The sequence below is a fragment of the Sorex araneus genome, chromosome 1 (genome assembly GCF_027595985.1).
Source record: "Sorex araneus isolate mSorAra2 chromosome 1, mSorAra2.pri, whole genome shotgun sequence".
Classification (NCBI taxonomy): Eukaryota; Metazoa; Chordata; class Mammalia; order Eulipotyphla; family Soricidae; genus Sorex; species Sorex araneus.
In genome coordinates, this window is record NC_073302.1 from 301,777,703 (window position 1) to 301,846,630 (window position 68,928).

A 68,928-nucleotide genomic window follows, 5' to 3' on the forward strand; every position below is an offset into this window, starting at 1 on the left:
GACCTGTCTACCTACCTACCTCTGAGCCAAAGCGTTTGCTTAGAGCCCCTGGACTGCAAATGTGAGCCCATAACTATGGACTTGAACACTTATTTTCCAGAAAGAAAGCCGGGACTCAAAGAGGGGAAGAGTAACTTGGGGCAGGGTACTTGTCTTGCTCGTGACCAACCCAGGTTCAATCCCTGACATCCCATAGGGCCCCCTGAGCCCTGCCAGGAGTAATCCCTGAGCATTGCATGGTGTGACCCCCAAACAGGCAAACAGAAAAGAGTAACTTGCCCGAGACAAGAGCTGGTGAGCAGGAGCGAGGATTTGAACTAGCATCTCATCAAATGCAGACTCTTGGCCACACAAAACCGTCTTCCCAGAAGGAATGAGATCCAAAGGCGACTAGTTCCCGGCTCAGAAGGTAGGGGCGAAGGGCAGCAGACTCTTGGGAAACGCACCCCTGTTCTAGCAAAGGCTGGATGGGAAAATGGTCAGAGATGAGCATTCTCAGCCCCACCTGCATCCTTGGGGGTCTGGGGATACCTGTGGGTCCAGGAGTGGGAGAAGGGCAGGGTCACGCAGCTGGGAGGGAAGAAACGCAGGGACCTCAAAGGGCAGGAAAGGGCACCACAGGCTTCATAAGGAAGTAGGTCTTGGAGGCGGAGGCTGAGGTCAGGTGAAGGAGGGACTTTCAGGACACAAAAGGCCCTTTTACAGGAATCCCAGCCCGAGGGCAGGTCTGACAGCACCACCCAGAGCCCTGGGGCGAGTGCGTGGGTGCCCATGATCCCTGCTGCCCGCTCTCAGCCAGGGCTACTGGCCTCCTCTGTAACTGAAAAGTGTCCCAGTCCTGTTAGAAGTGTGATACCGAGCCCAGGAAGAAAGGGAGCGTTGGAAAGAGAGGGCGGGCTTGGGGAACCAGACAGAGGACAGGAGCCACTGAGCCCCGGAGGAGAGGCTGGCTTGGGGGTGCTCCAAGCGGCGGCCCCCAGGAACAGAGCTCTCTGGGGGCAGGGCGCAGGCAGCTGCCCGGTACATGCTCCTGGCAGGAAAGGCAGCCAACCACCTTCCACACGAAAGCCGTTCCACACACGCACAGACCCCAGAGGGGCCTCGAACACACTTGGGGAACAGAATCTCCTCTCAGGAGCGCGGCCACTTCCTGAGGGCCAGACCAGTCTTCCATAGATATTGCTGGTGTCTCAAAGCAGTCACGGACAGACCTGGGGGCATCTGGGCCAGACTCAGTGGTGCTCAGGGGCTGCTCCTTACTCCTTTCTCTGTGCTCGGGGTGATTCTGACCATGCTCGGGAACCATACGTGGTGCCCGGGATTAAATTGAGATCATGGAAGGTGGCAAGCACCTTACCTCGTGTTATCTCTCCTGCCAAGGTATATCTTTTCCAAACAAATGACAGTGACTGTAATGCTGTTTCATGTCCTGTTTGGTTTGGGGGCCACACCAGCATGTTCAGGGTCTCCTCCTGGCTCTGCACTCAGGAATCACTAAAGGGGATGCCAGGGATCGAACCCGGGCTGGCCGCATGCAAGGCAAGTGCCCTCCCTGCTGTGCCATCTTTCCAGGCCTTGATTTTTCACATCTTTTAATTTTTTTCTTTTTTCGATTTTTTGGGGGGGTCAAACCCACCAATGTACAGGGGTTACTCCTGGCTCTGCACTCAGGAATCACTCCTGGCGGTGCTCAGGGGACCATATGGGATGCTGGGAATTGAACTCAGGTGGGCTGCATGCAAGGCAAGCACTCTACACGCTGTGCTATCACTCCAGCTCCCTCTTTTATCTTTTAAAATATATGGTTTGACTGCTGGGAATATATCCCAGAGGAGCAAAAAAGTATAGTCGAAATGACATCTGCACTTATATGTTCATCGCAGCACTGTTTACAATAGCCAGAATCTGGAAAAAACCCGAGTGCCCTAGAACAGATGACTGGTTGAAGAAACTTTGGTACATCTATACAATGGAATACTATGCAGCTGTTAGAAAAAATGAGGTCATGAAGTTTGCATATAAGTGGATCAGCCTGGAAAGTATCATGCTAAGTGAAATGAGTCAGAAAGAGAGAGACAGACATAAAAAGATTGCACTCATCTGTGGACTATAGAATAATAGACTAGGAGACTAACACTCAAGAATAGTATAAATATGTACCAGGAGGTTGACTCCATGGCTTGGAGGCTGACCTCTCATTCTGGGCAACTCAGAGAAGGGAACACCAAGTAAAATGTGGTTGGAGGTCATGCGGGGGAAGGGTGATGCGTGCCAAATGTAGACTAGAGACTGAACGCAATGGCCACGAAACACCTTTATTGCAAACCACAACACCTAATCAGAGAGAGAGAACAAAAGGGAATACCCTGCCATAGTGGCAGTGTGGGGTGGGGGAAGACGGGACTGGGGAGGGTGGGAGGGACGCTGGGTTTACTGGTGGTAGAGAATGGGCACTGGTGAAGGGATGGGTTCTCGAACTTTGTATGGGGAAAACATGAGCACAAAAATGTATAAATCTGTAACTGTACCCTCATGGTGATTCACTAATTAAAAATAAATAAATTATTAAAAAAAACAAAAAAAAATAATAAACTGAAAAAATATATATATGGTTTGTTGCACGCGGCCGACCCGAGTTCGATTCCCAGCATCCCATATGGTCCCCCAAGTACTGCCAGGGGTGGTTCCTGAGTGCAGAGCCAGGAGTGACCCCTGTGCATCACTGGGTGTGATCCAAAAAGCAAAATAATAAAATAAAATAAAATAAAATAAAATATATCGTTTGAACATTTTTCTTTTGGAGGGCATAGAAAGTTGCGTGGTTTTGTTTTGTTTTGTTTTGTTGATCAGCACATAATTTTCCACCTTATCTGGTCAGCCTCTCTACCTGGGTTCCACAGCAGGTGGGGGAAATGCCTTCCGTAATGTACCGACCAGGCACCCACGTCCCTTCTGTCATTATTTCCTAGTAATCCTGCCCAACAGTTCTTCCACACCATTAGCATTCTGTGAGGCATTAGACAGTAACTTGCAGTGTATGGGAGAAGGTTGTGTAGATTATAGCAAATACTCTTTTTAGAACAATGTCTGCCTCGATGAATCCCGGAACAAATTCCTCGAGGAACCAATTCCTTGGTGAACTGGTCGCCCATTAGCCAGAGTTCAGGTGAATCCCCAGCCTTTGGCTATGATGAACCCAAGAGTAAGCATCCTTAAACATACACCATTGTGTGTGTGCATGTGACAGTGCAACGTGTGCGGTTTGTATGTGTGTGTGGTACGTGCATGCATGTGTGTGGTTGGTTATGTATAAGAGCCATGTCTGTGTGTGTGTGTATCCTGAAATATTAAACTTGCGGTCTCTTGCTCAAAATACACATCAGCTGCTCCTGTATCTTTCCCAGGGATGGAGGAGACCAGCCCGACGCCATGACATGGCCCACTGCCTCCTTTTTTTTCTTCCGGGAAGCTGTGGACGCCAATGATGCCCACCCACGTCTGGTGCAGAAAAGTTCACCTGAGAGTGTCTCAGGACCCCATTACTGGGAAGGGTTGTCTCTCTGGAAGGGTGAAAGTCTCCTAACAAACCAGACCATCTTATGTCCCACAACTCTTGGGGGGCCTGGGGGGCCGCATCTGAGGGAGCTGAGCCTGCACCCCGGTGTTTGGACCTGGCGGGCGGTCTGGAGGGCATCCTGCCGGACACCCCAGCAGACTCCAGAATGTCCTCAGTGGCCTCCCTCCCACAGCGGAACACAACTGGACTTTTGTTCCTGAGGACAGGCCCGAGGGCTCTGTCCCCTGAGGTGTGGTCCACTGCCCTCAGAGCAGGCAGGAGGCAGTTTCTCTTCCTCATTCTGGAGCCTCCACTCCCCCTTCACCCCACTTCCCCCACCTAGCCCAGGGCAGTCGCTCCTGCTGCTCTCCAGACTGTGCCGAGACACACATCAGTCCCATTGTGCCCCCACTCAGCACCTTGGGTGGCAGTAGGTGGGGGTGGATGGGTCTGTGGAGCCCAACGGGTGCCCCCCTGCCCCACAGGCCTTTTTTTGTATCACTTTTTTAATTTTTTTTTTCCTTTGGAGTCAAACCCGGTGATGCTTAGGGGTTCCTCCTGGCTCTGCACTCAGGAATTACTCCTGGCGGTGCTCAGCAGACCGTATGGGATGCTGGGGATTGAACCAGGGTTGGCTGTGTACAAGACAAACGCTCTTCCCACTGGACTATTACTCCAGCCCCACGGGCCATGGTTTTCAGAGGATTTCCCAGGGAATTCCAGGAACTGGGGAGGACCTTGGAAACCACAGCTCTCTACCACACTCTCCTAAACACAGTGCCAGGACAGCAACAGGCTGTTCCGGTCATTAGCAAGTCAGGTCCCACTAAGCTTCACCTGGCCGAGAAAGAGACTCTTGCCAGGGCTCCCGCCTTTGAAGTCCCCCCAGATCTAGTCCTTACGCTGAAAGCAGTGAGGGTTTCCCCTCCAGAGCAAGGGAAGAGCACTGAGCCAACGCCCTTCCCCAATGCCACCATCTCACACTCCCGTGATTCTCACCAGGCTGAGAGCAGGCCACTCATGCCAACCCCTGCCCCTCTCCCAACTCAGTTGGGCTGGGAAGAAGTATTGGTGGTTATTAGGTGTGAATTATTAAATGTATTAAATGGTCATTAGCACAAGAAATGCAAAGGGGGGGGAGATTTCTTTTTCTTCCTTTCTTTCCTTCTTTTTTTTTTTTTGAAGCATAATAGTTTCTATTCAATGGAACTTGCTTAGGAAGATATGAGGGGAGAGAAAGAGAGGAGACAGGCATTCAAGAGAGAGCACGGGCTTCCCCAGAGTGATACAAAGAGAGAAACATGAGACAAACAAGCAAGATAACGTGTTTCACAGAAGAACATGGCCTTGAAAAGCAGGAGGGAGAACAGGATTTCTCTGAGAAGCTTCCCTCAGCCTGGCCTTTCTTCTGGAAGTTTCTGTTCACAGAGGAGCATGATCAAAGACTTAACTATTTCCTTTTATCTGTGTCCTTCCCGTCCATCACAAGCAAGCAGAACGTTCCCTCCTGGAAACAGAAACGAGCATTTGAAGAGTACAACAGGTCCTTGGAGCACATCGGCATCGTTTGTTATAATGTTAATGAGAAATCAAGAAATTCTTGGCCAAATGGTTGTTTTTGTGTTCTAGGGGTGTGTGCCAGGAAGTGGTGTCGCCAGCCATGGGCTGTGTCGACTTGGAGCGTTTTTCTGAGAAGTCCCCACTGCCCTTTTCCACAGAGGCTTGAGCAGGAGATGGCCCCACGGAAAGCCACACACCTGCGCTCACCTGCTCACACCTGCGCTCAGGGCAGGGCGAGGTCCAAGAGCCAGGACCTAGAGACAATCCCGTGAGGTGGGCAGAGAAGGGAGCTGCAGCTCACAGGCCCAACGGGCTGGCACGAGGAGATGATGAAAGCTCACCCCCTGCTCCCCCATGGTGAGAGCTGAAAGGGCATCTCGTGAAGTGAAGTCAGTCAGGCGGAGAAGGAGGAAGGCCAGAGAGCCTCACTGCCCTGTGTCCTTAGACAGCGCATAGCCAGGGGGCAGTAAGAACAATCCCTGGGGCTTGGACTACAAGGTTGAGCCCATTGAGGTGGAGAGGGGCTTGGGGCTCAGGGCAGCAAGTGACCTAAGGACAGTGGCGGAGGGTTTGGGGCACTTGTGGTGGTGGAGGAACAGTAACTATGAACACCCCAATCACAAGTCCATGGGCACATGACCATGTCACCCTCGTAATGATAATGAAGATGTTCTCGGCGGATGTTGAGGAAGGCCAGGCTCGGGGTGGACATGTAGTCAGAGCAGAGCCAGCTGGAACTGAGGCGGAGGAGCTTAAGGGCCCTTGGCTGATGCCCCCCGGGCTGCCCTCCTTCTGTGTGTGTGTGTGTGTGTGTGTGTGTGTTTGTGTGTGTGTGTGTGTGTGTGTGTGTGTGTGTACCATCAGTCTGTCTGTCTCTGTCTATGTCTTTCTCTCTGGTACACTTTTTCTTTTCTTTAAATTTTTTTTTATTTTATAAATTAGTTCACAATATTTGATTACATTTAATATTCAACACCAACCCCACCACCATTACATCTTCCCACCATCATATTGTGGATATTTCCATCCCAAACCCAATCCTTGCCCCAAAGCAAAACTGAAATAATATATTTTGTATTGTTTGTTATGAAAATCTGCTGAGAAAGCTACAAAAAAAAGTACCCTTAGTGGAAAGAGTGTGAGGATTGTTGTGTTTCACCCAGGGGCCATTAAGCCCTTCTATAAGAGATCACTAACATATTGTTAAAGTTTGAGGGTTGTGTGTTTTTTATAAAAATGTATATTTCCTGGGGCTGAAGCGATAGCACAGCGGGTAGGGCATTTGCCTTGCACGCGGCCAACCCGAGTTCGATTCCCAGCATCCCATATGGTCCCCTGAGCACCGGAACCAGGAGTGGTTCCTGAGTGCAGAGCCAGGAGTAACCCCTGTGCATCGCCAGGTGTGACTCAAAAAGAAAAATAAAAATGTCTATTTCCTTCTAAGATTGGTTGCTTCCATTTTTCAACCCTGTCAAATGTGGTGCAGTAATCCTGGGGTGTGGGTAGAATATTTGATTTAAAGTATCCTGTTTAGGCGGGGGGGGGGGGGCTTAGCGTGGGGGGGCTAGGGGCGTGGGGGGGGTTGGGGTGTGAGGGGGCGGGGTGGAGCTATACTGGGATTCTTGGTGGTGGAATATGAGCACTGGTGAAGGGATGGGTATTCGAGCATTGTATAACTGAGATTTAAACCTGAAAACTTTGTAACTTTGTAACTTTCCACAATAAAAAATTTAAAAAAAAAATAAAGTATCCTGTTTAAAGCAAATGCGGCCACATGGTCCAGGAATAGCCGCACTTGTGCACTTGTGGGTGAGGCTGGGCCAGAGACAGTACACTTTTTCTTTTCTTTTGCTTTTTGTCCACCCCTGACAGTGCTTGGGGATTACTCCTGGCTCAGTGCTCAAAGAACCGTGGTAGTGGTGCTGGAGAAATCCTATGGGATCAAACTTGGCTCATCTCTGTGTAGGCTAACAGTGGCCCACCTGCTCTGGACATTTAACTAATTGAGTGTGTGGGGAAGAGGAGGGAATGCTGTTTGGGGAAGGCTGTGGGTGGGCCCAAACTGGGGGTCTGTCATGCCGTCAGCTACAGTAGCTTCATTCTGTCGGGGCCAAGGTCCCCAGCAGCACTGGACACTGGGGTCCTGACTCAGCCACCCCGCCAGGACACAGGGTCTTGCATCTGCAGCCTCGGAGCCAGAGGCGGGTGCCATGGGGACCAGATTCCCAGTTGACATGTTCCTCGCTGCACTCAGGGTGGCTGATCACATGAGTCTGCTCTGGAGCTGGCCGTGGGGACAAGTCCAGGGGAACCGTGGGCAGTGACTACAGGTGTTTATCTGGAGGAAAACGAGGGTGTTTCCACCCGCAGGAAGGGAAGGGACCGGGCTAGGGGCCCACAGTTGTCATCTGCTGCCTTGGAGCTGGGTTTCCGGTGAGGGGTAGGTGGCAGGATGGAGGCAGAGGCACTTGGGAGACGTGTGGCAGCGTAAACCCACGGCTGGGCTGGGGGCACTGGGCAGCTCAACGTCAAGATGGAGAGGGAGAAAGACCTCTTTGTTTTGTCAAGTGGCATTTGTTGTGGCTATTACCATCTTTATCAGTCTTTAAAGTTTTGATTAGGAGAGATTTCCAGCTAGCACAGAGGTGAGTCAGATAATGACCCTCCCAGTGCCCAGAAGTCACAATAGTCACTCTACAATGACAAAGAAATCTTGTTTTTATTTTATTTTATTTTTTTAGGAACACTCCTAGCAGTGCTCAGGGCTTATTCCTGGTTCTGTGCTCATGGATCAGTCCTTCCTGCAGGGGCTCAGGGGACCATAGAGGGTGCTGGGGATTGAACCCGGGTCAGCTGTGTGCAAGGCAAGAGCCTTACTTGCTGTCCTGTCTGGCTCTCACCCCCAAATGGAGATTTTTAAAGCCAATTCCAACTGTTCAAATAATTTCAGCCCAAGTAGTTCAGGTCTGGATCTGTTAGGAAGAGTATTAATTAATTAATTAATTTTGCTTTTGTGGGCCACACCCAGCAGTGCTCAGGGCTGACTCCTGGCTCTGTGCTCAGGGATCACGCCTAGTGCTGCTCAGGGGACCATATGGGATGCCAGGAATTGAATCTGCGTCAGCAGGGTGAACTTCTTATCTGTTTACTATCTTCCTGTCCTTCGCCCTTTAAAAAAAATATAAAGTTATTACAATATTCTATTTCAAAATAATCTAACATAGGGGCTAGAGAGATTGTACAAGTGTCAGGGCACTTGCCTCACAGGTAGCTGACCTCATTTCCATCCCCAGAACTACATACGCCTCCCAAGCACAGCCAGGAGCGAGCCCTGAACACAGAGCCAGGAGTCAGGCCCTGAGCACAGAGCCAGGAGTCAGCCCTGAGCACCGCTGGGTGTGGCCCCAAAGCAAGAAAAATGCAAAAATAATAAATCTCAAACAGTATCTTAGGGGGCCGGATCAATAGTACAGAAGGGTGGGCACTTGCCTTGCATGCAGATGACCAGGGTTTAATCCCCAGCCTCCCATATGGGCAATACAGGATGGAACCCGGGTCTCCTCTGAGCTCAGAGCAAAACCTCAGGGAACAGGCCAAAGAGAGCACCCAAAGCCTGCGCCCCGCACTGAGCTACCTCTCCAGCTCTGAAGATTGATTTTTTTTTTTAAGTCTCTTTCAACTCCCAAAATGCCTCTGCTTATTGTCATTTCCCAGGCCTTTCCCTTGTCAGCAAAACTGAGTCCTCCAAGGTCCTGTAAGTGGACAGACAGGTCTGCAGGCTTGCCCGTCAGAGCTGGTTTCTCTCTCTCTTTGTTGATACTTCTGCAGGCGGAGAGGTGCCCAGGACTTTCTCCCTCGCTGCAGGGAGGCTGGGCACGGCACGGCAGGGCCGGCCGGGTTTCAGTGGTGTTTACTCTCAGAGAGGAGCTGCCGGCGGCTTCTGTAGCTGACTGTGTTGGGCGCGCTTAGAAGCTCTTTGATGCCTACTTCGATGGTGTGTTTTAGAAAGTTATGCTTTGGCGGCATCGTCGAACCATTTCTCCCCCTCACCTCTGCTTTGCTTCTGCTCTGGGCGCAGTTTCCCGGCGGCACGGAGGGGAACGTGCTCTCTTTGGCCTGTTCCCTGAGGTTTTGCCCGGATTGGAGGTGCATCTCCTTGGAATGTTTTGGTAGAATTTGCCTGTTAGTCTTTCTGGGTGGGGCCGGTGATTTCTTTGCTGGCATGTGCTGGACATGCATTTGGTTTCTTTAATGGATTCAGAACGCTTAGGTTTCCACTTTTTAAGTCAGTGCTGGGGATTTATTTTTCTCCTCTAAGCTTTGCTTCATCTAAATTTTCAGATGGTCTCAAATGTTCCTGAGAGTCCTCCTGAGCACCAGCCTTTCCATTGCTAATGATCTTGAGTCCTTGCTTCACTTTCTTGATCATGTTGTCTGCAGCTTTACTGATTTTATGAGTCTTTTAAGAAAACAAACTTCTGGGGCCTGTGATGTGGCTCAGAATGGAGCACTTGGTTTGTTTGTGTGAGAGCCTGGGTCCATCCCTGCCAGCCCTGGTGCCCTGGGCACTGCTGAAGGCTGTTTTTGAGCACTGGGCTGGGAGTAGCCCTTGAGCACACACATAAAAATTATTTTTTGTTTTTTTACTTGGTGGAAGGGTGGCGTGGGGTGGGAAGGCCACACCTGCTCCGGGTTTACTCCTGGCTCCTGGCAGGACTCAAGACTGCATGTGGTGCTGGGGATTGAACCCCGGCTGACCCTATGCAAGGCAAATGCCTTAACTCCTGGACTATCTCTCTGGCCCAATAACAAACTTTGGCCTTTGTCAAACATCTCTAGTGCAAAGTCTTTTTCTCCCCCATTTCATTTATTTCCACCTGCTACTATTTCCTTCCTTCTCTCCCTCTCACCCTCCCTCATTCACTTTTTCTTTCTTTGTCTTTCTTTCTTTCTTTCTCTCTTTTTCTTTCTTTCTTTCTTTCTTTCTTTCTTTCTTTCTTTCTTTCTTTCTTTCTTTCTTTCTTTCTTTCTTTCTTTCTTTCTTTCTTTCTTTCTTTCTTTCTTTCTTTCTTTCTCTCTCTCTCTCTTTCTTTTTCTTTTTTGCTTTTTGGGTCACACCCAGTGATGCATAGGGGTCACTCCTGGCTCAACACTCAGGAATTATTCCTGGTAGTGCTCAGGGGATCATATGGGATGCTGGGAATCAAGCCCAGGTTGGCCGCATGCAAGGCAAACACCCTACCCGCTGTGTTATTGATCCAGCCCTCTCTTTCTTTCTTTCTTTCTTTCTTTCTTTCTTTCTTTCTTTCTTTCTTTCTTTCTTTCTTTCTTTCTTTCTTTCTTTCTTTCTTTCTTTCTTTCTTTCTTTCTTTCTTTCTTTCTTTCTTTCTTTCTTTCTTTCTTTCTTTCTTTCTTTCTTTCTTTCTTTCCTTCTCTCTCCCTCCCTTCCTCCCTCCTTTCCCTCCTTCCTTCCCTCCTTTCTTTTCTCCTTTCTTTCTCCTTCCTCCTTCCCCTCTTCTCTCTCTCTCTCTCTCTCTCTCTCTCTCTCTCTCTCTCTCTCTCTCTCTCTCTCTCTCCTCTCTCATTTTGGGGCCACACCTGATGGTGCTCAAGGGTTACTCTTGGCTCTGCACTCAGGAATTGCTCCTGGCAGGCCCGAGAGACCATATGGGATGCCAGGGATCAAATCCTTGTAGGGTGCGTGCAAAGCCAGTGCTTTACCTGCTGTGCTCTAGCTTAAGAACAAGCTTTTGACTTTGTTGATAATCTATGGTACAAAGCTATTTTTCCTCCCCATTTCAATAATTTCTACCTGTTATTATTTCCATGATTTCATTTCTTTATGTGTGTTCTGGTGACAGGGACGAATGGAGACGTTCCTGGTGCCCACTCGAGCAAATTGATGAGCAACAGAGGACGACAATGATACAGTGATAGTGATGTGTGTTCTGGTGCATGTATGTGCATGTGTGTGTGTGTCCTTGGTGCCAAGGATGGAACCCAGGTTACATGCATGCATGTCCTGAGCTTTATCATAAACCACAGCCCTGGTCCCTTCAAACTGCTAGAGTTGGATGCCCAACTTCTTCATTTTAGTCTTCTTTTTTTCCTAATACAAGTGTCTAAGGTTATTCGTTTTCGAAGTATCGTGTCAGCTACATTCCTTAATTTTGAGGTTTGGTCGTCTCTGTATAAGAGAGTTTAAACATAGTTCCACACTTTTATCCACTGAATTTTTTTTGTTTTGTTTTATATTTATTTTTTGGGTCACACCTGGCAATGCACAGGAGTTACCTCCTGGTTTTGCACTCAGGAATTACTTCTGGCGGTGCTCAGGGGACCATATGGGATGCTGGGAACCCAACCCAGGTTGGCCGGGTACAAGGTAGGTACAGCCCTACCCGCTGTGCTATTGCTCCAGCCCCTATCCACTGGCTTTTTATTATTTCTTTTTGGGCTCATAAGCCACTGGAGGTGAATTTCCATTTCTGTCTGATTTTTAAAATTTGGATGTGAAATGTGTGAAATGCACCAAGAGTGTGGAGTTTGATGAAAACGTATACATGGGTACATCCATGTGCATCTCACATCGATCCAGATGCTCAGAATAGCAAAAGCCTGCTTTCTGCTTTTCCCATGAACTGCCTTCCATCTCTGCCTTCCCCTGCCTAGCCAGAGACTAAAACTACTTTGATCATTAGAATTTAGAGTCACTTTGCCTTACCTGCTATTTAATTTAAGTGGATTCATGTTATTTTCTCTTTTGCACCCACCATTTCTCCAATATGGTATTTTAGAGTGATTTTTATGATATTGCTTATATTTTTCTCTCCCTTCCTCTTTTTCTTTACCCCCCACCCCCTGTCTTTCTCCTCCTCCTTGTTTTAAATGGTTTTCATTGCATGAAAATACTATTTATTTATCCATTCTCCTGTTGATGGATATTTGGGCTGCTTTCAGTTGGAGGAAGTGATGATGAAATATGTTATGAGTGTTTTCGTACATGTTTTGTGTGTGTGTGTGTGTGTGGAATATGTTTTTATTTCTCCGGAGTAAATAGCAAAGAACGGAAACCCTGACTCATAGGGTGTGTGTTTACCTTTGTAAGAGATTTCTGTAGAAAAGGGTTTTTTAATTAGGAATTCAACTTTTAAAATAAATACAGGGCCATGAACATCTTCAGTGCTTTTGCACTTGTGATTTTGTTCTTTCAAGGAAAGTGTCCGTTTGGTCAGGGTTGCCGATGGCAGGGGCCATCTGCCTGCTGGGCTACGGTGGGGCTGTGTGTTCCTACCACGACAGTTTCTTCTCTCTTTGCTTTTCTCCATCAACAGAGCTAATGGCTTGCCAAGTCTATTCACCCTTTAAAACGACTAAGTTTAGGGGCCGGAAAGGTAGTGCCGCGGGTAAGGTGCTTGCCTTGCTCATGACCTGCATGGGTTTGATCCCAGGCACTGCCATGAGTGATCCCTGAGCATCACCGGGTGCGGCCCGACATCCAAAAATAAATGAATAGATCAATAAATGAATGAACTAAATTCTGATGGCGTTGAGTTTCCTTCCACCTCCCTCCTTGCAGCCCTGAGGCCCCGAGACCGAGCGGGTTTGGAAAACATTCCCGGGGAGAAAGCTGAAGTGAATCCGAACACACGGACAAAAACGTGGCTGCCAGTTGCAGCCCTGCCGTTGTCTGTTTGGTGACAAACAAGTCCGGGGCATGTCCAGGCTCCCCGTGATGTGTGCCCATGTCTCTGCAGGAAGGGAGCTGGGGAACAGACGCTTGGACAGGTCACAGGGTCACGATGCTGGATGAAACACACGGAAGGTCTTTCTCCTCTCGGGGGCGGGGCAGCTCTGCCCTTTCCCTCACGAGGAAACAGAGTCAGAAGCCACAGGATTGGTTTTTTATTTATCTTTATACAACACCCCCCCACCCCGTGCCCAATAAAAGTTAAAATTATTGATCCCAGGTGACAGGACGGGAGCAGGGCGCTTGCCTTGTCCTGGACTGACCTGGCCTCAATCCTTCACATTCCAGGTGACCTTAAAAAAAATTTACATGTATATATATATATATATATATATATATATATATATATATATATATATGTATAACTGTATCACTGTAAAAAATTACATATATATATATGAATAAGTGTATCATTGTAGCACTGTCGTCCCATTTGTTGCTCATCGATTTGCTTAAGTGGGCACCAGTAACGTCTCCATTGTGAGACTGGTTGTCACTGCTTTTTGCATATCAAATACGCCAAGGGGAGCTTGCCAGGCTCTGCCGTGCAGGTGGGATACTCTCAGTAGCTTGCCGGGCTCTCCGAGAGGGAAGGAGGAATCAAACTTGGGTCAGCTGCATGCAAGACAAACGTCCTACCCGCTGTGCTATCGCTCCAGACCATATGAATAAAATATTCTACAAATATTAGAACAACCTAAAATGATTTTAACTTAAAAAACTTGATTTGGGGCCATGCCTAGCAGTGTTTACGCCTGGCTCTGCACTCAGGAATTACTCCTAGTGGACTTGGGGCACCACACGGGGTGCCAGGATCGAGCCCAGGTCAGCCACGTGCAAGGCAAGCAACCTACCAGCTGTATAATTGTTCCAGCTCCTCATCATTTTTTTCTTCTTGGATTTAGTTTTTGGGCCACACTTGGTGACGCTTAGGGGTAACTCCTGGCTCTGCACTCAGCTCAGGAATCACTCCTGGCAGCGGTCAGAGGACCACATGGGATCCCAAAAATCGAACCCAAGTCAGCTGTATGCAAGGCAAGTGCCCTCCCCGCTGTCCCATTGCTCCACATCATACATATATGTACATACTTTTATTGGCTGATGTCTCAGGACATTATGGCTCCTTAGAGGAAGAGGATGCCGAATATAAATTCATCTCCAGATCTTATTCCTACTTGTTCCTAGCCTTCTGTGGCCAACTGCATGTCAGCTCTGATTGTATGGAAACAAAACATGATGGAAAAGAGATGGAATACAGGCAGAGACCTTCCGGTCACTCATGGCTGGTTCCCTGTCCCAGAGCATGTGTGGGCAATCAGGGAGGGCCGGGCCCCCGTGGGGCAGGAGCCTGGATGGGGGTGGACAGCTGACTTCCTTCCAGAAGATTCTGCCTCTCCGGGTCGGGATCATGAAACACTGACCCTGGGCCCCTGGCATCTCCAGAATGTGGCAAGCCTACAGCCTGGACCTTGTCACCACTCCGGGAGCGAGTCTTCCCCGGGCTCTGGGCTCCTTGGTCCTGGGCCATCCCTGGCGCCCCGGGCAGAAGCTCGGAACTTCTCTGGGTCTTGGTTCTGGCCTTTAGAATGCAGCCCTGTTTGGTTTGTGAGGATGAAATAGGATTCTGCGTGTGTGTTTTCAAACATTAAAGTATGTTTTCTTTCTTTTCCTCGTGCCTCTGTTTCTGGATTTTTATTGCTTTTACTCATCAGTTTTTTTGAGGTTCATCAGGTGATGGTGCTAGGGACTCCTCCCGGTTCCCTATTCGGGATGCTCCGTCTCCCTGTCTGTCCCATCTGTCTGTCTCTGCCTTTTTGTTTGACTCTGTCTCTCCATCACTGTATCTCTCTATGTTTTACTTTTTTGGGGGGGGAGGGCAGGGGGCATGCCTGGCGGTGCTCAGGGCTTAGTCCTGGCTCTGCTGTCGGGAATCACTCCTGGTAGTGCTCGGGAGACCATATGGGGTGCTGGGGATCCAACCTGGGTCGACCTTATTTCTCTTGAAGTGCCGTCCCTGCTGTGCTATCGCTCTGCCCCATATATCTGTTCTCTGTCTTTCTCTCCATCTCTCTGTCTCTCTCTACCCCACTCCTGTGGGCACACAGGCAGCCAGCAGTCGCTGAGCCCCCAGAGTCGAGAGCACGGGCAGCCCCATGTGTGGGTCCGGGCCCAGGTGGCCCGGGCATGCTGGCTGGCCAGTGGCCTCGTTTGGGGCAGGACCAAGACACGTACAGGTGAGGCTCCACTGCTGCCCCCATGGAACGTCTCTGGGCTCATTCTGTGTGTGCAAGCTTGCCCCTCTCTCCAGCCTCAGTTTCCCCACTGAGCTGTCGCTGCTCTGCCCCTGCACCCCGGACCTCTGGGCCGAGGCCTGCTCTGCAGTGTCCGATTCTACCCCTGAGCCCTCTCCAGGCCACAGGCCCCCCCCCCCCAGGGGCCACACTCAGAGCTAAGGGCCCCTACTTGCTCACAGTGGGGACCCACAGGGGCAGGGAGGAGAGACAAGAGTTCCTGGTGTGAAGACAGCAGGTGGGAGGCCCCCAGTTTCCCTTCCAGACCCCTGGGTCACTCATCCAACTCCCCATCTGTCTCTCTCTCCGCCTCTATCCAGCTGCCTCGCCAGAGCCACCTGTCTGTCCAGCCATCCTTCTGTCCAGCCTCCCGCACCCCATCCATCTCTCTCCATTGTTTATCCACCCAGTTATCATGGCAGTTGCACTGCCGGCACCAAGGGTTGGGACCCCCGAATCCTCACGGTGAAGTCAAACCCCAACCTGACAGGCTAGGGATTAGGAGGTGGGACCCTTGGGGGTGACTGGGTTAGCAGGTGGGGTTAGTGGGCTCCCCATCTTGCCCCCTGAGGACCACCATGTAGACGACAAGAGTTGACTGGCACCGGCCTCCTTCCTGTCACCCCATGCTCGCCTTGGGGTGCGGCCAGAGGGCAGGCGGGCATCATGTGCCTGCACAGGGCAGGGTGGAGGTGCTGCGGGGTGCTGGAGGAAGGCCCGGCTTCTGCTCGGTCACGGTCAGAGCCAGGAGTTGGCCCTGAGCACCGCCGGGTAAGAAGAGGAAGAGGGAGGAAGCCTCCAGCCTGCCTGACCCACCTTCCCGTTTGAGCCCGGGGCCAAGAGGACTGAGCATCTCAGCAGTACCCTGGCTCTCTTGGCGCGACCACCCCTCCCCCGCCCCCAAGAGCCGCTGCTGAGCACGGGGTCCTCACACAAGAGGACAGGGGGCCAGAGGGGAGCAGGCCCCAGAATCATGCCCCTGGGGCCCGGCCTAAAGGACCAGCAGACACGTCCCTCCTAGAAACAGCCCTTTATTGAGGTGCTAATCGCGTCTCAGCAGCACGCGGGGACGAGCTACAAGGCCGGGGGCGCGCAAGCCAGCTGCACGCCTGCCCCAGAGCAGAGGGTGGCGGGGACAGGATACCCCAAGGCTTCTCGGGGCCTGGGGTGGCCAGTGTATCGGGGGGCCAGCCGCTCCACCCTCCCAGGCGGCCGTGCTGAGTCCCCACCTCCTCCTGCCTGCCCTGCCCTGTGACCTCTGAGGGGGGCTCCTCTGCTTCCCAGCCAGGCAGCTCTGAGGCAGAATGTTCCAGAATGTTCCAGAATGTTCCTGCTCGGACCCCTTCGTGGATGCCCCTGAGAGATGGGGGAGGTGAGGGGTGTTGCTTGAGGGGCTGAGACAGGGCGTCCTCTTTCCCGGCTCAGGTCCCAAGGTGTGTGTCCACGAGCCCCACACCGGCAAAGCCCAGGAGAAGCTTTGCAGCAGGTTGAGGGTGCTTGGCCACCCTGAAAGTGGGAGAGAGGCTGGGCCTCCCAGAGGTAGCGCCCCCTGGCGGGCTCCATCACTGGAAGGGGGTCCCTGCCCTCTCCTCCTGCCTGCCAGGGGACACCCAGTGGCCTCTGGAAATGTGCTTCATCCCGGGAGACCCAAGGGGTGGGGACAGGCCTGGGGGACCCCCGACAGCTCTGGGCACCAGCAGCCCCCACCGGGCCCGCCCCTCCCTCCTCAGTAGCCGCTCTGGCCTCCCGGAGGCCCTGGGGACCCCGCAGGCCCGGGGTAGCCCTGGATGCCTGGGTCCCCCTTTGGCCCCATGGGCCCAGGGTAGCCCGGCCGCCCCATCTTCCCGGCCATGCCCGGCTTTCCCTGAGGCCCAGGGGCCCCGGGAGGCCCAGGGGGCCCCTGTGGGCCAGGGGGTCCCACATCCCCCTTGGGACCCGGCTGCCCTCTGGGTCCCCCTGCTCCAAAGCTGCCCTTCGAGCCCTTGAGGCCGGGGAAACCTCGCGGGCCCCCGGGCCCTCGCTCCCCCACAGGTCCAGGGTCCCCCGGCTGTCCCTGTGGCCCCTGCAGCCCGGGGGGCCCCAAGCTGCCTGGGTCTCCTTTGGGTCCTCTGCCACCGGCGGGTCCCTTCACGCCCACGTCACCCTTGAGTCCTCTTGGTCCTGGAGGCCCGGGGACACCTGCGGGGAGAGGAGACGGGGTCAGTCCAGGGGGGCAGCGGGTTAGGGACGTGCGAGCTCCGGGGTCCGAGGCAGCGGGTCAGAGACAGGCCTGGGCTGCTCGGGTCCTGTGTCATCAGGCGTGGATGCAGGGGCTAACGTCCCCGGCCTCAGGACCGCAGAGTGATCCCGGCTGAGCCCGCCGGGCCGTTCCCCCTGTGCTAGTTCCCTCTCCCTTAGCAGTGTGGGAACCCCCAAGGTTACAGCCCAGGGTGCTGGGGAGGTCGTGCCCTGTGGGGTTCGGGCCCAGGGCTGTGGTGCCAGGCTGCGTGCCCACCCCAGAGCATCCCTGGCTCTGCTCGCCCCCACCCCCCTGGGCTGTGCTAAGCAACAGTGTTGGCGAATGTCTCTGTTACTGCCTAAAGTGGGCACCAGAGGGTCAGCTCCATCAGGGCCAGTGCGTGCCCCACAAAGGGGAGCGGCTCAGGGTGGAAAGGGGGATGCCTGCACCACTGGCCTCCCAGGGGTGGGGACAGCCCGCCATGGCTGTGATCTGGCTTCCTCCGGGCACTCAGGGTCTGGATTTGAGCCCCAGCACCACATAGCCCCACTCCTGAGCAATGAGCTAGGAGCAGCCACTGAGTTCCACTGGGCTGGTGATAAAATAAATTAAAAAGTAAGGAGAGGGGGCTGGAGCGATAGCACAGCAGGTAGGGCGTTTGCCTTGCACGTGGCTGACCCGGGTTCAAATCCCAGCATCCCATATGGTCCCCTGAGCACCGCCAGGAGTGATTCCTGAGTGCAGAGCCAGGAGTAACCCCTGTGCATCGCCGGGTGCGACCCAAAAAGAATAAAAAAAAAAAGGAGAATAAAAAATTAAAATCAGAGAGAGAGAGTACAGCAGTTAGGGTGTTGCCTTGCACATGGCAGATCTGCGTTGGATCCCTGGCACCACAGGAATTGCCAGGAGTGATCTCTGAGCACAGAGCTAGGAGTGAGCCCAGAGCACAGAGCCAGGAGTCATCCCTGAGCACAGAGCCAGGAGTCAACCCTGAACACTGAGGCAGGAGTGAGCACTGAGCACAGAGCCAGGAGTGAGCCCTGAGCACAGAGCCAGGAGCCAACCCTGAACACTGAGGTAGGAGTGAGCCCTGAGCACAGATCCAGGAGTGAGCCCTGAGCACAGAGCCAGGAGCCAACCCTGAACACTGAGGTAGGAGTGAGCCCTGAGCACAGATCCAGGAGTGAGCCCTGAGCACAGAGCCAGGAGTGATCCCAGAGCACAGAGCCAGGAGTAACCCTTGAGCACCTCCCAGTGTGGCCCCCAAACCAAAATTAATTAATTATATAAATAAAATCATTGATCTTGAAAAAGGAGAGAAATCCCATTTGCAGGAGCAGATGGTCACTATACCTGGGTCTATATGGGAAAGAAAAAAATAAAAACTGTGTCTCCAGGGGCCCTTCCAGCTGCACCCTGTGTGGTTCAAGGGCGACCGTATGCGAACTCTGTCTGGTGGCCGGGCACTCCTCGCCAGGACTTCAGCCTGAATCCGGCTACAGCAGTGCTCTGGCAACCCTGCCACATGGCATTAGTGCCCATAGAGTGTCAAGAATTAAAAAACCAATCCGAGTCGGCCGTGAACGGACTGATATTATTCCCGGATGTGACTCTGCACCCTCATCTTGGGCCGAAGAGATAATGCTTTGGGGTGGGTGCTTGCCTTGCACGCGACTGACTCGGGTTCGATCCCCAACACCTCCTAGAGTCCCCCCCCCCAAGCACTAGCAGGAGTGATCCCTGGGAGTGAGGAGCCAGCTCTGAGCACCACCAGCTGTGGGCCCCAGACCAGACCAAGGCACTGGAGACAGCACAGCGGGGAGGGTGCTTGCCGTGCACACGGCCCACCTGGGATCTGCCCCCAGCATCCTCTAGGGTCCCCCGGAGCCCACCGGGACTGAGCCCTGAGCACAGAGCCAGGAGTCAGCCCCGAGCCCCGCCCGATATGGTGGTCTCCTGCTGGCCTCCGTGCAGGGAGGCGGGCGCTAAGCAAGGATGCCTGGCACACCCCCTCGCCTTGCCCCCCTCCGGCTCTCACCTCGTAGGATGGTGACGTTGCGGAGGAGTTCCCCGTGCCGCGTGTCCACGGCCTTCATCTCCTCCATGACCAGGGACAGGTTGCGGACGTCGAAGTCGAGGCGCACGCTGAGCAGGCCCAGGCGCTCGCGGAGCAGGCTGGTGGCGCCCAGCATGAGGGCCACGGACTTGTTCAGGTAGTAGAGCTCCTCGGCGTGGGCGTGGAAGCCCAGCGTGCAGGACAGACGCACGTCGTCCAGGTACTTGAGCATGCTGTGCACGTGGCTGTCGGTGGCGTTGATGTTGGCGAAGATGGTGCCGATCTCGGTCTCGTGCGAGGCCATGCGGCCCTCCAGCGTCTCGAAGCGCTCGGCCGTGCGGTTCTGCGCGTAGCGCGCGTGGTACTCCAGGTCGTGCATGTTCTCCTCGTGGTCGTCCAGGCAGGAGGAGATGTTGTCCAGCTGCAGCTGCAGCCCAGTCACCTGCAGCGCCAGGTCGTGGACGCTCTCCGAGTTCTGGCCGATGCGTTGTGAGGACGCGCCCAGGGCCGCCTGGATGCTCTTCACGGCTTCCCCCGTCTTGGCCGACGTGGCCCGCAGGCTGCTGAAGAGCCGCGTGTAGTTCTGCCAGTCCGTGACCATCCTCTGCAGCGTCAGGCTCTCCTCGTCCGTCTTCCGGCCCAGGCCGTGGATCCACTCGGACGTCTGCCCGGCCGTGAAGTTGATCTGCTGCAGGGCTGCCCTGACGTCGTAGCTCTCCTGCGCGAGGTCCTTCAGGGAGAGGTCCAGGCCCGTGGTGGTGGCCCGCCAGCCTCTCACCTGGCCCAGGAAGACCCCCAGGGACTGGTTGACCTGCTGGACGGAGAAGGTGCAGCTGCCCATCTCCTGCGAGATCTGAGCGCTGGTGGAGGACAGGAGCTCGTGGGTCTGGGACGTCTGGCCCAGCTGGGCCTCCTGGGCCAGGAGCAGCTTCTGGAGACCCTCCAGCTCCTCCTGCAGCTTCCGGATCTCCTGGCCCAGCTGACCGGCCTCCTGGCAGAAAGAGCAGTTGCCAGGGCCCTGCAGATCTTGAGGAGAAAGGGAGCAACGTTCTGAGTCAGGCACACAAGGACGAGGAGGTGCTTAGTGGTACATGTGGCAACTGGCCAGCACGTGGGTCTTAGCGTGAAGGTGAAGGCGCTCGCCTGGCTGGTGGCCACAGCTGCCTCCACCCAGGTTCCATCCCCAGCACCAAGTATGGTCCCCTGAGCCCCACCAGGAGTGACCCCTGAACACAGAGCCAGGAGTAGCCCCTGAGCACCACCGGCCGCCCCCTAGAACACGCAGTTCCAGAGCGCAGCGGGTGCCAAGTGGACCCCTGCTCCACGTCTGCCCTCTGTCCTGCAGGGAGCTCCCTCCCCAAACAGCTTGGCCACCTCAAGTATTTGTACCAACCACTTTGTATATTTCTTTGGGGGGCACAGGCGGCCGTGCTGGGGCTCACTCCCAGCAGTGATCAGGGGACCACGGGGGGGGGGGGATGGAGACGGAGCCTGGCCCCCAGCATGCAAGGCCTGTGCTCAGCCCGAGCACTGCCCAGCCTCCACCCACCAAATATCTTTCCATCCCCCGAGAGGCAGGAGTCAGGATGCTTTGTCCCTCTTGCCACAAGATTCCTGAGACATTCTCCACAATTTTCCCAAGGTTGCGGAGAACCTCCCCTTGACACTTTACAAACGTATGTATATATTTCTTGGCTTTGGGACCATGCCTGGTGGTGCTCAGGGGTCACCACTGGCTCTGCATCAGAGATCACTCCTACCATTGCTCGGGAGATCATAAGGGATGCCAGGGATCGAATCCGGCTCAGTCGCATGCAAGCCAAGTGCCCTTCCCACTGTGAGGTTCCTCCTTTATCGATTCCTTTCCCAGGGCCAGAGTGGAAGTGCAGCAGGTAAAGTTACTTGTTACTTTGCATGCGACTGACCAGGGTTCCATTCTGGGATCCCCTAGGGCCCCCAAGCCTCACCAGGGCTGAGCCCTGAGCACAGCCCTGAGCACAGCACCCGTATTTTTCTGTCTGTTTACTAATTTGAGCTTCTCACCATAGCATAGGGAGGAAGAAGTGGGTCTTCCCTCGCTGGGACTAAGAAGTGATGAGGCAGAGAAGGGACCAGCCAGCACCAGCCACTTTTCGCTAGAACCCAATTTATTTTTCTTCTTTCTTCTGGGGGGTGAGTTGGGTCACACCCGGCAATGCCCAGGACTTACTCCTGGCTCTGTGTTCAGGAATTCCTCCAGGCTGTGCTCAGAGGACTAGATGGGATTGAGCTTGGGTTGGCCACATGCAAGGCAAATGCCCTATCCACTGTTCTATTGCTCTGGCCCACCAATTTCTTCTTTGAACCAAACCAGGGTTCAAATGGTGGTGCCTTAATTTGATCCCCAGCACCTCGTAGATCCCCAAGCACCACTGGGCGTCACCCCAAGTAAATCATTTCAGGATCAGAGAGATAGCTAAAGTGGGAGGCCCTGAGTTTGATCCCCACTCTCCCCCGACCACGCCCCCGTGGTCCCCGAGCACAGCTGGGGGGACCCCTACAAACATAGATTTCCTGCCCCTAAGGCTTTCTTGGCCACTGGCTGCCTTGGTCTTCGTGCGCTGCCTGGAGGCTACTGGTGAACAGCCAGCCTGGCCCCCGGGACTCCCCAGGCCCCCAGCCACTTCCTGCTGGACCAGGTCACAGAGGCCCCTCCCCACACCCCAGCTGCCAGGAGCCTCCCTTTGGCCACTGGCCCGGACACATACCCAGGCCCTGGAGACTCTCTTGCACGGACAGGAGCTTCTTGTCGTACACGGCCTGCGCCAGTGAGACATCTTCTGAGAGAGAGTCCACTTTCCTGAAGACTGCAGGGGACAGAAGTGAGACACAGGGCGGCCAGAGGCTCGCTGAGGGGCGTTTTCCTCTGCGCCCCCAAGCTAGCTTCCCACTGTGGTCAGGGAGAGGTTCCATATGGCCAGTGTTGGTGCCTTAAGCTCCTGAGACCATTGGGTCACCCCCTCCCTGTGGCTCCAGAGAGATCTCTTTAGAGCTCTCCTGAATGGACGGACAGACGATGGATGGATGGATGGATGGATGGATGGATGGATGGATGGATGGATGGATGGATGGATGGATGGGTGCCAACACATGCAGGCATGTAGAGGCCAGGGAGACAGTGCACAGTTAGGGCCCTTGGTTATGTGTGCAGCTGCTCTGACTGATTCTGAGTAGTCCTCAGAGCAGAGCTGAATGCAGCCCCTGAGACCCCAACACAGTCAGGTGTGGCCCCTGAGACCCCAATACAGTCAGGTATGGCCCCGAGACCCCAACACTGCCAGGTGTAGCCCTAGAGACCCCAACACTGCCAGGTGTGGTCCGGGAGACCCCAACATAGCCAGCCAGGTGTGGTCCCGGAGACCCCAACACTTCCAGGTGTGACCCCAGAGACCCCAACAAGGCCAGTTGTGGCTCCTGAGACCCCAACACTGCCAGGTGTAACCCCGGAGACCTCAACAAGGCCAGGTGTGGTCCCCGAGACCCCAACACTGCAGGTACGAGAACAGGACCATTTTTTCAGGCTCTTGCAAAGAATCCTCATCCTCCTTGACCTAGAATTCACTTAGGAGGGTCCCCTAATGTCCCCCTCCCACCAAATACTCAATACATACACACACACACACACACACACACACACACACACACACACACACACACATATATATATTATATATATACATATATATATTGTTAGTATAGAGGAAATTTTTGTTTCTTTTTCCTTCTCCAACATTCAATGATTAAGAAGAAAATTGTCAACATAGCGAACTCCTAGGCTTGGTGAGAGACAGAGGGAGTGGGAGGGTGGGAGGAGTAAGGAGAAGGCTTGGGGGTGGGTGGGGGGTCCTGGGACTTTGGTGGAGGGATCCCGGTGGTGCTCTGGAGGCAGAACTGCCAGTCTAAACAATAACACGTTGGTGCTGCTGTTAGAGCATAAGTTGGGCCAGAGCGGGGAGGACGTTTGCTTTATATGCGGCCAACCTGGGTTCAATCCTTGGCACCCCATATAGTCCCCTGAACACTGCCAGGAGTAACCTCTGAGTGTCGCTGGGTGTGACCCCAAAAGCAAACAAACAAACAAACAAAACCGTTAAGTTGGGCCCGAGAGACAATGCAGCAGGGAAGGCACTTGCTTTGCACGTGGCTGACGCAATTCCAGCCCTGGCACTGGGCTCCCCTGAGACCCACCAGGAGTGACCTCTGAGCACAGAGCCGGAATGAAGCCCTGAGCACTGCCGGGTGTGGTCCAAACACCCTCCAAAAAGAAAAAAAGTTATGAATTTTAGGAAAGAACAGTTCTTTAAACATTTTTTCCAAACAGAACACTTAGTGAACATGGGTGCCAATACCACCACTCGACAATGCACATTTATGCTCATGAATATTTATCATACATCTGTCAGCTATTTTCTCGTCTATTTATTTCTCCGTCTATGAATATTTACTTACTTATGTACAGCTGTCTGCCCATTTTATCTTTGATTTGTTCGGTTTCTGGGCCACACCCAGCTATGCCAGGGCTCACTCCTGAGCATGTTCAGGGGACACTATGTGATGCCACGGACCAAATCAGGGTCCCGGGTGAGGCAAATGCCTTCCTGCTACACTATCTTCCCAGCCCCCCCATTTTATCTTTTCATCTACCCTTGAATCCACCTGGTGTATCTCTTTTCGCCCCCATCCATGAGTCCAGCTGGTTTCAGATGCTTTCTCAGTAGTTCTGTGCCAGTGACGCATACAGCGCGCGGGGCTGAAGCCTGGGCCCTGGGCCCGTTTCCGGGAACACAGCCCCACTTGTGCATTTATGGGGCAGCTCTGACTGCTTTTGGTCGGAACACGACCGTGTGCGGCCTGTAAATCTGCACCCTTCCACCAGCCAGCTCTTCCCAGGAACCTTCAGCTCCGCCCTGCCCCGGATGGAGGCCAGGACAAGGCTGACCTTTAACTCAGCAGCTCATGCCGAGGTGCAGGGCAGTGCTTGGCCTTGGAGCAGGGCTGGGAAATGTCCAGCATGTGGGAAATCATGGCATGTGGCCCTGGGGCATGATGGGACACGTGTGTGCTTGTCTGCCTCCTTGGTACGTGGCCCATGAATACCTTTATAAACACCCAAACGGCCCTGTGGGTATTTCCCCACCCTGATGTCGGGGGACACGTGCCAAAGCTCTTCTCTCTGAGACTGAAGCGTGTTTTTGCTCCTCTGCCGGGGGTAGGACGGGCTTTGGCCTATGGACTTGCGTGGACCCTCGGCCACCAGTGTTCACTCTTCGCTGAGCTCAAGTCTGGGGTGCCTGGAGCTCGGCGCCAGTGACCCCAGGAGCTGGGCGCTAAGGTCCCCGCAGGACTGACCAGGCTCCCTCCACCTTCCTCACCGCAGCTGCTCCTTCTCCGAGCCAGGATTCTGCTGGCTCTGGGAGGCCCAGCCCTGTGACGCGAATGAGCAGACGGGGTAGCCAAACAGGGGAGAGGCACTGGAAGCCTTCTTGAAACCGCTGGTCTTCAATGTTGGTGGTACCTGATGGGGGAAGGGTGGCCCAGAGAAGCTTCTAGAAAAAAAAAAAGTCCGGGTCCTACACAGAGGTGATGATCTGGGGGAAGGAGAACTCTGGTGCGGGTCCCTGATGTGCAGACAAGAGCACGGGCCTCGCCCTGGGATGGGGAATGTCAGTGACTCACTCAGCCTGTTTCCGGCTCCTTGGCATGCACGGGCGTGCTTGGCCCGCGCTGGCTTCATCAGCGCTGGGAGATGCATTAGGGCACTAAGAAGGTATTGACGACTAACTGGCTGGTCCAGCTGTGATTCTTCGCCAGCGGGAAAGGGCTGAAACCACCGGACGAGAGTGTTTTCAAATCACAAACAGGTTGACCTCTTTATTGTGGTGGTTGTTTTTTTTGTTTTGTTTTGTTTTCAGGGCCACACCCGGCAGTGCTCAGGGCTCTCTCCTGGCTCTGTGCTCAGGAATCACTCCTGGCAGGGCTCAGGGGACCCTGGGTGACGCCAAGGATAGAACCTGAGTCGGCCGTGTGTAAGTCAAGTGCCTGAACTCCTGTACCATCTCCCCAGCCTCTTGTCTTCACATCCAGAAAGCTAGTGACTAACCATGTGTCCCCAGGAGACAGGGGTCAGGAGCCCCTCGGAGCAGGGAGTTTGTTCTCGGGGTATCTTGGGAGGGCACCTGGAGACACGGTGGCTCAACATCTTCTGTGTTTTCCAGAGTGACTGATGCCAGGGGTGGTCGGCGCAATCCAGGGGGGCACCTGGGTACCTGGGGCCGGGGGGCACTTTGTGTTCCCTGGCAGAAGGCAGATTTCCAGGGGGCCCTGAGTGTTCTGGAAAGGGCCCAAATCAGTATGGGAGCGGCCCTCTTCCTGCTTCCAGTCCTGTCTGACTTCTCGCCCGTTAAAACACAGACCCTAGGCTTCCCTCAGGGGCGAGGCCAGGATGGCTCAGAGCCTGGTGGGGCAGAACTGGGCAGAGCTGGGCAGGACGAGTAAGGAGACGCCTGGTCCCTTCTCTCCATGTGCCCTAGAGGAGCAGAGGGCGGCCGGGGGCACCAGGCGTTTCCCCCCAACGTCTCACACCCTCACCTGCACTGCAGGGACCCCCGGAGCCCGCCGGAGGCAGGGGGTGCATGAACAAAGCCCCCCATGCTTTGAAAAATATTCACCAAGACCCCAGAAGGGGGTTGCTGAGAAATTGCCTCAGAAATCCTGGGACCTCAGCCCTAGATTTCCAGTGGCTCCCCTGGGAGGTGACACAGCTACACCACCCGCCTACCACCGTGACTCAGACTGGGCTGTGGCTTAATTAACATACATGTCGTCCTGTGAAACAGACCGACTTCAGGGGCCGGGAGATAGTGCAAAGGATGGCAGCATTGTAACCCTCAATGCCCCACGATTTCCCCAGCACTGGGGGTGTGAACCTCCACTCCTCCCTTCACGCACCTGGGCATGGTTTCCAACACAACACACACACACACACACACATACACACACACACACACACACATCTAAATTCATTCCATTCTGGGGGCTGGAGGGCAGGCAGCAGAGATATTTCTCCAAAAGTGCTTCTGAACTGGAGGTTACAGGGGTGTACCCCGGACGCATCTGGGTCCAGGGCACATGCTGGAGACCCCAGGAGAGGGCCCCCCTTGCTTGCTCATGATTGATCCAAGATTTAGAAGCCACCTAGCTGGCACAGCTCGGGATAACCACGCGGGGTGCCAGGGATCGAACCCAGGCCAGCTTCCTTCCAGGCAAACACCTCCCCACTGCACTCTCGCTGCTGGGCACGGGATGGTTTCTGAGCCAGGAGGACGTTGTTTGGAGACTTCGAGGCTCAGAGGGCCGGGGGCAGAGCCAGGAGCAGGGCCGGGAGAGTGGACAGAGGGGCAGTGGGGGCCACACTCACCCAGCGAGGCCAGCACGGCCACGGCCACCAGGAGCAGGGCCAGGAAGAGGTACAGAATCCGCACGGATGTGTGCAGGGACAGGTTTCGCTGGCAGCGGCTGCAGTGCGGGCCCAGCCGGCCTGTGGGGGCAGAGGAGGGCAGGGCTCAGGCCAGTGGCTGGAAGCTGGGGCTGGGCCTTGATGCCGGACACCCCCAGACTCTCTCCACGTGGCCCCAAGCACTCACCTTTTGGGAACAGAGGGGACCGGTGAGTTCCGAGAATCCAGGGCTGGACCACGACTCTTTGAGACCCTCCTCTGTCCTCACTGGTGGGCACCAGCCCACCTCACCCTCTGGCTGAGCAGCGGGGAGACTCTCTGGGTCTGAGCCTTGAAGCTCTTGCATTCCTCTTTCACTCCTGCTTTGCCCGAGACTCGATTTTTTATTGTGTGTGTTTGCATATGTGTGTATATGTCTGTGTACATGCATGTATGTGCATGTGTCTGCATGAGCACTGTGTATGTGTATGCATGTATGTGCATGTGTATGTGTATGCAGCTCTGTGTGTGCATGTATGTGCATACATATGCATGAGCACATGTGTATGTGTGCATGCCTTGTGTCTGAATGTATGTGCACACGAGTGTGTGCATACATGTGTGCAAGTACATGCATATGTGTACATGTCTTTGTATGCATGGGTGTGAGCACATATGTACACGTCTTGTGTGTGCATCTATGTGTACATGTGCATGTGTGCGTGCATGTATGCAAGCATGTGTGTATGTGCACATGCCTTATGTATGCATGTGTGTGTTCAAGCATGTATGTATGTGGTGCTAAGCCCAGGCCATGCCCTTGAGGCACGAGCTCTACTGCTGCTCCCCGACCCCTGAGACTAGAAGTGAAGCCCTTGGGGAAAGCCCGTCGTTTGCCCCCCACCCCCACTCTTGCTTCTGGAAACCCAGCCATGGGGTCCTCTACCTAGAGAAGGAGGCAGCCAGGGGCCAAGGTTCAGGGACTAGGAAAAGCACAGGCCGTGGTGGAAGGGCCTGGAGGGGCGGAGCCTGAGCCCGGAGGGAAAACCAGGGCCCCCTCATCCCTTACCTGCTTGCGCCCCCGGGAAGGCCATGTCCTCGTCAGCCAGCTCCTCCTCTGCGGCACATAAGACATCTCCGTCGCCGCCAGCCGACCTCACTGTGAAGGAGTGAGCGAGGGCTGTCAGACCCCTGGGGGGCCCAGCCCCGCTCCCGGCCCCACGTCCTAATCATGCCCCAGCTGGTGCCTGCCTGCCCCGGGGTCTCAGTAATGGAGGGAATAAGAAGGAGGGGGCAGTGGGGTCCCACACCTGGGGGTCCTGATCTTCCTCCCAGGAGGGTGGTGAGACACGTTAGGGACTAGGGCGCTACTCTTCACAGCCCCCCTACATTGCCTGGGGAGCACTGTCTCGGGGAGTCCGGGGCCACGATCCCACCCAACACCCCAGACCCTGCTCCCTGACATCTACTTCTCCATGCGGTGCCCAGACCAGTTTCAACTCCTGATTTGATGTGCTTGGGGCATTTGTCCAAATAAAAGAAGAAGAAAAGGGTTTTAAGCCAATAGCATTAGAAAAAAAACTCTGCAGGGGCAGAGCGTAGCCCAGCGGGGAGGGCGTTTACCCTGCACTGCAGCCCTGGGTTCCATCCCTAATGTGGGTTCCATCCCTAATGTGGTCCCTTCCCTTGAATCCACCAGGAGCGATCCCTGAGAAGAGCCAGGAGAAAGTCCTGAATGTAGCCAGGTGCAGCGCCGCCCGCCCCCACCCCCCCCCCCCACCCCCGGCAAAAAAAAAGACAGAAGTAGCAGAAGCTGCACGTTTGTTTTCCTTTGTTTCCCTTTCATCTATTTACTTTGCTGTGCTGCCATGCAGGTAGAGACGCCTCCCTTGTTTGCTGTTTAGGTGCCAGAAGGCCTGTCCTTGCCAGGAACATCTGCCCAGCCACCCTACCTGCTGCCCAGCACGCAACTGGGGGGGGCCTGAGACTCAGCAGGATGGAGCTTCAGAGCTCTCGACAGGACCCAGAGGTGCCCTGAGAGGCAAAAGGCCACCTCCCACCCAGGGGTCTGCGCCTGGAGACAGACTCCAAGCCCTGGGAACGGATCCAGTAGGAACCGACCGTGGGTCCCCCAGATTAAAGCCCTGTGCCTCCACTGCTACTCCTTGCTCAGCCGTCTCACGGGGGCTCCCAGAACAGGGCCAGGCCCTCCGTCCACCCTCTGAGTGCCCAGCACAGCACCCGCAGCTCAGTCCCTGAGTCCCGGGGACTGTGGAACCCAGCGCTGGCTGGATTTCTGCTTTCGCCAAAGTCTCCAGTGCACACCGGCCGGAAGGAGTGACCTCTCCTGTGGGAACCCTGGGGAGAGGAACCAGCGTCCACTGCAGATGGTATGTGAAAGAGGGTTGTGCACTGGGCTCTGCCCCAGCCAGAGGGACACACGAGCTGGGAAATTACTTCCACTTCTGCAGGCGCCCAGAAAGTGGATGTGTGTGTGTCGTGGGACACCGTCCTGTCTGGCTGAAGCCTGAGCAGCTCGCGGCCGCACCTCCGAATCTCTCCACACAAACCCCAGGGCCAGGGGTCTGGCACAGTCAATGGCATGAGCCCTGTGGGTTCAATGCCCACCTCCAACCCCTGATGCTGCAGCCCGGGTTCCCAGCATCCCATATGGTCCCCTGAGCACCACCAAGAGTAATTCCTGAGTGCAGAGCCAGGAGTAACCACTGTACATCGCTGGGTGTGACCCAAAAAGCAAAAATAAAAAATTTAAAAATCACAAAACACACAAAGGTTATCGTGTGTAGCCCTTGACCTTCCATCACTGGGTTATTGTCCAGAGGGATCATTTCCAACTATTGTCATAGCGGTCCCTTCTCTGTCCTGACTGCCCTCCCCACTCCCCCATGATAACCTTTCAGTACTTTTATGGTAAACCACAATGCTTAAAGGGAGGGGGAAAGGAGGGGAGAGAGAGAGAGAGAGAGAGAGAGAGAGAGAGAGAGAGAGAGAGAGAGAGAGAGAGAGAGAGAGAGAGAGAGAGAGTGCCTGCTATACTATACAGACTGGAGGCTGGGCGAAAGGTGGTGGGAAGGAAACTGGGGTCATTGGTGGTGGGAAATGTGCACTGGTGAAGGGATGGGAGTTGGAACATTGTATAACTGAAACCCATTTATGAACAACTTTGTAACTGCGTCTCTCATGGTGATTCATTTAAAAAAAGAAAAAGAAAAGAAACACACAGGGCGGCTGAGCTACAGTGCAGGGGTGGGGGGCTTGCCTTGCATGCTGCTGACCCAGGCTTGAGCCCTGGGACCCCATATGGTCTTCTGAGCCCTCCAGGAGAGATCCCTAAGCACAGTCAGGAGTAAGCTGTGGGCACCGATAGGTGTGTCCCCTGTCCCAAAAACCACCCAAACACAAAATACACACCTCTCAGTGTCTGTATTGCAAACCATGATGCCCAAAGTAGACAGAATAAAAAAGAAGGTGCCTGCCACAGAGGCAGGGTGTGGGGTGGGGTGGGGTGGCAGGAAGGATACTGGGAACATTGGTGTTGGAAAATGCGCACTGGTGGAGGGATGGGTGTTCGATCATTGTATGACTGAAATTCAGTCCTGAAAGCTTTGTAACTGTATCTCACAGTGATTCAACATATATATATATATATATATATATACATATATATATATATATAACACAGACTCCAGATGGCAGCTGCCAAATCTACAGTGCTCTTATGAATGCAAACACACAGGTGTGCACATGCATGCATAGAGGTGTACAGTGCATGTACAAATGCACCTTGTGTTTGTAGATGTGTGTGCATACACGTGTGTGCATACATGAGCGAGCGCGTGAGCAAGCCTTGCAGGAGGTGGGTCCCAGCGCTGCAGGAAGGCTGGGGCGATGGAGGGGCCCCTCCAGAGGCTCTGAGAAATCAGTCTCTTTGCTTGAAGCAACAGTCAGCAAGCGAGGGCGTCTCGAAGCCACCCCAGCACTGCAGATGGTCCCCTGAGCACTGCCAGGAGTGACGCCTGAGTGTTGAGCCAGGAGTGTCTCCTGAGCACTGCTGGGTGTGGTCCCCAAGCAGGAAAAAAGACAAAATTAAAAAATTACCCTGCGTGGGGAAATCACTCCAGACCCATCACAGGCTGCTGAACTGCAGAGACCCCATGGCAGGGAGGGACCCCTGAGCACAGAACTGAGAGTCCACCCGAAAGAGCCAGGTGTGCCCCCATGAAAGAAATGAGCCTTTTGCCCAGCCACTTTCCTAGTCTGTCTGTCCAGTTGCAAAGGTCACCATTCCTGCTCTGTCTGACCCCAGCTTCACCCTCCAGCCGCTGGGCGCTCGGCCAGGACCCTGTGGGCTAGGGGCGGCCCTGAGGACTCTGCCTTCATCCGTCCTTGGAGCACAAACGCCTTCCTGGCTGGCTGCAGTTCTCTCCGCGCCCTGGGGCTCCTCTCCCCCTGCTCCCCGGGGACAGGCCTCCTCCCTGCTCTGGCTCCAAGGTCCATTTCATCACGTTACTGTTTATAGCCTTACTGAGAATCTGGGAAGACATAAATCCAGCCCACGGACACCCTCCTTGCAGGAAAGCGCTCAGCGGGGGTCCGAGCCTGGCTCATCCTTAGACCCCCACACCCACCCCACCTTGGCAAGAGGTAGCAAGTGGGGATTAATCAGGACGGGTCCCGGGCTTAGCCGGCCAGCAGGAAGGGAACCCCAGGCCAGCTTTTGCTGCATCCACATCGGGAGGGGCTGGCACCCTGCCTTCTGCTGACATCTCAGCTCTGGAGCTCACAGCCTTTCCCTGTCCCAAAAGGTTTCTTTTCTTTCCTGGCCTCTGGACTTCCTGCTCACCAGCACTGCTCCGGGACCCGGGGTTCCCTCATTTACCTATGTCTGGAATGCATCGACCACTCGCCTCATTTGTTTGAATGAGCCTGTAATCCGAAGCATTTGTGAAGCCTCATACAAGCCAAGCCCTTTGCAAGCCCGAGCTCATTATGTCCACATTAAACCTGGTTTGTTCTGGTCAGCGGACGAAGGGAGAAAGACAGAGAAGCGTGGCTGGCGAACAGAGGCTGTGACTGATTGGAAGGTAATTGATTATTAGACAGGAATCCGCACTCTCTGGCTTGATAGAGGCAGGAAAGAATTTTCCTCCGCCCTTCCCATCTCCCAGGCCGACCCCCCTGCCTTCGAGGGGTCTGACTCTGTGTCAGCGACTCTGCACTACAGAGTATTTTCGGACAGAGAGATGCATAGATGGCAGTGGTCGGAGGGAGCTAAAGTCTCCTGGTCCACCTGGTATGTCCCAAATACTCAGGGGGACGGAGCAATGGTGCAGCCGGTGATGCTCAGGCCTTGCATGCAGTCGACCTAGGTTCAATGCCCGGCACTGCCAATGGTCCTCCAAGTACCACCAAGAGTCATTCTTAGAAATAGGAGTAACCCCTGAGCGTTGCCAGGTGTGGCCCCCAAGTCAAGACCCAAACAAAACATCCTCCAAGTCAGGAAGGGACCCGGAGGATGGGTTAGCGGGTTGGTGGCTAACAGCATCCTGGCCTTCCAAGTGTGAGGCCTCCAGTTGCATCTCTGTTCTGGCCACGTGCAGAGCCTAGAAGTCCAGCTCTGTTCTCTGGGGGGTGTGAAATCCAGCCCCCCTCGGCCAGGGACATGCGAGCACTGTAGCTGAGGCTGGGCCAGCGCCCTGAGCTGGGTGAGTGTGAGCATGACAAGGAAAGAGGCCACAGTGCTACAACTAGACCTGCAATACCACCACCACCACACACACACTCACACACACATACAAACACACTCATACACACATACACACATATATACACACATACACACTTATACACATATACACACTCACACACATACAAACACACTCACACACACATACACACATATACACATTCACACACATACACTTATACACATATACACACTCACACATAGACACACACATACACATATACACACACGCATATGCACACATACTCATACACACATATACACACATGCACACATACTCACACACATGTGCACACTCACATACACACACATACTCACACTCACACACACATGCACACACACATACACACACACACATACCCCCCCACACACTTTACCTCTTTGCGACCCCAGCAACCAAAAAGGGAAGAAATGGGAGCAGGAGTCTGATTGGGACAAAAACTCAGGTTGTGGGTTGTGGCATCCCAGGGATGCCAGGATCTGAGGGACCCCAAGGAGAGAGTGAGAGCGAGAGCGAGAGAGAGAGAGAGAGAGAGAGAGAGAGAGAGAGAGAGAGAGAGAGAGAGAGAGAGAGAGAGAGTGAGGTGCCAGCCACCTGCGTGCCAGTGTTGGCACCTCCAGGGGCCGTGTCACGGCACTCCCGGGCGCGAGGGGCTTTCCCAGCCCAGGGAGGCTCCGTTCTCAGCCTGCTGTTTCTGCTGCTCTGGTGAAGTGCTCACTGACGAAGGACCAGTGCCTGGAGATGCAGCTGCCAGCAGGGGAGCAGAGAGACCCTTAAGCCTGCTCTTGCATGTGGCCGACCCAGGTTCGATCCCTGGGACCACCTATGGTTCCCCCTAACCCACCCACGGAGCCCCACCAGGAGTGATCCTTGAGCACAGAAACAGGAGTCAGGCCGGAGGGTCACCAGGTGTGGCCCCCAAGCAAACAAAAAAACAATCCCCAGCCCCCAAACCATTGGTACTGCCAGCCTGGGGGCTGCTGTGGGGGTGGGCGGCGCAGCAGAGTGGGGGAGCAGAGCAGAACTGGGGGTGGGGGCAGGGAGCACGCCTCACTCCTGCCCCGGGGACTGGCACAGGCCGGACGCTGCCCTGGGCTGCAGGCAGCTTGTTGGCCTGGGGAGGGGCAGTTTCCTGTCAGCGTCCAGCTCAGGACGCCGCAGGCATTTGCTGGCCTCTGAAAGGAGGTCCTGCCCGGCAGTACTGGCGGCCTAGAGAGGAGGTGTTGGGAGCACGGAGGTCAACATGAGGACTGTGGGGCCCTGAGGGCTGAGCCTGCAGGGGGGTGAGGGGAGGCAGGAGGCAGTGATGACCTGAGTCTTCCACCCCCACCCCAGCCTCTGTCCCTCCCTCTGTCCCTCCCCCTCTCCCTTTTTCTCCTTCCCTGGTTTCTCTCCCTTTCTCCCTCCCTACACTCTTTCCCGCTCTCCCTCCCCCTCTCTCCCCTCCCCCTCTCTTCTTCCTGTCCTCCCTCTTTAGTTCCTGCAGAATCAAGCCCCTGGGCTGCTGTCACGGGGGCAGAGGCAGACCCTGGACTGGGGGATATGGCTGTGGCCTTTCTACCTCCGTCCCATCGTCCAGTCCCAGGATTAGAGCTGCTCCGGCCAGAGGAAGCCCCCAAAGGCATGTGCCCTGCCCCGTGCCTGGCTGTGTGCAGTGCCTGGGCTGCGTGGCCCTGGGTTCTAGCCCCATCCACACTTACATGTGCGCACTCACATACACATAAGCACACACACGCACACACGTGCACACATACACGCACACACGCACGTGGGCACACACACAAACCCATCTTCACCCGCCAGTGTATGTCAGACTCAGAGTTGGGGCGCGGTTGCTGTGCCCCTCGGGCCCTCTCGGCCGATGTCCATGCTAGAGGGTGACTGGCGTCCCTTGTGAATGTCCGATGTCTGTTCTGGCCGGTGGGGTTGCTGTGCAGCCGGGACCACCACCCTGCCCTTCTCTGACTGCAGAAGGAAAGACCCTGATGTGGAGTGGCTCTGAAGCCCCCTTCAGTCCCCCACCCCGTCCCCGTGGATGCCTGGAGCTCATCCTCTCCCCACACCGCAGCCCTCCCTGGGGCCTCACTGGGGTCTCCGGCTCCAGGGCCCGAGGGCAAGGCTGGCTGCTGGGAACTTCAAGGAACATACTTTGATGATTATCTCCCGCCAACTTCCCAGAGCGCGGGTTTCCAAACCCGCCCATTGGGTCAGGGAAAATAAAGCTTTCGGTCCCCTTCTGGGGCCCAGGCTATATTTAAAGTCCAGACTAGCTAGTGTTCAGCCCGAGAGGCTGTAATTAAGACAGTTGAGTTGTTTGCCCCAGAACCCGCTTCCTCTGCAGCCGCGTCTACACTGGGATGGGCTGAGGGGTCCAGCCCAGCTCTCTGGGACTCAGGAGTCCTCATCCCTCTGCACCCCACCTGTCCCCCCTTTCCTTTCTCATTGGGGTGGGCTTGGCACTGCCCGGTCCCCAGTACACGGTGCCCACATCCTGCCCACCCCCCGCCCCCCGTGCAGGAACACCAGGGGGTGCTGTGACTCGGTTTGTCCCCCGAAGCACAGTGCCACTGACCACACAAGCCCCCTCCCCACCACAAATCCATCCATGCTCCCTCCATTCCTGGGCCCTCCTCACCCTTTCTGCAACCTGCATGGAAAACAGAATGAAATATCTCCCACCCCAAGCTGTTGGGGGACACCCCCCCCACGACAGCCAGGAAGAGGACCCATTGTGTGGAGGAAGAATCTCAGTCTTGGTGGACCCATTGTCCAGACTCTTATTATTCACTTGGGGATCACTTCTGGAGGTACTCGGGGACCATAGGGCACATGAAAGGCAACTGCCGTATCCCCTGTATCTTCAGTCCAGACCCCCTACTCAGATTAGGATTAGATTATTTTTATTGGAAAAAGGCACACCCCGTGGTGCTTAGGGAGCTACTCTTTCCATAGTGCTCAAGGCCACTCCTGGTTGTGGGGCTCCAGCCCAGAGCTCCCACATGCAGAGCAGGAGCTCAGCCCTCTTAGTCATGGCCCTGGCCCCAGGGATTATGGATCCTTTTGGGTTTGGGGGCCACAATCTGACGGTGCTCAGGGATGACTCCTGGCTCTGTGCTCAGGGGATCATGCCTAGGGCTGGGAGTGGGGGCCTTGGGGTGCTGAGGACTAAACCTGGGTCTGTCACGAGCAGGGTAAGTGCTGTGCTGTGGCTCCAGCCCGCCAGGGGTTGATTTTAATCCTAACAGAATTCCTGGTCTCCTTCCCCCGCCTGCCCCCCGCCCCCCAGCTCCATCCAGCACACTGCACAGGCCAATCCCAGCTTTCAGCAAAGCCGTTTTTTTTTCTGAACACGTCCTACGGACCACTTGTTCCAAACTGTTCTTGGTGAGAAGCGGTTCCCGGCCAAGGACGTGTGGGAAACGCCGCCGCTCACACAGCCCTGTCAGCATGGTGGAAGGATGGGAAAGTCCTGGAGAGAGAGGCCTCATCAGTGCCTAATTAATTCTGTGCTTTTCCGATTACTTGGCCACTGAACACGGACACTCTGGGGGTGTGTGGGGGGGTGGACACGGCAATGACATGGAGTGTCATGGAGTGGCTGTTCCGAGGGGCGCCTGCTTTGACTTCTGGGTCCCTCTTGCCTCTCACGCATGAAGGTCCCCTCTGAATTGAAAGGTCACTGGGGCTTGGGACCTCAGAGTTCCCGTCCCAAAGCCCCATCCCAGTTTTGGGGGAGCTCGGCCTGCCGCCCTGCTACTCCAGCTCTGGGTTCGCCTTCCGCTCCCTGTGTGCCCCATCCACCCGGCGAGACACTCAGCTTGTCGGGGAGGGGGTGGGCGGGTGGGGCTCCCCCCAAGTCCTGCCATCTGCAGCCTCCCCGCCTCCCTCCACGATTCCTCTCCTCGGCCCACCTCATTCTCCCAAGCTGAGCTCACCTCCTCCGTTTCTGGAAAGATCCAACCCAGTGGGTCTAATTTCTCGCCTTTCTCCCCCCTCCCTCCAGGTGCCACCACAAGCCCGGCGTGGGCGAGGCGGCTGCTGCAGGCGCCTCCAAATGAGCGTGTCTTTGACTCAGCAATCCCCCTTCGAGGAATTTTCTTCCAAGGGGAGACCCAGACAAGGAGGCGAGGAGGCCGTGCCATGTCATTCCACTCCAGGACAAACAGCTGGGCCTGAGCTCCGGGTTTCCCAGCACGGAGGGGAAGCAAAGTATTCCAGAGACGTAGCATGGGGGGGCAGGGGAGGGGGAGGCGCTCGCCTTGCATGCAGCTGAGCCCAGTTTGATTTATCACAAAAGGTCCCCTGAGCATCACTGAGAGGGACCCCGGTGTACAGAGTCAGGACTAAACCCTGAGCACATCCATGTGGTCCCCAAGTCTCTCTCCAAATAATGATAAGTGGTTACAAAGTCAGGCTACAGAGTATTATGAAACCATAAAAAAAATTATACAAATCTGTATTAAGGAACATGGGAAGGTCTCTGGAAATTCTAATAAACTTCTGCATTTGGGTAGGAGAGATAGTACAGCAGGGAGGGCGCTTGCCTTGCATGCAGCCGACCTGGGTTCAATCCCCGGCACCCCTCAAGCATGACCAGGAGTCATTCCTGAGTGCAGAGCCAGGAGGAAACCCCGAGCGGCACCCAGTGTGACACCGAAACAAAATGGAAAAGAAGATCAACTTGTGCGCGCTTTCTAGCTGCACTTACAGGGGAATCGTGTACATTGAAGTACTGATGCATTGGCAGGTCCAGGGCAAGTAGGGACCGGCCTGAACAGCAGGACAGCAGGCAGGGAGCTGGTCTTGCATGAGACTGACCCAGGCCTAATCCCCAGCACTCCCTACGTGCCCCAAGCCTCTCAAGGAGTGTTCGCTGAGTGCAAACCAAGCAAGAAACAAAGAAAGCACGGACCATCTACAAGACAGTACAAGGTTACAGCTGCCAAGAGCCGCCAAGATCAACTGGTCTACCTGCAGAGACACCCGAGCAACTTCACAGCCAGGACACTCTCGCCAAAGCAGCTGTGAGGAGAGAGATCTGGAGAGAGAGAGTGAGGCCGGACCCCTTAGCTCCAGAACGCACAACACACACTCCCGTGCATGCACAGACCAAATACACACACACATTTGCTAAATTAAGCATGATGAGGGAAGGGCAGTGGGTGAAAGAGGTACAAGACCAGTGCCCAGCACTGCTCACTCTGGACGGAAGCTGCCAAACTGGCCTCCACAACTGAGAGGATGGCCATTCCTTTGCTTTACCGAGGGGATGGCCATTCCATTTCCATTCCGGGGACGGATGGTTGTTCCTGTCCATCAAGATAACTTTGGGGTGTGGGTCTTCAGCTCCTGGAATGAGCCCTTCCTGGGCTGGGCAGCTAGTTCCTCAGACAGTGCCTCTGCATGCAGGAGGTCCCTTCCTGGTTCCCTTCCTCACACCGCACAGTGGCAAGCACCGCTGAGAGTGACTCCCCCCACTCGGAGGTAGCTCCTGGACACCAACAAGGGTGGCCCCCAAATTTAAAAAAATATTGATGACCCTGGCCTGAAGGCAAGGAAATAATGGCGTGCACTCGTGCGTGTGTGCGTGCATGGGTATGCGTGTACATGGGCATGTGTGTGAATGCATGGGCACGTGGGTATGTGTGTGTGTGCATGGGCACATGGGTGTGTAAGCATGTCCATGGGCACCTGTGCATGTGAGTGAGTGCATACATGGGTGCGTGGGTGCCCGCACATGTGAGTGGGTGCATGCGTGGGTGCGTGGGCACATGGGTGCATGGGTGGGTACATGAGCATGTGTGTGTGCTTGCGTGGGTGGGAGCGTGAGCACGTGCGTGTGTGCGTGGGCACGTGCATAAATGCCTACGCATGAGTGGGTGTGTACGTGGGTACGTGTGTTCGTGGGTTGGTGTGCATGTGTGCATGCGTGGGTGCGTGGGTACATGGGCATGTGTGTGTGTGTGTGTGTGTGTGTGTGTGAGTGGGTGGGTATGTGCATGTGTATGTCTGAGGGTTCTGAGAAGCTCTGACATCTGAGCCCCAGAACCTCCTAAACCAGCTGTTTGCCGGTTCTTGGTGACTCTGCCACATCAGCAGCCACTCTGCTAGCTTCTGGCTCCTTCCAGCATCCCAAATTCCCCGGGAGCAGGCCAGACCTTGAGGGGCCAGCTCTGCCCCCTCCAGCGTGAGTCTCTGCTGCAGGCTGGGCTTTCCCGGGGCTTCCCTGCTGCAGGAACTCCCTGTGCCCGCCCTCTGCCCACTGCTGCCCTGATGCCACAGAGAGTTCCTCCCTCACTGGGCCCCAGGGTGTGGCTCTGCCAGTCCCTGGCAGCTGAGGGCTAGTTCCCCAGGGCACCGAGAGGGGCTCAGGCAGCAGCGACATCCAGCCACCTCGCCTGCAGTCACTTCCGGTCCCCAAGTGCCACTCAGGCCAGCGCTGGGTTGAGTCACTGCCTGGAGGCACCAGGGGACCACCCAGGAGGAGACAGAGGGGCGCAGTTAGATGGGATCTGCAGGGAGAGGGGTGGGAGAGCCCTGAGTAGCCACGTCTTCACAGTCACCCCGACAGGGGATTCCTTCTCATTTTTTGTTGTGGGGGGGCTACCTTCAACTATACTGGGGTTATTCTGGGTGAAACGTGGGGGCTCGAACCCAGGCTTCTCCCACAGAGCTCAGTCCTTGGGGCCTCTCCTCTGAATGGCCCAGCGGGATGCAGGGCAGCTCTGAGGTGGCCCTCCCAGGATTTGGTGGCAGCTGTGCCTCTCGGCTGAGCCAGGGGTAGCACCTGGGGCCAGGTGCCAGCTGGTACCTGAGACGCAGCCGTCTGGGAGGCCGGCGGCTGGCAGGCGGGCAGAGGGCCTGGGTGGCTGTGGCTAGGCGGGCAGGCGGGGCGGGCTGGCACCTGCCCCTGGAGGTGGCCGGGCTCCGAGCACACGTGTTTTTTCTGGTTTAAATGTCCCCCCCCACCACCACCCCACAACCCAAACATCACCTCACCCGTGTTTTGCTGAGCGTGTTTTGGCCAGGACCAACCCTTGCCAAACGATGTCATTCTCAAGGGGGGCAGGCAGGGGGTGGGTTTGCTTTTCCGTGTGGGTGCAAACAAGCCCATTTCTCCCTCCACACTGGCTCGGGTTGCTGTGGAGAGCCTGGCCATCTGCCTCCCCCGCAGCAGGATGCCGGGGTGTCCCTGCCCCCCAGCTCTGCACCCCTGGAGCTCTGAGGGAGGCAGGGGGTCCCCGTGCTCTGCCCTTGGGGAGACGCAGCTTAGGAACAGGAAACGTTGGGAAGGGGGTGCCTGAGACCCCAAGACAAGCCCCCTCTGCCTCCTCAGCAGCTTATCGGAACATCGACTCAGGACTTGGGGGGAAGGAGCTGCACTCGGGTCTCACCCTGCCTGTGGCCTCTACATGGAGTGCCTTGGCTGGGTTCCCACGGGCGGCACACGCATCCCTCCATCACCCCTTTAGGCACGAGGTGGTCCCTTCTCTATTTGCTCTGGCTTCCACGGGCTGTTTGGGCAGGGCTGCAAACAATGGCATGCTCCCATTATCACAGCATGCTAATGTAATAATACCATCCCCCCTCTATTGCACAGAGACCCCCCCTTACACACAATGTCCACAGCAGGAGCCCTGGGTGGGGGTTCTCCTTCTCTGTAACCCAGGAAACTCCCTGGGATCCACCCAAACTTACTTGCGCCATGTCACCCAGCTCACATGCTGGAGGTGGTGAGGCCAGCAGGAAGCCGAGGGGCTGGCTGGGCTCGGGCAGGGAGCCGCAGAGGTGGGGTGTGCGAGCTAGCACCCTGTTTGCAGGGGAGATTCTTCAGCACCCACCTCTGTCACCCGGACACAGGGACACACGCGTGGAACCCCAGAGAACCACACGGGGTCAGGACAGCAGGCCAGACCCACGGGCCCAGCCCTGAAGCCGGCCACATCTGCCCGGGCCTCAGTTTCCCACCTGAAGAGGGATCCCACCAGAGGTTGGCCCGCAGAGTCTTTCTCAATACAGGGACCCTCAGACCGTGCCATGTAAGAGTGACCCATGTTGCCGCTGAGGGTCGGCAGAGGAGCTTCAAGTTTCTCTTCCATTTCTGCATCAGGTAAGGGGTCAAGATGTGAGGGTCTCGGGGTGAGGGGCTTCGGCAGACCCCCTGCTGCTGCGCGGGTGCTGTGAGGTCACTGAAAGGTACCAGGGCTGGCATTTCGAAATCTCAAAGGTGGGCCTGGCAGAGGGTGGCTCAGCCTGTGACCTGCAAGCAGGAGACCAGATTCTGTGCCAAGGCCTCCTGGTCCCCAAACCAAAATAACATTAGGCCTTGGACCTGGAGCGCCAGTCCAGCGGGGAGGGCTGACCCGATTCCATCCCCGGCATCCCATAGGGCCCCCAGAGCACTGCCAGTGGTGATTCCTGAGTGCAGAGCCAGGAGTCAGCCTAGAGCATCACCCGGTGGGACCCCAAACCAAAGCAAAATAGAAAAAACAACCCAAAACAGCATCAGCCCTCTTGGATGGCCCCAAGTCTGCAGAGCCCCCACCGGGGGTGCAACCCTGAACCCTTGTGCTCTAGTTTAGGGGTTGAGAGTAGCACAGGGGAGCTGACCTCAGGGCCAGGTCAGGCTCCTGTCCAAGGACTGAGGGCAGGGCTGGGGGTCTGGACACAGGAGGAAACTCCAAGTTTCTGGGTGAGAACCCCAGCAGAAGGCTGATTTGGGGGGCGGGGACCACAGAGAGAGGTCCCCACCCCCACCACGGGGTGCGGTGGGGGAGGGAGGTGAGTGAAGGCAGATTTCATTCTCCCGGGTTGAAAACATTTGGAGGGTCTGAGGGAGCGGCTGCCACTCTCAGAACTGGACAGAGGGGAACCAGGGTGCGCCAGCTTGCATCTGTTCTTTTCCACTTGGGGGGTCCCTCCTGCCATCTCACCCCTTCCCTAGGAGCCCCAACTCAGCCCTTTTGCAGGGAAAGCCCTCACTGATCTCCGGGCACAGGGGTTGGGGGGGATCGGGGAGGGGGGTGCGGGAGGGGGGTCGCCTCGGAGCGAGTCTGGTGCGTGGATGGGGGCGCGGGTTACCTTTCATGGTCCCTTCTGCCCGGGCCTCGGGCGGCAGCGGCTGCGGGGCGCCGGGGGAGTGTCGGGGGGGCCCGTGGGTGCGCACCCAAGGCCGCCTAGCTCCGCGCCGCCCGTGGGAGCTGTCGGGGAGCGCGGGCCGGCGCGCCCAGGGGGCTGTCGGGGGGCTCGCAGGCTCGGGGCGCCCCGCAGCCCATCCCGCCGCGCGCGCGCTTCCCGCTGGAGGCCGCCCCGGTCTGGGCCGCCCCTGGGCCCGCGGCCTCCCCCCTCCCTCCCTCCCTCCCCCGTCCCTCCCGATCCCTCCCTTCCTCCTCGTCACCGCCTGGGCCCCGGCCCAGATCAACTTCCTCGGGGTTTTCAAAACTGCCGCGGCCCGCCCGGCCCCTTTGTGCCGTGCGCCCCAGCGCCAGAGCCTCCCGCAGCGCCAGCGCGGCCGGCCAGGGGCGGAGACTGCGCCCCCCACCCCCATCTCACGCCCACCCCACCCCCATATCCGCTATTGTTTCTTCTCAGGGCGGCCCAGCTCCAAGCCCCCCGCTCCCGGAGCGGTGTGGGATCCACCAACACCCCAGCTCAGGCCACGCTGCAGATGACAGATTTGGGGTTTCCACTTAGTGGCACCAAACTTGGGTTTTCAGGCGGCACTTGGCGGTGCTCAGGGCTGACTCCTGGCTCTGTGCTCCGAAATCATCCCTGGCGGGGCTCAGGGGGCCCTCTGGGGAGCAGGGAATGGGGATGGAATCCAGGTCAGCTGCAGGCGTGCCCTACGGCAGCCCAAACCTCCGTTTTCACAGCATAAAATGGGGGCTTTGGGGGTCCCAACAGTGAGGTTTTGTTCATAAAGGGAAACAGCCCTGTTTCTGTGAGACGCAGACCGCTTGCCCATCCCTTCGCCACCATCCTGTCCTGTCCTTCTTCTCTTGGGTGATTGTGTGACCACATGCCCCGGGCCTACAGGTGGGGGGTGGGGGTGGGCGCGTGACCCCAGCCTGCCCTCTAAAGCCTGAGTCCAGAGAGGAGAACCTACAACTGAACTGCAATCTCAGTTTAGAGAGCCAAGGGGTCATGAACCCCACAGGAAAGGGGATTCAGGGGGCCCCACACCTGGCTTTGGGTTTGGGGCCCCAGCCAACCCAGGCCACCTTGCAACCCCCCTCCCCCCGCCCTCCCCTGGCTGGGCTCTTGGAATAAAGGAGGGGAAATCCAAGGACTAGAAACCTTTTCCTGGGGCGGGAGCAGTAGTGAAGCAGGGAGGGGGTTGGCCTTGCACGTGGCCAGCCTGGATCTGGGTTCGACCACCTGGTATACCATATGGTCCCTTGAGCACCACCAGGAGTAGTCTCCGAGCATCGCTAGGTGTGACCCCCCCCAAAAAAAAAAAAAAAAAAGAAGAGAAGAGAAGAGAAACTCGTACACCAGCCGGCTCAGCTGCCCCAGCGTGCTAATGCCAGCGGCAGGAGAGAGCAGCCAGCCCCATGCCCCAACGGGGTGGTCTCAGAGGGTCCCACCCCAGGCTCACCCCCACAAAGAGGGCACAAGCCAGATGAGGAGACAGAGGCCCTGCGAGATCCTGGCCGGCCTCCTTGCCCTCAGCCATGCCCCCCTGCGGCCTGAGTTGGGAGGTGGGAGGTGAGGTGGCCACTTAAGCCACAGCCCCCTCCCTCCCAGAGCCTGCTTTATAAACAGGCCCAGTGACATCAAAGGAAACTCGATAACTCAGGGCGGGAGTGCAGGCTCGGCAGGCATGCACGCCCTGGCCAGCCCCAGCTGCTCCCCTGAGCCCTAAACAGAGAGGGGCCCCTGAGCACCAACCGGGCCTGGCCCAGATTCCCCCTCCCGTCCCTGCCGCTCAGAAAAGGGAACTTAACCCGGGCTCCTGGGCGGTGGAATTTAGCCACGCTGCAGCCCGCAGCAGCCCTCAGCTACGCACTGTTCACGTTCTCCTCTCTCACAGGAGGCCCCTGGGGCCCAGTGCGGGTGACATCATGCAGAGGTCATGTGTGACCTGATTTTGGGGACAGGAGTCCGGGCTCCACCTCATTGCCTCTGTGTGTTTGTTGTGGCCTGCTGGGCCCCGGCCTTTCTCCCCAGGGGAGAGAATGGTGGGGGCGTGGAAGGGGTAGCCTCGTGGGGGCAGGGCGCCCCCTGCACAACTGCTTGAAGGGACAGAAGCAGCTGTGTGTCCTGGGTGGTGGGTCGCACCCGCAAAGGAGAGCCAGAGACACATCTGGGCCCAGAGGGACCCTGACGGGGCAGAGCTGGAGGACCGAGACTGACCCCCCAGGGGTGAGATGGCTCCCGTCTCAAAGGGACCCCATGGCCATAGCAGAAACATCCTTTGGCTGTTGGACTATGGTCATTTGGGGGTGCCCGGATGCCGGGAAGACCCCGCCCCCCCCCCCCCCCCCAGTCAGAGAAGGGCTTAGTCTTTGCTCTGGCTTTGAATCAACTTTCTGGAGAAATGCTCGCGTCCATCTCTCTCAAGGTTCAAGAAGGTTCTTCCTGGCCCATTTGGACGCAACTGTTTGTTTGATTTAGGTTTTGGTTTTAGGCCCCATCTGGCTGTGCTCAGGGATCACTTACTCCTACCTCTGTGCTCAGGGATCACTCCTGGTGGTACTCAGGGGGCAAAATGTGTCGGGATGGAGTGAGGGTTAAACAAACAGACAGAAAAGGCAGGGGTTGGGGCAGGGCAGGGCAATGGGAGTTCCTCCGAGGTGTAACCAGGCCTCACTCATTTGTTTCTTTCTAGTCAGTTTTATGGGCCGGGGCACCTGGAGCCTTTTTTTGCCGGGCACTGTCCCCAAATCTGCCTTCTTTCTTGGTCTCCCTCAGTCGCTCTCACGGCTCCCCACATGCCCATTGGCTGAAAGCTGACAGGGGCGTTAGATGTCCCCACTGCACCCACGTCTTCCTGGGTGTCCGACGCCGAAGGGTCCCCACCTCTTGGTTTCTTTTTCTTGTTTCTGTTTGGTCCACACTGGGCTCACAGATTACTCCTGGCAGTGCTCAGGGACCTTGTGGGGTGACGGGGACCAAACCTGGGTGCCCACGAGCAAGTCAACCGCTCTCCTCACTGTCCTATTGCTCCACTGCCCCCGCCCCATGCATTTCCTGCTCCTTGCCATCTCGCGGTGGTTCATTCGTACATTTCCTGACCGTTTCCTTCCGTTTCTCTTTGCAGGTGGCCCACTTGAGTTTACCTCTGTCTGCAGGACTTGGCCAGGCACTCGCGGAGGGCCTCTGTCTTTCTGACCCGCGTCCCTGGGCATGGCGCGCCTGGTCCCGCTCTCCCGGGCCACGGCAACTCCCCAAAGGTGAGTCTGGGCGATGCATGATCAAGATCCTCCTCCTTTCAGCTCCGAGTAGCAGCTTCCTCCTGCTCCGCTCGCCACAGCGGTGCTGGACCCCGTGAGGTCTCTCGAGGGCACTGGGCTCCCATCTCCAGAGAGGTCGACCCTTCATAGCCCCGGAGCACCTCGGCAGGGTTTGAACAGCGGGGCAATGGGCACCAACATTCGCTCTGGGGAGGCTGGCTCCGAGTCACACCCCACGCTGCCCCTCGGGCACTGCCCTCCCAGTTGGCCGGAAGAGGGAGAGAAACTCCAGCTCTGCGCGTTCTTGATTAGATAGCACAGGCCTTGAAGATGCTCTCACCCCCCTTCCGTTAGTCCCGGCCCTGGCCGGAGGGAGGGGAGAGATGGGGACGCTGCAAACCCTACCATTGTTTATTATTTTATTTAAAAACTTTACTTAGTTATTCATTTATCTTTTGGGTTTGGGGGCCCTACCACTTTTTATCGACCCCTCCTCAAGCCTGAAGACTGTTCCTGGGGTTTGATTCTTTCTTCACATGCATGCGGTTCCCCCAAGCACCACCAGGGGTCACTCCTGAGCACAGAGGCAGGGATAGGCCCTGGGCCCTGCAGGGTGGGCCTTCCCCAAATAAAAAATAAAATTAATTAAATAAAACTCTCTTACGCAAATGTTTCTCCTCAGGAGGCAGCTGCTCCCTGGTCCGGACGTTTCTTCGTGGCGACTGGTCACTGAGCTCCGGGTGGTGTGCAGAAGACTTGCTCTCCTCTCTGCTTCCCTTTCAATTCTCTCAGAGGGTAGTTCAGCTCCACTCCGGCCACGGCTGCAGTGCACTGCTAAGCTACAAGGCAGAAGAAGAAAAAACATGCTTGGATAGCCCCAAAATTGTTGTATATTAGCCCTAAGTGTCGTAGGCTTGATCAGCGAATTGCCCCCTTTCCCTCCCCCCAGAGAAGCTTACAGTGCTCTTAGGAGCACCCCTGATCCCCCCGAGTTTATCTTTAACCTTTCCTTTGTGCTTTATCTCTCCTTCTGTTAGCTACTAGGTCCCCCAAGTCAGGCTTGGTTACTGATAAAGTCAAACCTTCTGGTGACTCTGGAATTTTTAAATTTGTAGTGAATTACTTGCTTTTCTCTTTCCCCTATAACCTTTTTGTATTTCATTATAGAAAAATATTCTTTGCTTAAGCACAGAAAGACTGTTATTGCTACGCTCCTAACATTTGGGGAGTTGATTGGCTCTGAAATATATCTACTCCTGGGCATCTGTCGTAATTACTTGACTCGGGCTTCAGTCTCCATAATCCCTAATGCTCCCGGGAGCTGCGTCCCACTGAGGGGTCTCTGGATGGACCCAGGGCAAGTAGCAGAACCACCCTCGCTTTGAAAGGTGACAGCCACAAAGTGGGTCTTGATACAAGCCATAATGGCTTAAAAGACAGGACCCCGTGGGGTACTGAGTCTGAGTACTTACCTAGTCTGGGATTTACAGTGAAAGCCCAGCCATCATTTACCCCTGGAGCCCAGAGAACTAAGTTTGGGGATCTATATCTCTTACTGGGTTTATCCAAATAACAGAAAGTTTTATTTTATTTGAACAGGATTGTTTAATATGTATGTACTGGCAGTAAGGGAAAGAGAAAGGAAATGTAGATGCTTGTTGATCCTGAATTTCTCAGTACAGTCTCAGAGAGAGCATCGCCTTGAGTTAATCCCCCTAAGAGAATTGCCTCGGTCAAAACGCTTTGCCTCTGTAAATGATCAATCACACCTATGTGCGGTCCTGTACCTCGAACCCCCTTAGATTGTCTAGGTAGGCTCTGAAACAAACGGGCCATTTAGACCAGCTGTGGGTCCCCTGTCTCTTTCCCTCTGCCGGGAGGTGGCTCTCAGCCACCAAATGCGTCATACCAAGGAACTTCCAACACATTTTCCTCACTTTTTTATTCACCTAAAATGTCCACATAGGCTCAGCCCTATCGGGTTTGTTCATTCATTAGATAAATGTGCTCTGAAAGGTGGCTAGGGAAGGACCCTGTCCCCATGGTCACGGGCACAAGCCCAGATCTGCCTCCCAACTGCAGAGAGGCTGCCGACGCAAATAAATAACGGAGTTTTCAGATCGCTTTATGGCGAAGCAAATCCAGGACCTTAAACAGGCAGGATTTAGGAAGTGCGAGGCATACCAGGTCACTTCCGAGGGGGGGGGTGCACGAAGTGGCAGAGACCTTCAGTGGGCAGGGCCCGTGCCTGGCACAGGTTTGATCCCCAGCATCTCACGGGCTCTGAGCTTCACTGCTGTGGCCCGGGGGCTCCCAACACCATCAGCTTGGCCAGGCCTTGCTAGGAGTGACCCCCCACTTTGAAGGCCCTCTGAGAAAAGTCTGAACTACAAGCGGATGAATTTCGTATAGCACACTTAGTCTCTCTCTGACATTTGTACTACCATAAGGGCAGCAAACGAGGAGCAAAAATATTATGAAATGTTGTCCTCTCATATATGGTTTTTAGAGAACACACAGGGCGGTACTCAGGGCTTGCTCCTAGATGTGTGCTCAGGGAGCACTCTGGGGATATTCAGGGGCCCCTATGGGGTTCCAGGGATTGAACCTGGGTCATCCGCATGCAAGACCAGTGCCCTTCCCATTGTATTCTCTCTCCAGCCCTGTCCTTTAATTTTAAAAAGTGGCATTAAGCTGCATTCCTGGTTGCAGTGAAATGGTATTTGTTTGAATAAAAGAAGGGCAGTTTGGGGGTTAGGGAGACTGTGTAAAGGGACCGAGCACATGGTTGGTATGTTCAAGGCCCTGAGTTTGGTCCCTGGCTTCAAATTTCTAGGGTGGCCCAGTGGTCCCCAGCACTGCCCACTGAGTACTTCCGCCTCACCGGGCTGAGTCCCAGGTGGCAGGGAGTAGACCCAGGCTCCCAACATAGCTGACAGTTCTCCTAGACTGAGGTGGTTAGTGCAGGCAGAAAGGTGTGGCAAATGGTCCTTTTGTGCGATAAAATTTGATTTTTTTTTTTTTTTGCTTTTTAGGTCATACCCAGCAATGCACAGGGGTTACTCCTGGCTCTGCACTCAGGAATTATTCCTGGCAGTGCTCAGGGGACCATATGGGATGCTGGGAATCAAACCCGGGTCAGCCGAGTGCAAGGCTGTGCTATCGCTCCAGCCCCTAAATTTGATATTTCTTTCACTGGATCCATATCTCACTGGGATAAGCAATTCATTTTGAGATAAAAATAATAATTTAAATTACCCCTAAACATATGTTATGAACCTAAGTAAACAGAAGAACTACTAAGAGCTGAAGAAATAATACAGTGGGTAGGACATTTGCCCTGTACACAGCCAATTTTTTAAAAATTTATATTTCTTTTTCTTTTTAATTGAATCACCATGAGATGCAATAACAAAGCTTTCATGATTTAGTTTCAGTCATACAATATTCCAACATCTATCCCTCCACCAGTGTACTTTTCCCACCACCAATATCTCCCGTATCCCTCCTGACACCACCCCCACATCCTGCCTCTATGGGAAGCAGTTTTCTTCTTTCTCTCCCTCCCTCCATCTCTCTTTCTCTCTCTCCACCCCCTCTCCTTTTGGGCATTATGGCTTGCATAATGATATTGAGAAGCCATCATATTTGATCCTTTTTTTTTTCTTTTTGGGTCACACCCGGCGATGCACAGGGGTCACTCCTGGCTCATGCACTCAGGAATTACCCCTGGCGGTGCTCAGGGGATCATATGGGATGCTGGGAATCGAACCCGGGTTGGCCGGGTGCAAGGCAAACACCCTACCCGCTCCAGCCCCATTTTTTTTCATATTTGATCTTTTGCCCGCTGTCAGCACACCTCTCCCATCCAGAGCGATCCCTCCAACCATCATTATCATAAAGGTCCCTTCTCTATCCCAGCTGCCCTCCCCCCACAGCCCTGGAGGCAGGCTTCCGATCATGGACCATTTGTCCTGATCCTTATTCCTACTGTCAGCCAAGCCAGGTTGATCTCTGGCATCACAAGCATTCTGAGGAATCCTGCCAGCAGTGCTCCCTGAGCACTGAGCCAAGACTCATCCCTGAGCACCACCAGGTGTGGAAGAAGAAGGGAATAAGAAATCAAAAGAGGGGCTGGAGTGATAGCACAGCAGTAGGGAATTCACCTTTCATGCGGCCGACCCGAGTTCGATTCCTCCACTTCTCTCAGAGAGCCCGGCAAGCTACCGAGAGTATCGCACCCCCACGGCAGAGCCTGGCAAGCTACCCGTGATGTACTCAATATGCCAAAAACAGCAACAACAACTCTCACAAATAGAGACGTTACTGGTGCCCGCTCGAACAAATCGATGAGCAACGGGATGACAGTGACAGTGACAGTGATGTATGTGCAGACATCCTAAATATCCTATAAATAGCCGTTATTTAGTTAACGTTTTTTTGTGTGTGTTATGCTTCAGGCTTACCGGTGCCTCTGCCCCTTTTCCTGGCATGACATCGTCGCAGCCCTTGGTAAACCTCAGTTCTGTGCCGAGACTAAAGCCTTGTTTTCCCAGCCCTTATCTCCTCCCTGGCTTTGTCTCTTGAACCCACCTGTGGGTGAGATCACCCGTATTTGCCTTTCTGCTGACTCATTTCACATGACACCTCTCCTTCTACGCATGTTGTAACAAAATGCAAGATTTCTTCTTTAGAGGGGCTGGTGCTGGCAGTTATTCCCAGCCCCTGGTTGAGGGCCACTCCCAGTGGTGCTCAGGGCACTGTCCAGGGCGGGGGGTCAGCTCCTGCTAGCGTAGTGCATGAGCCTCGAGAAGACTCCGTCTTTTCTCTGTTTTCTTTCTGTTTGGCTTTGGTTTTGGATCAGCCCCAGCAGTGCTCACGGCTGACTCCTGCCTCTGCTTGCAGGGACCACTCCTGGCGGGGCTCGGAGGACCCTATGGGGAGCTGAGGCTCGAACCCCCTTGGCTGTGTGTAAGGCAAGTGCTCTACTCACTGTTCTGTCACTCGGGGCCCCAATTTCATCTTTTCTTATGGCTGCCTTGACACCGTTATTTAGGAAACCCGAGTTTTAGAGGGGAAGTGAGGGAGAGAGAGGGGCTGGGAAGGAAGCCAGACGCTTCCATCCACGCGAACTTCCCCCCTGCATCCCTGAGTCAGGCCGGGCGGGCTGAGGGGGCCTCTCTGCACCTCTCCGTGCTCCCAGAGTGCTCTTCTCCCGTGCCCTTCTGGGAGGGGGCACATGCTGAGAGTTCCAGGGGTTAGAGGAACGGAAGGAGGAAGCGGGGGGTGGGTGGCGGGAATTGGGGCCTAGCACCAGCAAGGCCCTGCAGTGTCACTGGCCCGGCCCCAGAGCTAGAGCCTAGGGCCACCTCAGGATGGTCACCAGCCAGGGCCCTGCAGCAGGGCTGGGCAGGGCAGTGTCCGGAGGCATCAGTCTGAGAGAAGGGGAGAGAAGCACAGGCAGCAGCCCCCCTGCCCCCGCCCCCCATTCTGGCCTCTGCAGGGTGGTCTGGAAAAGAGGGGAAACACAACACTGAGTTTCTTAGACATAAAGGAGTCTGTGTGTGTGTGTGTGTGTGTGAGTGTGTGTGTGTGTGTGAGTGTGTGTGTGTGTGTGTGTGTGTGTGTGTGTGCGCGTGTCTCCGTGAGATTGGCAGGCCCCAGGGGCTGCCCAGGCCTTCAGGCGAGACTAGTCAGGGGCCAGATGACAGGGACATCTGCAAACCACAGGTGGACACCCCCAGCTGCCTTCAAATGTCTGACTTACTGCCCAGGACCTGGCTCAGAGTTCGGGGTGGTCCCAGGGCCAGCCCCGGGGAGGGGGTGGGGGTGCAGGACTGCACAATAGGAGGGACCAGCCCTTAGTGACTTTGTGGGGGCTCCTGTGCCTTGGGGTCATGTAGGTATGTGGGGGGGCGCGTAGGGGAGGGGAAGGGCACCCCGAACCCGCTGACCCCCGCCGTCTCCCTGGAGTAGACCCCAGGAGTGAGTTCAGGGGCGTTCCCCAGAGGCCCAGCTCGTTCCTTAAATCTTCCCCCGCGGGCTCTCGCTTGCTAAGGGCTGAGGCCAGCCAGCCTGGGAATCTGGTGATTTTCTCCGGACGCCCCCTTAGCCTTGTAACCCACCCCCAACTCCAGCTAAGTCCGGTCTCCCCCTTGCTGGCCCTTCAAAGCCTGATTATGAATACCATTATCGCAGAGGTCAGGGCTGTGGGGAGTTCCCAGGCCGAGGCCGTTGGGACTCCAGCGATAAGTGAGGCTGAGAGAGGCAGTTTCTGTAGAAAATGTAGCAGTTCAGACAATGAGGCTTTCAGAAAGAATGAAGTCCCCCGTCTCTGCCTCTGTTCTTTCTTTCTGGGCCAGTGACCTCGCCGTGGTGTGCCTGGGGTTGGTTGAGCGGCAGCGGGGGTTCCCGGCTGGGGTTCCGAGCTGGGGTTCCAGGCTGAGGCTCAGGGGCGGTGGGGTGAGGCCAATGGAGGGGTCGGGGAGGGTTGGTTCAGGCTCGCTGGAGGCGGGGCAGAGCCAGAGCCTTGGGCCCCCAGGCTGCCCCAGACTTGGGGTACAGGGCTGTATCTTAAAAGCGTGAACAGGGAAACAGTCACCCCCACGGATACCGCCCTCCACTCGGGCTGGTCAGGGGCTCAGGACAGGGGACAGCTTTGTCCCCGCAGTGTAGCCATGTCTAAGCACAGATTCCAGCAAAGACCCCCGAGGGGAAAACAGAGCCCTCCTCTGTATGAACAGCACGCGTGCGTACGTGTATGTGTGTGTGTGTGTGTGTGTGTGTGTGTGTGTATACATGTGCAAAGTGCCGGTTTGGTGCACGTGGAGAATTTGGGGTCTGGCTCTGGAGAGATGCTCAAAGGGATGGCCTGGGCCCCAGAGCACCCCCCCAACACACATTCACAAGTGACCTTCCAGCATGTGTGGGGAGCGGCTCACGCACTGTGGCTGCAGCCCAGAAGCAAATCTCAAAATCCCTGAAATGCATCAAACTGACTTGGGTGTGTGTGGCAGGGGCGGGGGGGACAGGATCTGTCAGAGGAAGCCCCCCTGCTGGACCCGGGAGCACATGCGAGGCAGGCCACTTGGGGGTGCCTCGGTATACTCTCTACTACTCCCTGGAAACGGTTTTCTCTTTCCTCGGAGGCTTGGCCCGCAGCCACAGGACCGCCAGGCAGTGGGGCGGTGGGTGTTCTGGGGGTGACGCCCCCTTCACACAGGGGCCCTCCGTGTCCCTGTTTGTCCACTCACTGCTCTTGCAAGAGAGACCAGTTTTGAGGGGAAGGTGAGCCTTCAACTGGCCAGCGCTGCCGGGAGTGGCTCTTGGGACCCCGAGTCCCTGGTGGAGGGGGTGCTGTCCCACGACTCTGAGCCCAAGGGACGCCCCAGGGATACGTGTGTGTGTGTGTGTGTGTGTGTGTGTGTGTGTGTGTGTGTGTGTGTGTGTGTGTGTGTGTGTGTGTGTGTGTGTGTGTGTGTGGTGGTGGTGATGGGGGTTCCACCCTGGAGACCTTTGGCAGTGCCCACGCGCCCCCTGGCGGCCTCCCCGCGCTCTGCAGCGGGCGGACGCCTGCTAGCAGCCGCCGGTGCGTTTCCCCAGCGTTCTCGGGGCGTGACTCACGCAGGTTTGCAGCCAGCCCCCGAGGGGGTGGGGACCCGCCGGCGCTATAAAGACCGGCGCCTCGCTGCGCTCTGCACGCGGCGTCGGAGGGAGCAGCTCGAGTCGGGGCGCAGCAGAGCGGTGAGGGGTCCGCAGAGCCCCCCGGGGCCCGGGGCAGCAGGCGGGGTGGCCGCCGGGCAGGGACCTTGCACCGTCGCGGCTCTGGCAGCGGGGCGGCTGGGGCGGGCGCTGCAGGGGACCAGGGCGCTGCCCTCTCCCGGGCTCCCCCCACTCCCGGGCTCTGGGGCGCAAACGGAGCAGGTGCAATGAACGCGGGTCCTTTGCAGGGATGCGGCCAGGGCAGCGCGTCTGGGGGGAGGGCGGGGGCAGGTGTGCAAACAACTGCGGGTCCTTTGCAGAGTCGCGACGACCCCTGTGCTCGGGATAACGGGGGAGGGAAGGGGGGGAATGATGGAGCATTGAAGGGTGCGGCCTTGCAGGCTGCAGGGCAGGTGTGCAAATAACGCGGGTCCTTGGCCGAGATGCGGCCAGGGCGGCCGGGCTGGGGAGTGTGGGGTGCGGGCAGGGCAGGTGCACCTCGCCCTGAGTCATCCTGCTAACCTCCTCCCAGCGTTTCTCCAAGTGTCAGGTTCTGTCTGAGTTCAGGCCGTAGCCGCTACACCCTCTCCTGCACTTGTGAACGCCCGCGGGGGTCCCCGAGGAGGAGAGTCCGTTCCGCCCCCCCCCCCCGCACCCGCCTGGACATGTCACTCAGCCTCTGGCCTTTCCCGGGCGGTTTCCCAGAACTCAGCTGCCCCCAAAGTTCAGCCGCTAATAAGGCTCCGCATTGAAAGGAGTGTGGAAGCCTCACGGCCTCCCAGAGCGGCTGGTGAAAAGAACATAAGGGAGGGGGCAGGAGAGAGGGGGCAGAGGGGTAAGGCGGCACTCGCCCTCCTGGTGCCCCTCCCCGGCACCCCACAGCGCCCCAAGAGTGACCCCTGAGCTCAGAGGCAGGAGCAGCCCCTGAGCAGTGCGGGGTGTGGCCCCCGCCCAAGCCCCCCATCCAAAGTAGCCAAGAGGGCGGGGATGTGCCCCCGTCTGTGCCGTGCCCCCGTCTCGTCTGAGGGAGGCAGTGGTGTGGCTCCCTGGCTGTGCAGACGCAGAGGGAAGTGAGGAACGGGGGTAAGAGCAGTGCCAAAAGGCTGCTCGTGGGGCTCGCCATAGCCGTGGGGTAGAGATGGAGCGTCTGAGCGTTCAGCCGTGTAGGCTGCGCAGCACTGCAGAAACGGACCCCGCAGCCCCCACGGGGGCGTCGAGAGGCTGGGCAGTGTTGAGAGTCGGAGGCGCAGTGGCGCGTGCCCGGTGGGCTGGGGCACGGGCTTCCCGTGTGCTTTGGGTCCTGGGTTCCCTCCCCAGCGTGGTCCCCTGAGCACTGCCAGGAGCCACCCCTGAGCTCTGAGCAGGGAGCAGCCCTGCAGTACATCCCCCAGGTGTAGTCTGCCCCCCCCCCAAAGTAAGTAAATCAGTCCATCTACGTTGAGAACTGCAGGTGGGGGAGGCTGGTCAATGCTGAGGATGGGAAGGATCTGGTTTATGGACTTGCAGCAAAAATGGAAGTGGGGGGCCGGAAAGATGGTGCAGTGGGCAGGGAGCTGACTGTGTTTCAACCTGGCCACCACATACAGTCCCCCAAAGCGCTGGCAGGAGCGACCCCCTGAGTGCAGAGCCAGGAGTAAGCCCTGAGCACCACCAGGTGTGGTCCCCCAAACCAGAAACAAAACCCCTCAAAAATAGGAGGAGACAGGAGTACTTTGTGCCCCAGCCCCGGGGCTGTTGACCGCAGGTCCAGCTGCTCGTCACTGGCCTCTGCTTTAGGTGGGGACGGGCCCCCGCGCCCAGCTCAGACCTCGGGGCTCCATATCCTGCCGCTGGGCTCGCTGGGGCTCCCTCCGCCTGCTCAGGCGCTCGCCGCGGTGGCAGGGGGCGGGCCTTGGCACAGCTCCCGGGCACTTGGCAGCCGGGCGCCGGGGGACGAGTGTCGGCGTCCTTGGACCAGCCTCTCGCCTGCCCGCCAGCCTGGCCGAAAGGCAGGCTTGGAACGGGAGTCAGCAGACACCAGCTCCCGTGACTCATCGCCAGCCACGGTGCTGCCTCTGTCCCTCGGTCCCTGTGTCCCTCGGTCCCTCCCGAGCCTGCCGCCCCACAGACACTCCCGGCCGAGGCCGCCAAGGCAGGGCAGCGCGGGTCCCCAGAAGCGAGGGCTTGATGTGGTCGCCCATGGGCCAGCGAGACTGAGGCAGGGGCTGGGGTCCCGGGAGAGACCCTCCGGCCTGGGACCAGCCCCCTGCCGCTGCAGGCCCTGAGGCTCTGGGCTCGCCAGCCTGAGCTGGAGCCATGGACAGTCCAGTGGGGAGCACTGAGCCCTGCGCTGGGCCTGTGTGGGCGGTGCTGAGGGGCACCAGCAGAAAGGGGCTTCCCTCCGCCCCCAGGGGAGTGGTGGGGGGCAGGCGGGGGGGGGGGGGAAGGGCGTCTTTTGTGCAACTTCTGGGAAAGGACCGTTGTGTAAGACTTGGGCAGTGGCAGTGGCCTGGTCCCTGTGCCCAGGGCAGCAGCCTTGGCAGGCCCCCTGGGGCTTGGCTTCAGGACCAAGCCCCGGAGCAGGGGTGCATGTCCTCCTGGAGGGAGCACTCACCCCCAACTCCTCATTGGAGTCCCAGGGTCAGGCCCTGTGAGAAAGAAGGGTTTCAGGGTGGGCTGGGAGGGACCGTGCTCCCTCAGCTGGGGGTCAGGGAGGAAGAGGGGAAGGAGGAGGGGCAAGGAGGGGAGGGGGCGGGAGGGGAGGGAGGAAGATGGGGTGGCAAGGGGGAGGGAGAGGAGCAAAGGGGGGGAGGAGGGAGGAGGGAGAAGGGAAGGGGGGAGGAGAAGGTGAAAGGTGGAGGAGGATGGGGAAGAGGGGGGGAAGGGCATGAACCGGTCCAGCCTGCTGGCCCCAGCCCTGCGCTTCCTTTGGTGCCAGTGGCAATTGGGTCTTTTAATCCGGGTTTCCCCGGGGGATAAAAACGCTGCGGGGGCGGGGGTCAGCGGGCCAGCGGGGTCCAGGCCCGCGGCCAGGCCAGCCCAGGGCCCAGCGTGGGGCTGCAGGCCGGGCCGGAAGCGGCGCCGTTTCCATGGCGGCGTCCTGCTCTGTGCCAACAGAAGCGAGCGCGGGTTCCAGAACCATCGGAGGCGCCATGAGGGCCCTGCTGCTGCTGGCGGGGCTGCTGCTGTGCGGGGCGCCCGGGCGCGCGCAGGACAGCGAGCAGGAGGTGTCGCCCAAGGAGCTGAAGGGTGAGCGGCGGGGGGCCCCGGGACCCCCCGCCTGGGCTCCGTCACTCCAGGGCCGCCAGCCCAGCCCAGCCGTGCACTCGGCCGCTCCTGGGGGCTCCGAGGGGGCGCAGGGGGCCAGCTGTGTCCCCCTGGGGGCTGCCAGGGCCCTTGGCCCACGACCACACTCTGCCCCCACTCAGACGAGCCCCGGGTGCGCCGGGCTGCGGGGCCTTGGTGGGTGCTGGGAGGGGACAGGCCTGTGGCTTTTGCCGGGATCCCGCCCCCGGCACCACGCGTGGCTGGATGTCCAGAACTGAGTTCCGAGAAGCCTCGCACCCACGGCTATACTGACCTGTGGGCACCCAAGCTCGTGCTGCGTCCAGGGCTGGTGCCCGGGCCGGGGCCGGGGGGTGGGGGTGCCTGCCCTCCTCTGGGGCGCGCCACTGGGATGATTCAGGGACCCTGGCCATCCCCAGGGGCCCCCACCCGCCCCCTGACCCTTTGGAGCTGTGCCTGGTCTGTGCTCCAGGCAGACCCTTCGGGCCCTCACCTCCTGCCCCCCCCCACGACCCCTGCAGAAATGTCCGCTCAGGGTAGTAAGTACATCAACAAGGAGCTGAAACACGCCCTCAAGGGCATGCGGCAGATCAAGGCCCTCATCGAGAAGAACAATGAGGAACGCAAAGCCCTGCTGGATGACCTGGAGGAGGCCAAGATGAAGAAGGAGGTGAAGTGCCCCCCCCCCTCCCGCCAGTCCCTCCAGCCGTGTCAGCTGACGGTTATTGGCTTTGGAAAGCTTCCCGGGAGGGATCTGGTCCACACCAGGCCCCCCCCACACACACTCCCCTCCTGCTTCCTCACGAGATTTTGTTTTGTTTTGTTTCTGGACCACAACTGGCGGTGCTCAGGGGTCTCTCCTGGCTCTGCTCTCAGGAATCACTCCTGGCAGTGCTCAGGGGATGCTATGGGGTGCTGGGGATTGAACCCGGGTCAGTCCTGTGCAAGGCAAGCAGCCTCCCCACTGGGCCTCCAGGTTGGATTCTGAGCAGATTCTTGGATCTCTGTGAGGCGGGTCTGCTGAGGAGCTGGCAGACCCCTAGGAGCGGGCTGGGGTGGTGGGTGGGGACGGCTCTGCTGCTGGGAGCTGGTCCATTGTCCATCCTCTGCCAGAGGCCCGGTTGGTTACGTTAGGACAATCAGAGACAGAGGCCAGAGAGATGGTCGCTGGGGCTTAGGTGCTTGCCTCGCACCCTGCCAACCACAGTTCAGTCCCCAGCACCACCACGAGAGCACAGAGCCAGGAGTAAGCCCTGAGCACTGCTGGGTGCGGCCTAAACACCTAAATAAATCAATTAAAAATAAGATTAGAGGCGGGGGCTGGAGTAATAGGACAGGGCAAGGCAGCTTACCTTGCCCACGGCCCTCACGGGTCCAATCCCTGGCACCCTGAAGGGTCCCCAGAATGCCACTCCGAGTGATCCCTGGGCACAGAGCCAGGAGGAGGCTCCCAGTGTTGCCGGGTGTGGCCCCCCAAAACCAAAATAAATAAAGAGAAATAAAATTGGGGGCGCCTGGGAGATTTGGTGAGACGCCTATACCTGCAGAGAGCAGGGACTGAGCCCCAAGAGGCGTGTCCGTGAAAGATGGCATGCATGGGCGGGGTCTCTTGGAGAAGTGGGGTGTCCAGGGGGTGGTGGAGGGGAGAGGGGCTAGGGTTCGGACGCTAGCGCCCCCGTGTGGCAGGACGAAGAGGGACAGGCGCCCCCCACACACACACACTGAGTGTGCCTCTGGCGCCCCCTGCAGGGCGCCCTCAACGCCACCAGGGAGTCGGAAGAGAAGCTGAAGGAGTCGCAGAGCGTGTGCAACGAGAGCATGCAGGCACTGTGGGAGGAGTGCAAGCCCTGCCTCAAGCAGACCTGCATGAAGTTCTACGCACGCGTGTGCAGGCGTGGCACAGGCGTGGTCAGCCACCAGGTGAACCGGGGAGCCTGGCCCTGTGCACCTGCCTGGGGATCCCAGATTCCCGGTCTGCGCTTGCGGATCTCAGATTCCCGGTCTGTGTGTGTGTGGATCTTGGATTCCCCGTCCTGCGTGCGGATCCCGGGTTCCTGGTCCCTGCGTGTGGATCCCGGAATCCTGATCTGTGCGTGTAGATCTCGGATTCCCAGTCCCTGCATGTGGATCCCAGCCTCCCCCATAGTTGGGCCCCCCGCCCCCCGCGCTCTCCCCTCCCTCTAACTAGCATTTGCTGGCTGGGCTGGGGGCCCGTTCCCGGCCCTGAGCGCTCTCCCCGCCGCTCCCCTGCAGCTGGAGGAGTTCCTGAACCAGAGCTCGCCCCTGTACCTGTGGATGAACGGGGACCGCATCGACTCCCTGCTGGAGGACGACCGGCAGCAGGCGCACGAGCTGGACGCCATCCAGGACAGCTTCCAGCACACGTCCAGCCTCATGGACACGCTCTTCGCCGACTCGTTCTTCGACCGCGATGTGCCCGAGCCCCACTTCTGGTGGCCCAGCCTGCGCGGCCCAGCGCACCGCGGGCCGCTGTTCTTCGGGGGCAACTCCCGCGTGGTGCGCAGCCTCCTGCCCTTCCACCGCTTCGAGCCCTTCAACTTCGAAGACATGTTCCGGCCCATGATGGACATGATGCAGCGGGTGCAGGCAGCCATGGAGGCGCAGCTGCACGAGGCCCAGGACTTCCCGCCCCTGGGGCAGGCTCCAGGAGGTCAGGCAGGGGGGGCAAGGGCGGGGCGCCGGGCCTCGGGGCGGCCAGACCCAGGCGGGTGGCGCAGCTGTGTCCCCCGTCTCCAGGCTCCCCGGAGCTCTGGTTAAGCCGGGGCAAGGGGACCCACCCGGGCTCTAGAGCTGATCTGGGGGGGGAGGTGGCTGGCACTGAGACTGCAGCGTGGGGGTCTTGTGGCTCCCCTCACCCCTGGATGGCAAAGGGGGCAGTGACCCTCTGTGGACCCCACGCTCCTAACAGGGTTCCAGGAGACAGCCCGAGCTCATAGCCTGGCGCGGAACGCGGGCGTGTGGCTGTGTCCGGGGGTCCCCTTCAGATCAGACTCTGAGTATGGCTCATGAGTGAAGGCAAATATGGATGAGAAAAGTAAAAAGTTTGATTTATTTATGGGTGTAGGGGGCCATACCTGACAGAACGCAGCGCTCACTTCCGGAACTGTGCTCAGGGGTCACTCTTGGCAGGGCTCAGGGGACCCTGTGGGGGGCCAGGGGTCAAGCCCGGATTGGTTGTGTGCCAGGCAAGGGCCTTACCCGCTGTGCTCTCTCTCTGGGCCCTAAGCCAATACTTTTGTTTACTTAGTTGCCATTACAATTTTAAACTTAAACACGCTGGTTTGTAAAGTTGTTCATGATAGAGTTGTTATGGGCAGTCAGTGTTCCAACAGCAAGCCCGCCACCAGCGTGTCCTCTATCTGCCATCTTTACTGAGGTCCGGGGGTTTACGATTCTGGGAATCAGACTTTTCAAGCACATTGTCCTAATATGCCCCCCACACACACACACACCAGACAGAGCCTGCCGCCTCCACTCAGTTCTTTGGAGGAAATCTCCAATTCTGATGTGTTTTGTTTTTTTTCTTCTGTTTCGATTTTTGGGCCATACCCGGTGATACTCAGGTGTTACTTCTGGCTTTGAACTCAAGAATTACTCCTGGTAGGGCTGGAGCGATAGCACAGCGGGTAGGGCATTTGCCTTGCACAGGACCGACCTGGGTTCGATTCCCAGCATCCCCTATGGTCCCCTGAGCACCACCAGGGGTAATCCTGAGTGCAGAGCCAGGAGTAACCCCTGTGCATTGCTGGGTGTGACCCAAAAAGCAAAAAGCAAAAAACAAAAGAAAAAAAAAAGAAGAAGAATTACTCCTGGTAGTGCTTGGCGGCGGGGGGTGTGGAGGGGAGCCATGTGGGATGCTGGGGATCGAACCCAGGTCAGTCATGTGCAAAGCAAATACCCTACCTCTGCACTATGGCTCCGGCCCATGACTTTCAATACTTTTAAAGTGAGCCCTGGCATGGCACGAACTGGCAGCTGGCTAGTAGGTCTCTTCCAGGCTGCACCTGGGCATCTGGGTTTGTTTTTGCAACGAAGGCGGATGTGGAAGGGCCTGGGGGTGACCACGCCTTGGGACAGCCCTGCCTGCAGGGGGCGCCCTGGCCTGCTGGGGTTAATTCAGCTCTGAGACAGCCCTGGCCTGCTGGGGGAGAAACGAGTTGGTCCTAGGTGCGGGGAGTGTGCCAGGCTCACAGCCCTCTGCAGGGGGCCAGGGTGGGGTCCGTCCTGACTCCCCTGCCCCTCTGACTCCTGCTCTTCCCTGCAGAGTTCCCAGAAGGTGGCGACAACCGGACCGTGTGCAAAGAGATCCGCCACAACTCCACAGGGTGCCTGAAGATGAAGAATCAGTGCGCCAAGTGCAGGGAGATCCTGGCAGTGGGTGAGTGTGGGTGTGGCCGGACCCTGAGCCCGGGGGTGGAGTGCCCTTGACCCCTCAGGGACAGACCCGCTGGGCGTCCAGCCCCCGCCTGAGTGCTGGCCGGGCCGGGGGACCGTGCCCGCTGACGCGCCGCCCCCGCCCGCAGACTGCTCGGCCAGCAACCCCGCGCAGGAGCGGCTGCGCCAGGACCTCAGCGCCGCGCTGCTGTCGGCCGAGAAGTTCTCGCGCCGCTACGAGCAGCTGCTGCGCTCCTACCAGCAGAAGACCCGCGCCTCCTCGGGGCTGCTCAAGCAGCTCAACGAGGAGTTCAGCTGGATATCGCGGCTGGCCAACCAGACGCAGGGCGAGGAGCAGGACCACCTGCAGGTCACCACGGTGAGCGGGGCGCCGCGCGGGGAGAGGCGGGGCTGCGCGCACGCCCCGTTGGGAGCGGGGCGGGGGGGGGGGGGGGGGACACATAGTCCCACTGCCTCCTGGGCCGCATCCCGCCGTGGGGGTCCTGGAGGTGTCCGTGCAAAGCTGGGGATTGCACCGGCTCGACACCCTGCGTCTCTCCCTGCCCTCCTCACCCCACCCTGTGCCCTTCCTTCCCTGACTGTCCTTGTCCAGCCTGGCCAGTGGTCCAAGAGAGGGAGGGGCTCGGGAATGTTTTTCCGGTGCTCCCTTGCCCGGGCGCCGCCATCTGCAGCCTGGACCAAGGCGGGGGGGGGCGGGGCAGCGGGGTGCAGAGGCTGTGTCCAGCGTCTCTGCTGCCCGCTACCCATCTGCTCCGGTCCTCTTAGGTGAGTTCCCAGAGCTCCAGCACAGACGGTCTCCAAGGGGTCACGCTGGTGGGCCTGAAGCTCTTTGACGCGCCGCCCATGACGGTGTCCATCCCAGACACTGTGTCCAGGGAGAGCCCCAGGTTCATGGAGATGGTGGCCGAGAAGGCACTGCGGCAATACCGGCAGCAGGGGTGAGTGGCCGCGCACGCCAGCCGGCCCTCTGAGGCCGTGCGGGGTGCTCCTCCCCAGGGTGTTCCTCCGTGGGTGCTCCACTCCGGAGTGCTCCTTTCAGGGTGCTCCTCTTCGGGTACTTCTCTCTAGAGTGCTCCTCCCCAAGGTGCTTCTCTGTGGGTGCTCCTCCCCAGATGCTCCTCCCCAGGGTGCTCCTCCCCAAGGTGCTTCTCTGCGGGTGCTCCTCTCCAGGGTGCTCCTCCCCGGGGCCTCACCATATCCTCTCATTCTTCAGGGCGGAATAAGACCTGCACATTGCATCCCCGAGGATGGGGCATTGGCCAGAATCCAGAGACCCCTGGAGGCCCCGGACCCCCAGACTGCCCCCTTGGGATCTGACACTCTCACACTCACACCCGCGGCCCGCGGGTACCTGCCTTGTATGCACTAACTCACATTAAACTGCCTGAATATCCAGCCGGCCTCCGGGTTTCTGCCGTCTCCACACCCTTCTTGTGGGGCTCGTGTTGGGGGGGGACGAGAGAGGCGAGAGCCAAAGACGGACCTTTGGCTGAGGAGGGTGGTGATGACTCCAAAACCACTTCAGACATCTCTGGAATGTACATGTTGCCGGGAAGAACTCCGATGGAAAGTTCTGGAAAGTACCTCTCCAAACCATGACCAAGCTGCCACTGTCAGGGCCAGTGCAATAGTCCAGCGGGGAGGGCACTTGCCCTGCACACAGCCAACTGGGGTTCGAGCCCCAGCATCCCAGAGGGTCCCTGAGCACCACTAGGAGTGATCCCTGAGTGCAGAGCCAGAAGTCAGCCCTGTGCATCACCAGGTGTGACCCAAACCCCCACCCCAAAAGATGTTGCTGTCTGCTTGGGGGTGAGGTGGGGGACTCTCCTGAAGTGAGGGTGGTGAAATGTTCTTCAGTATTTCTTAGCATTATCCAAAAAAGCATAAGTCTTTTTTGGATACGTATTTCTTGTTTTGGGGTCACCTGGTGGTGCTCAGGGCTCACTCCTGGCTCTGTGCTCAGGACTCCTGGCTCTGTGCTCAGGCCTTACTCCTGGCTCTGTACTCAGGCCTCACTCCTTGCAGGTCTTAAGAGACCCTCTGGGGTGTCAGGGGTCTAATTTGAGCTGCAGTTTCATTGCAGCCTTAATTTGAGGGTCTTAATTTGAGGTTCCCCTTATGCACACTCTTATTCCCTAGAGACAAGAGGAGTCTGTTCTGTTGTTTTTGTTATAAGATCCTGGGATCCCTGTGGGGCCCTCTGGACATTGTTTGTCCACGGTGGAGCCAGACAGTCTTTACCTCGACCTCTGGGATTTTTCCCCTATTGGGTTTTTCCTGATGAGTAATTCCCTGATCTGCCCGTGGTCCAGCCTGACCACACTACCCTAGACTGCCAGCAGGTGGCGCCCAGCAACCCATCTCACTCAGCATTAACTGGACTGGGGGCGGGTAGGGAAATGAATGTTTATGCCCATGTGAGGTGTTGTTCATCACATATACTTACAGTGAGGGTGGGGGGTGGGGGGTAAGAGAGAGAGAGAGAGAGAGAGAGAGAGAGAGAGAGAGAGAGAGAGTGTGTGTGTGTGTGTCCAGCATCCTGGGTTGGTAACCAAGTTCACATTTAAAACATGGAAAAGGTGTATGCAGCAAATCCTAACATTAGCAGTTAGATATGGCTCAAAGACCTGGACATCGGTTAAAACAACTGAGCTTGGGGCTGGAGCAATAGTACAGCGTGTAGGGCGTTTGCCTTGCACATGACCAACCCGGGTTCGATTCCCAGCATCCCATATGGTCCTCTGAGCACCGCCAAGGGTGATCCCTGAGTGCAGAGCCAGGAGTAACCCCTGTGCATTGCCAGGTGTGACCAAAAAAGAAAAAAAAAGAAAAGAAAAAAACCCGAGCTTGAGGCTCGGGAGAAAGTATAGTGGGTAGAGCTTTTGCCTGGCATGTGGCCAACTCAGGTTTGAAGCCCCCAGCATCCCATATGGCCCCCTGAGCACCACCAGGAGTGATCCCTGAGCACAGAGCCAAGAGTAAACCTTAGTACTGCCAGATGTGGTCCCCCAAGACCCCAATTCAACCGATAAAAACACCCCAATGGGCTTGTCACTATGGTATCCTCTTCCAGAAGTTATTCAACATTTCCGGGGGCTTCCTGTAGCTAGGGCCCAGGAGTCCCTTATGGGGAGGAGCCTCCAAACGAGGCCTCAGAGGGGTTGGGGTCCATCCCTGGTGTTCCAGGCCCGAGGTGTTGGAAGGACCAATGGTGCTGGGCAGAGGCTGCTTGGGGCTTCCAGGGGGCCACACACTTCCGGGTATCCAGCCAGCGCTTGCCCTGACTCCGGGACTTTCTCCCCAGCCTGGTGATTCTCTCTGTATTTTTGCAGGGGGTAGGTGTTGGGTCGTACCTGGTGGTGCTCAGGGCTTGTTCCTGTTTCTGCGCAGAGGGATCAGTCCTGGCGGGTTCTGGAGACCCTTGGTGGTGCCCGGGATGGCACGCGGGTGTGTGCAGGGCTAGTACCCTGCCCGCTGTCCTTTCTCTTAGCCCTGTTTCCTCGAGCTCCTAGACCAGTTCTCGAGAAAACAGCCCGACATAGTCTCTGGGGTCGCCCAGACTTCTCCCTTGTTGGGCCTCCAAACACCCCTTTGAAGTTTAAGACCTGCTGCGCCAGCCCCCTCGGGACAGCCCCCAGCCTGAGTTTCCCGGCCTGGGGGTCTGGTCCTGCTTCCCACCAGGTCCCACAGATCGTCACAGATGCTGACAGCTGCCACCAGAGGGCACCAGAGTGCTACTTAGGGCTGACCTTGAAGGCTGACCTTGAGGAAGGGTTGGGGGGCTGGGTGGTGTCTCAGGAGGGTGGGTCCCCCTCCTCTTCCCCTTCTGTCCTCTAGGTCCTCCCAGGCTGGGGATCAGATGGGCTTGGCCATTTTGGGGGTATCTGCATCCAGACACATCCACAAGCAAAGTCTGTGGGCTGGGCCCGCCCATCTGTCTTGGGCTGTTGATGGTTTTGCTTTTGTTGGTGGGCCACATGCAGCTGTGCTCAGGGAGCACTCCCAGTGGAGCCCAGGACCCTCTGCTGGGAACTCAGCCCTGGCAGGCTGCAAGCCAGGCAAGCACCTCCACCCCTGTGCTGTCTCCTTGGCCCTGATTAAGTTGGGCATGTGTGTGTATGTTGTGTGTTTATGCACGTGCATGTGTGTCTGTGTGTGTACGCATGTGTGTGCATGAGTATCTGTGTGTGCATGCATGTGTCTGTGTGCATGCATGTGTCTGTGTGCGTGCATGTGTACGTGTGTGCACACATGTGTGCGTGTGTGCATTTATGCACACATGTGTGCATGTATATGTACATGCATGGTGCTTTCATGCATGTGCGTACACGTGTGTGCACGTGTCCAGTGCTTGCATGCATGTGCATGTGTGTGTGCACGTGAGTCTCTGTGTGTGCATGCATGTGAGCACATGTGTGCGCATGTGCATGTGTGCACACATGTGTGTATGTGTACACATGTGTGGTGCGTGTGCATGTGCGTGTGCAATTGCATATGTGCAGTGCTTGCATGTGTGCTTGTGTGTGTGTGTATGATTTATGCTATTGTTTCTATGCAGCTCTTTCTACATTCTGGATGTTACCCTCCAAGGGTCAATGTGATCAGAATTTTGACTTCTTAAGCTGAGGGGCGCCTTGTAAGGTTCTTGGGGGCTCCCAAAGTCTCTGGGACCAGGAGGCTTCCAAGATGAGGAAGACAGCAGTAAAAGGTGGGGAATTGAGTTTGCCAGGGGAGCAGGGGCACTTTCCTGAAGCCAAGGCCAGGCATCCATGCACCCCGACTCCCAGAGAATATGGGGGACAGTGGGGAGAGTTGAGACAGAGTCATTGCTTGGTCTTTATTAGAATGGAGACAAGGTGGGCCCCCCACCCCAGCACCCTGCACAGAGGCAGGGAGGATGGGCTGCGGGGGCTGGGGGCATGGAGGCTACAGAGCACCTGGGGACAAAAAGAGGGGTAGCATCTGTGGACTCCCCCACAGGGGCTGTGCACCCCTGGGGTCCCTGCAGAGACAGACACCAGCCAGCAGGTGGGCTGGGAGCCCCTGATGGTGACAGGATGGCATCCAGGGGTTTCCTGCCTGCTGGTGATGGTCAGCTTGGGAAAACGCGTGGAGATGCGTGGAGACGTGTGGGGTGCTCATGGAGATAGAAATGGGGGGAGGAGAGTTCCGGCCAGTTCTTTGCTGGGGCTGCTCATGAGGGCCAAGGAGGCGGGAGAGGGGCCCTTGCAGAACCAGACTCATCTCTGGGGTGAGGTGGGGAACCCCAGCCTTCAGCCTCCTGGAAGACTGAGTGGGTGTGTGTGTGGGGGGGTGTTCCACCTCGACCCCCGGCTGCCTCAGTAGAACACCTTCTCCAGATATGCGTTCAGGAACATTCCCCCAGGGTCCAGCCTTTCCCGAATGGCGCAGAACTTCGGGAAGGCGGGGTACATCTCCTCGAAGTCCTTCCGGGTGCAGTTGTGGGCCTGGGGGAGACACCAGAACAGAGTCGGCCAGGAGCTGGCGTGTCGCCTGCAAACCCCCACCTGGGCACACAGCACGCGCGCCCACACATGCACGCACGCAGGTTCCAACCCGCGCACACATTTCCACGCATGCATTTGCGTGGAACGCTCAGAGGGGAGGAAGCTCTAGGAGAGGGAGGGGCGCAGGGTGCTGGCCGAGCGCGGTCCCCGCGGGGAGGCCGCCTGGGCTCTGCAGCTCCGCAGATGGAAGGCCCCGCCCAGTTTCCATCTGCTCAGCGGCCCGCGCTCGCCCTCTTCTGGGAGCACCAAGGGGAAAGGGAGGAGTCCCCTGAAAATTCCCAGGGACTGGAGCGCCCCGCGGAAACCCCATCTGGGAACGGGGAACGGGCGCCCTCTGGAGGCAGCCGCGGCTCATAGCAGCAGCGGGTGGCCCGCCTGGACGGGAAGGTCCTACCTTGGCCCAGTGGGGCCGGCCCCCCACCTTCTTCATGATGGCCTCATAGGTCAGCCAGTAGTCCAGGCGCGGCACGTCCTTGCCGTAGGGCCTGGGGAGGGTGCGGGGAGAAGGTGGAGAGGCCACGAGGTCAGGGGCACTGTGCAGACGCACCCCTGCAACAGGGTGCAGGGTGACCCCCTGAGCGTTTGCTTGTCGATCGCCCTCAGAAGCCTCAGGAGCGCTTACATCCTCTCCCCTAGCTTAAAACTAGCAGCTAACGGTTATTAGGAGCCCAAATAATTTCAAAGAATTTGGGGTGTGGGGCTGGAGCGATAGCAGAGCGGGTAGGGCGTGTCTGCCTTGCACGCGGCCGACCTGGGTTAGATTCCTAGCATCCCATATGGTCCCCTGAGCACCGCCAGGAGTGATTCCTGAGTGCAGAGCCAGGAGTAACCCTTGTGCATCACCGGGTGTGACCCAAAAAACAAAACAAAAAAAAGAATTTGGGGTGTATAGAGACACATATCATGGATGTGTTTATATACATATAATTATATGTGTATAATATATACACAATATACAATATGCATATATAATTATATATTTGCACATTATATAATGTGCAAATATAAAATTATATCACTGTCACTGTCATCCCATTGCTCACCGATTTGCTCAAGTGGGCACCAGTAACGTCTCCATTGTGAGACTTGTTAGCGTTTTTGGCATATCGAATACACCATGGGTAGCTTGCCAGGCTCTGTTGTGCGGGCAGGATACTCTTGGTAGCTTGCCGGACTCTCCGAGAGGGGCGGGGGAATTGAACCCAGGTTTGCCTCATGCAAGGCAAATGCCCTACCCGCTGTGCTATCACTCCAGCCCATATAGTTATATATAATACATAAATACATAATTTATATGAATTTATAACTATAAAATTATGAATATATATAATTGCATACGTAGAGGCCAGAGGGATAACACAGGGTTAAGACACTTACCTGGCCTGGGTTTGGTCCTCGGCACCATACAGGGTGCAGGGGGCCCCACCAGGAGTGATCTGAGTGTGGAGCCAGGAACACTGCCAGAAGTGTGCCCCCAAATCACCCCCTCCAGGAAATACCCCAGACAAAAAGTGCACACACATATGTATAGTACTGGCACATTTACATGTCCTCTTAAAGGTGCATACATAGGGACCAGAGTGATAGTACAGCGGAGAGGGCTTTTGCACCCAGCTGACCTGGGTTTGATCCCTGGCATCCCATATGGTCCCCTGAGTATCACCAGGAGTAATTCCTGAGTGCAGCCAGGAGTAACCTCTGAGCATCACAGGTGGGGTCTATGACAGGTCTTCTTCTTCTTTTTTTTTTCTTTTTTTTTTTTGCTCTTTGGGTCACACCTGGTGATGCACAGGGGTTACTCCTGGTTCTTCACTCAGGAATTACTCCTGGCGGTGCTCAGGGGACCATATGGGATGCTGGGATTCGAATCCGGGTCGGCCACGTGCAAAGCAAACACCCTACCCGCTGTGCTATCACTCCAGCCCCTCCATAGGTCTTTCATAAAGGTCTTTTCCTTTTCATAGGTGATGAAAAGGAAAAGGTGCATCCATAAAGGTGCATGTATCAAAAATTGGGCTAGAGTGTTACACTGTACCACACTGCATCTACACTGAGAGTCATATCTATGATAGGCCTTGCTAGTAATATATGGTGAACTACCTAATAATATATTCTATATGTTCTGTAAGAGGATGGATGATGTCATGGAGACACCATCGCCCCGGCTCCTTCCGGCAGCCGGGCGGGCACACAGCCTTCATGCCCCATCCTCACCAGCAGATGGCGTCCTCTCAGACTGGACAAGATCCACCCAGACTTAATACTCCCAAGGCACATAAATAAATTAATAAAAATAAAACCCCCAAAGTCTGAGGGTCTGTGATGGTGCGGATGGCATCAATGAGGCAGAAGGGGCCACATCCTGGCCAGGGGGATCCAGAACATTCTATAGGAGGTTTCTGCCAGGAAACTGACTCAGCCTTGAGATCACGGCAGAACATGCCTGGCCCGGTGCTGAGAGAACCGTGCGGTGCCGGGGATTGAACCTAGAGCCCCCCTGCAAGTCTGTGCTCTGGACCTTTGAACCATCTTCCAGCACCGAACCCCGTTTCGACTGAACTAAAGCCCGAGCCCGGGAGCTCTGAGCAGACCCCACCCGTGAGACGGCCCCACGCATCAGCCTCCAATAGGGGTGACTGGTGCCCTCCACGTGGCCTGTCCACCCACAGGCCCCGCCCCCGGGAGTGTCACGGAACGTGCGGGGCGCCCGGGTGCAGACGTGGCCGGCAGAGCGCGTCACCTGTACATGATGATGTTCAGGTAGCAGCTGTCCCTCCCGAAGCAGGGGCTCATCAGGATGTCGTCGGCGCGCGTGAAGCGGACCTCCACGGGGAAGTGGGCCACCAGCTGCGGCCGCGCCTCCAGGGCCGCCTTCAGCCCCAGCAGGGCCTCCTTGGTCTTCTCCCTGCGCAGGCCCCGGCGGATGGACCCTTAGGAGTCATGGCCAGAGG

The 68,928-nt window shown here is 56.9% G+C and overlaps 3 protein-coding genes across 4 annotated transcripts in view; 1 reads left to right on the plus strand and 2 right to left on the minus strand.

Annotated features, from left to right (window-relative positions):
- Positions 1-16,172: 16,172 nt before the first annotated feature.
- On the minus strand, positions 16,173-41,986 carry SCARA3 (scavenger receptor class A member 3). The gene is made up of 6 exons (XM_004614737.2): positions 41,755-41,986; positions 27,975-28,064; positions 26,888-27,007; positions 22,179-22,277; positions 19,414-20,457; positions 16,173-17,335 (listed from the first exon to the last, which is right to left on the minus strand). The coding sequence occupies exons 1-6, from the start codon at positions 41,759-41,761 to the stop codon at positions 16,884-16,886; spliced, it is 1,812 nt and encodes a 603-aa protein (XP_004614794.2). The 5' UTR covers positions 41,762-41,986; the 3' UTR covers positions 16,173-16,883.
- A 10,667-nt stretch (positions 41,987-52,653) lies between these two features.
- CLU (clusterin) lies at positions 52,654-61,844 on the plus strand. Of its 2 annotated transcripts, none has more exons than XM_004614736.2 (9): positions 52,654-52,811; positions 55,866-55,997; positions 56,555-56,703; positions 57,783-57,953; positions 58,287-58,704; positions 60,319-60,432; positions 60,578-60,807; positions 61,215-61,387; positions 61,663-61,844. In XM_004614736.2, the coding sequence occupies exons 2-9, from the start codon at positions 55,901-55,903 to the stop codon at positions 61,670-61,672; spliced, it is 1,362 nt and encodes a 453-aa protein (XP_004614793.2). In that variant the 5' UTR covers positions 52,654-52,811; positions 55,866-55,900; the 3' UTR covers positions 61,673-61,844. The 2 variants fall into 2 exon arrangements, with proteins under 2 accessions (XP_004614793.2, XP_054978328.1); XM_055122353.1 differs by having other exon boundaries at positions 52,692-52,818.
- Positions 61,845-65,302: 3,458 nt separating this feature from the next.
- The window catches only part of LOC101545335 (L-gulonolactone oxidase), a 15,613-nt gene continuing 11,987 nt past the window's right edge, over positions 65,303-68,928 (minus strand). Inside the window, exons 10-12 of the mRNA XM_055143551.1 lie at positions 68,718-68,882; positions 66,372-66,462; positions 65,303-65,917 (exon numbers count right to left, since the gene is read on the minus strand). Coding sequence (XP_054999526.1) covers positions 65,789-65,917; positions 66,372-66,462; positions 68,718-68,882 — 385 coding nt within the window. The 3' untranslated portion in view covers positions 65,303-65,788. The remainder of the gene's footprint in view (positions 65,918-66,371; positions 66,463-68,717; positions 68,883-68,928) is intronic.

Excerpts from the sequence above, each read along its gene's own strand:
- SCARA3 (XM_004614737.2), bottom strand. Across the intron at positions 22,278-26,887 it reads GGCCGTGCTGGCCTCGCTGG|TCTTCAGGAAAGTGGACTCT; the intron begins GTGAGTGTGGCC and ends TGTCCCCTGCAG. Across the intron at positions 20,458-22,178 it reads AGAGAGTCTCCAGGGCCTGG|ATCTGCAGGGCCCTGGCAAC; the intron begins GTATGTGTCCGG and ends TTTCTCCTCAAG.
- CLU (XM_004614736.2), top strand. The coding sequence starts at position 55,901 with ATGAGGGCCCTGCTGCTGCTGGCGGGGCTGCTGCTGTGCGGGGCGCCC. Across the intron at positions 55,998-56,554 it reads GTCGCCCAAGGAGCTGAAGG|AAATGTCCGCTCAGGGTAGT; the intron begins GTGAGCGGCGGG and ends CGACCCCTGCAG. Across the intron at positions 60,808-61,214 it reads ACCACCTGCAGGTCACCACG|GTGAGTTCCCAGAGCTCCAG; the intron begins GTGAGCGGGGCG and ends CGGTCCTCTTAG.